The sequence below is a fragment of the Solanum stenotomum genome, chromosome 3 (genome assembly GCF_019186545.1).
Source record: "Solanum stenotomum isolate F172 chromosome 3, ASM1918654v1, whole genome shotgun sequence".
Lineage (NCBI taxonomy): Eukaryota > Viridiplantae > Streptophyta > Magnoliopsida > Solanales > Solanaceae > Solanum > Solanum stenotomum.
The window spans coordinates 34,479,160-34,539,074 of record NC_064284.1 but is presented as its reverse complement, the minus strand read 5'-3'; the positions used below and the strand labels follow the sequence as shown (position 1 = coordinate 34,539,074).

At 31.7% G+C, this 59,915-nt stretch overlaps 2 protein-coding genes, 1 long non-coding RNA gene and 1 other non-coding gene across 4 annotated transcripts; 1 reads left to right on the top strand and 3 right to left on the bottom strand.

Annotated features, from left to right (window-relative positions):
- Nucleotides 1-28,460: 28,460 nt before the first annotated feature.
- Nucleotides 28,461-33,279, top strand: LOC125860616 (zinc finger CCCH domain-containing protein 31-like). Its single transcript, XM_049540613.1, has 3 exons — nucleotides 28,461-28,711; nucleotides 30,708-30,768; nucleotides 32,309-33,279. The coding sequence occupies exons 1-3, from the start codon at nucleotides 28,639-28,641 to the stop codon at nucleotides 33,027-33,029; spliced, it is 855 nt and encodes a 284-aa protein (XP_049396570.1). The 5' UTR covers nucleotides 28,461-28,638; the 3' UTR covers nucleotides 33,030-33,279.
- Nucleotides 33,280-37,520: 4,241 nt separating this feature from the next.
- On the bottom strand, nucleotides 37,521-37,623 carry LOC125861085 (U6 spliceosomal RNA). The gene has a single exon (XR_007445949.1). It is a non-coding gene; the product is annotated as a U6 spliceosomal RNA (small nuclear RNA).
- Nucleotides 37,624-46,230: 8,607 nt separating this feature from the next.
- LOC125860863 (uncharacterized) lies at nucleotides 46,231-46,813 on the bottom strand. The gene is made up of 3 exons (XR_007445885.1): nucleotides 46,686-46,813; nucleotides 46,489-46,549; nucleotides 46,231-46,363 (listed from the first exon to the last, which is right to left on the bottom strand). It is a non-coding gene; the product is annotated as an uncharacterized LOC125860863 (long non-coding RNA).
- Nucleotides 46,814-52,395: 5,582 nt separating this feature from the next.
- On the bottom strand, nucleotides 52,396-53,810 carry LOC125858896 (late embryogenesis abundant protein 46-like). Its single transcript, XM_049538674.1, has 2 exons — nucleotides 53,724-53,810; nucleotides 52,396-52,650 (listed from the first exon to the last, which is right to left on the bottom strand). Exons 1-2 carry the CDS (start codon nucleotides 53,796-53,798, stop codon nucleotides 52,396-52,398), a joined length of 330 nt encoding a protein of 109 aa, XP_049394631.1. The 5' UTR covers nucleotides 53,799-53,810.
- Between the last annotated feature and the right edge of the window lie 6,105 nt (nucleotides 53,811-59,915).

The window sequence follows — 59,915 nt, the reverse complement described above, 5'->3', positions numbered from 1 at the left end:
CATAAACATCACATAAAAATTCCATTTCATGATAATATGCAAAATATACCATAATAGGGTGTGTAGTAGTAATTCCATACTTCAAGAGTTCATAATAACCATAAGGACCCATAACTTGAAGTAAAAATAGAGAATAAATGGTTGGACTTGTGGAAAAGAAGGTTTCCACAATCAAACCCACATACCTCAACTTTGGAGAATCCTTGATAAAGATTGGGATGGAGAGTTGAAGCTTGAGATTGAGTCTTGAATTCGGAATTAGAGCTTGAGATGTTTGAATTTGGTTGAAGATCTTGGTGGAAGTTTGGAGGGGACTTAGAGAGTGTTTTTGAGTGTTTTGAAGTTAGAAACAAAATATGACTAAGTATGGGACATATCCCCTCTTTATAAAAAAAAGCGCCCCAACACTTGGCCAAAAAAAAAATGAGGCTTTAAAAAAAAACAGCTACTGGAAATTGCAATTCTGCCCTGACAGGTTTTACGAAAATGGTCATAACTCCTTCATCCTAAGTCGGAATGAGGTGAAACCAATTGCATTGGAAAGCTAACTCGAAGGGCTTTAATTTAATAGGCAGTGGCCCTTCCAGTTCCTTGTGTGCTAAGAGATACGCCTCTTTAAAGTTGACCCTCCAAATCACATTTTTTGCGATTTTCAAATTTTGATACGGTTGCTCTAAAATTCGGGTTAGACCCATTTCCCACTCAATTTGACCCCCTGAATAAGAATATGAAGTCGAATTTCCGAAATCATGCATGGATTTTGAGATATATGGAAATTACAACTATAGGTGCTTCCGAAGCACATTTTCGGGCATTTTTGGGATCGTTTCACATCCATTATGTCTTTCCTCGATCACCACAAGTCCCAGAAATAGCTAAATCCTAAAAATTTCATAACATTTGACCTTGCAATTACCACCAAACTAGCCCCAACAAGAAACCTCATAGTTTATAATCAAGAACCCAAGAACCACCCCTTAGTCATTATCTTTTCCTACATTAACAACAATAAACAACAACCTTTCACCATCGAAACTCTGTACCCGTAGTCCTAGGCATGAACTCTCCTGTCAATCTACAAAATATCATGCAATTTAAAATAGGTCTAAACTATTCAGTTAAGCAAACTTAGCCTACCCAGATGTCAAGCAACTGCTAATGAACTTTGAACATAGGCTTCTAGCTCCGTGAGAGTGAGTATTGACCTACGTAGACCAAAAATCCTTGAGTTCTTACCTCCTTTGTGCTGAAATATCTCCCCCTCAATTTCTCCTATACTACGGGTGTCTTAGGAGAGTTTTTGGGCCAACCCTCGTCTATTTTCTCCCTGGAAATTAGGAGGAAAATAAAATACATCGTATTTAACTAGGGTTTGATTTCGCCAGTCCACTATAGTGGCCCTATATGCGCTTTAGCGGGTTGTCGTCAGCCCAGATAAATTTAAATTAAATAATTTAGTCGTGTGCCCCAACTTTTAGTTTGCCACCATATTTCAAGAATTTGGGATTCCGTATGTGGTGCCTTTGAGTAATGATGGTTCGGGCCGTTACAATTATTGTGTACATGAATGATGTATATTATGGTTAAACAATGGTGTTCAGTTCAACATGATGAATAATATATGACCTACACTAAGATATACATCATAACCTAACCAAAATGGAATTAACTAATGATTGAGATATTTGTGAAAGGTAAATAATAAAATGGGAGAATACTAAGGAATCAAAATCTTATTTAATACTGAATCATTCTTTTTTCATTTTCTATTATTATTTTTTTTATGTTTTATAACGATTCTATTGTTATGTTGGTGAAAAGTCAAACTACTATTATATAGGTGTTATTTGGGTGCTTAGGTCTTTTATCATTTTTTTAAAAAAATCTTGATTCTAAACTCAAAACTAGTAAAGCACAAATAGAATAAGGTGAATTTTACTAGATTAGGTCTCTCAGTTGATATCACAGAGCACGTGACTCCCAAATTCCAATTTCGAGGAGCTTGCAAGCGGAATCCATTATCATAGAATTGGATTCCTTTCTCCATTGTTGTTGACATTATATTATTAGTATTTATTTAGGGTGTTTAGTTGGGAGATTAAATTATCTAAATTTATATTATTAATTAAACAAAACGACATTTCTCTATTTTTTTTAAATTGCTTTATAATAATTTACTTGAATTCAGTATTTATCATTAAATAATATCTTCAAGTCCATTACAATGAAATAAATGCTATGAAATATTAATAATAACGAAAAGGAAAGAAAGAGAAAGAGTAACAAAGGAAGAAAGAGACTATTAGGTTAACGAAAGTGAGAGGGTAGTAGCTTTTCTTTCACTATACTAATGTTCTTGCATTGCTTGTGCAATGCCTTTTTATAAGGAAACATTACTTGTAGAAGTTATACCTCTATAGTAAATAGGTCCCAATATGGATATTCATTTTATTTACAACACTCCCCCTTGAATATCAATGTATAAAGAAAAGAAATAAAATATACAAATTATTTGTAGTATGCATTATTTACTGCCTCATTAAAAATCTTATAGGAAAATCTAGTGGGATAAAACCTTGGTTAAGGAAAAAATAGTGCAAAGTATATTTACTCCCCATGATGAAGATGTTACTTAATATCTCGAAGATAATGTATTTATCACGACCCAAAGTATACCCTAGAATGACGTGGTGTATAAGACCGTAAGAGGCCCTACACAAGCCACTTGACATACATTCAACACAATAAACCATAAAAAGGAACATTTAAGTAAAGAGTCTCATACCATAAAAGAGGCCTAAATATAAGTGTGGAATACAAAACTTTGTCTTTACAAGCCAATCTAACCAACATAAGAGTGGTTGAGATGTAACCTATACATCACGTACAAAGTCTTAATGAAACAAAATAAAAGCAATAAAAGTCTTCATGGTCTTGCCCTCAGAGTATGAGGACTCGATCCAATAGCTATGATCAAGTCAAACTAGCCACGGAAGGAGAAACGTCGGACCCTATATTATAAAAAATATAGGCACAAGTATGGATTAGTACATGAAATGTACTAAGTATGGAAAAATTCATAAAACACACAAACATGATCATACGAGGATTTAAACATGATATGCATGACCAAGCTAAAACATGAGTAAAAATCATTTAAAGAAATCGTAAGTCATAAACAAGGTCAATGCATACTTAATCGACACTAAGACCATGCGAGCTATAACATGGGATCCAATTTAACCCTCACATTGAAAAGGAAATCCTACTTGTCAGGGTAGTCTCAGTAACAGTCATTCATATGTTATTTGTGGATCCACTAGCTAGGTCACCTAGGAAAATCTTACGGGGGAACGTAGTTTGGGATAAAGAATATTTTTGTCAGAGACCCGACCTTTACTAACGGGAGAGCCTCCATTTCAAGGTCATCTTAGTGCTAAGTAAAATCCCAACCGAATTATTCATAATCATAATGATATTATCATAATTGGAAAGGTACAATTAAACTATCAATCCAATCATAACTCATCATAGAGTAGCTCCTAAAAATCATAATTTATACATGTGTGAGAAAATCTTTCACAACCATAATTTCAAAATATGTGATAAAATATTTCATAATTCATTGATACCTATCTCATAACCTGTAACATCTCGCACCTAGAAACGACTATAAAGAGTTTAAAATATGAAAATATTGATTTTTGGAAAGAAAGGAAATATGGAAATTTTTGTCTAAGTTAAGAAAGTGAGTTTTGGCCATTTTCAAACGGCCATAACTCCTACATCAGGATGAGTTAGGAGTATTTATTGATATGGTTGGAAATCCCTTGGAGAGATCTTTCCAACGCCGCCAAGTTTGTGCGATTTTGACATCATATGAATGAGATATGTCTTTCGGAAGTTGGGTTGTTGGATTGAAGAAAGTCCCAATTCGGATTTAGGGAAGGGCAAAGTAGTCTTTTCTCTAATTTATTTCCTTATTCGTTTTTAGGGATTTATTGGGGTAAAAACTTATTTTTGGTCAGATTAGAAAATTAAATTCACGCTTAGAGCTTGGAGAAAAGAGAAAAGAAGAAAGAAAGGGAGAAAAGCCAAGATTTCGCCAAGAACGTCAAGCGTTTGGAGTGGAATTCGTCGGGGGTGATCCCTATTAAGGTATGTGAGATCTTTTAGTGATGGGTTAGTTCACCCACACACCAACTTGTTTCAATTCAGCGATTTTGGAGTTGTTTGAATGTTAAGAAAGTGAAGTTCTTGAAGAACATTGTTGAATTCTTATTGGTTGATCGTTGAATGCCTAATGTTGATTTTATTCGTGTTTCCAGGTTGTTTTTCGAGTTAAATCTATTAGGTATTGAGAGTACTAATGATCCTAAGTGTTTGGGGAAAGAACTATGGAAGTTTAGGGGGTTTAGAGATGAAAAACGGAGAAGAAAAATCATCAAAAACCTGGGGAGGGGGTGGGGCGTCGCGCCAGCCAGCACGCCCCAGAAGGGGCTCTGAAGTTCACCCCTTGGGATGACGCGCCAGCCAGCGCACCCCAGCAGATCCTCTGACATTTGAGGGCGGGCTCCCCGTGCCTCTCAGAGCGCCAGGGACGCCAGAGTTCCCCATTCGTTCCCCACCTTTTCGTACTAGTTCCTAAGTGATGTACCTATGTTTCCTAGTTGATTAACACTATAAGGTACATCTAAACATCATAAAATCATCCATAAACATGAGATCATGAACCTTGAATCCATAATCCAATTCAAGGAAGTTTAAGATCAAAGTCAAGAAAAGTAAGAGTCAAGTCAAAATAAGTTCTTAGAGTTTTCCAAAAGTCTTTTCCAAATGTTTTAACTTTGTTTTAAGACTTAAAGTTCAAGTTGAGTAAAGAGTAAAGAGTAAAACTTGAAGTTCATTTCTTCAAAAGTATATGGGGACTAAGTATTCCCAAAAAGATTTAAAATGTTTTCACATTAAAATAAGAACGGAGACTGAGATTTCCAAAGAGCCTTCGGGATAGTTTTTAGAAAAAGTAATCGCTTTCTAAATGAAGCAAGAGGGGAAACTTTGATTTCCAAGGTAGCCTTTGAGCTAAGTTTTTTAGCACTAATCTCAAATCACAGAAAAAGTATGTTTTTAAAACATAAGAGCCAGTATATTTTGAGAGTAGTATTGAGCACCGAATTGGGGACGAGCATATTGAGTTTAGATAACTCATGTCACCATAGAACCATGTAGCCATCATAGGTTGAAAAGGGTCATACTTTTTAGATGAATCATTTGTGCAATAGACTAGTGGATCCATTAGGCAGTTCAGGTTCTATACCTTTTGCCAGGTATAGGATGCGCTGGCAACGTGAGGTAGATCGATGTATCATCACTATAGCTCTTATGTGATGGTTGTCGGTTAGAGAAACTCCCACAGAAGTTATTGTATTTTTATATACATCAGTTTATTGTATTTTACATATGTTGTATCCTTGTACATACACAGAGTTGACATCATGTTTTTAAACAGCTTTTCTTTATATTGCACTTGTTTAAACTGCTTTATATTGAAATGAGTTTAGTTAAGTATTCATGAGTTGAGAAGAGTCAAGGTACGTGTTTCTTTCAAATTCTTTCATGCCTATGTTGTTTTTAGTAATCCAACTCGCATACGCGTACATTCAATGTACTGATACCAGTTGACCTGCATCATCTTATGATGCAGTCACAGGTAACTAGGATCGGCATTCCGGCGCATCATTGATCCAGTTGAGCAGCTCAAAGTCAGTGGTGAGCCTCCTTGCATTTCGGAGGACCCTTTTATTCTATTTCAGTCTTTCAGTTATTAGGATGTTGTGGGGCTTGTCCCAACATCCATCTCAGTATTTTAGAGGCTTCATAGACAGTCAGATAGTTATTAGTGCAGATGTCTTTCTTTATTCTTCAGATGTTGTTTAATGACTTAAGTTCCATTTTGGCCAGTTTATTATTCTTTAAGTTGTTATTTGAGACTGTTTATTTGAGTTAAGTCTTCCGCTGAGTTAAGTATGTCAGGCCAAGGGTTCACTTGGAGCCAGCAATGATCTCCGAGTGCCAGTCCCCCCAGGGTGTAAGCTCGGGGCGTGACATTAGCATCCTTAGTTCACAAACATTATTTTCATAAACATACATAGCTTTCCTAATTCATACTTCATAATTTCATAATATTTCTTCATAAATTCATCATCATAAAAAAAAAAACCATGGGTATATAGAAAATCAATTGAAAATCACATGTTTTAATCAATTCAAGCATGAGAAGATTGAAATTAAATAGTTAAATCAAAATCAAGCAAGACCCATGGAGATTGCATGAAACCCTAAGTAATTTAGGTGAAATTGAATTGGAAACTTGGAAATCTTTTGGGAACCAATGAATGAATGGAATTCATTGGTGAATTCTCACATACCTTGATGATCAAAGCTTAGCAAGCAAGAGAAAAGATAATACTTGAAGCTTGGAACCCTAGCTTTCTTTCTTGAGCTTGAGAGAGAATTGGAGAGGATGAACTTGAATGAAAATTGGGGATTAGAGAGAATGAGAGGGTTTGGGTAATTTTAGGAGTTGAAAGGTAGTTATAGGTCTTATAATTTGGGTCAGAATGACATAGCATAGGCATTAAATGCATAGGAAAAGACTCAAATACTTTTAAGAATTAATTGCCCGAAGTGATCTACGGTCTGCAGACCTTTTTACGGCCCATACTGGTCAACTATTGAACCAACTTCAAAAATCAAAAAATTCATCTACTTCCCATGGAACGATTCTACGGGTCGTTCAATTTCTTTCGACTCGTAGAACCCAATTTCAAGCATAAAATTCCACTAAGTCTAGAACCCTTCTACGGAGCCCATCTATGACCCATAGAACCAACTATGTGTCCCTTCTTGTCTATTTGTAGGTCCAACATTAGGGACTCGAAATTTTCAAAAACTCAACTCAACTAAACGACTTCCTTCCTACGGCCTGTAGGACTTTTTACGATCCGTAGCTAGTACTTGGTGCCAAAACTCTGAACTCTTCCTTCTCAATCCAACTTTTCAATTTCCGAGGTGTTACAACATCCCAATATTGTATCTCAGATTCTCAAATGTTGAAGTTGATAATACTTTGATGAACATGTTTGCATATTATCACTAGAATGAACTTGTTGAACATTTATTTCACCATACCTTTGAAGATCATGAGTAAAAAAGAATTTTGATGAAATATGTTTTGTTCTTTCTCCTTTGATATACCCCCCTCTTAGTTGATCTATACACACATCATTTTCTTCATATAAATTTGTTGGGATATCTCTTTTTTAAAGGAAGGCCACATGTTTCCTATACGTGTTACGTTATTGTCTCAACCACGAGCATTCTCAACTTGCTTTATGGATGACTATTATCTCTTCATGAGTTGAAGAAGTAGCAACCATAGTTTGTTTTGTTGAACGCTATGATATAGTTGTACCTCCAGATGTAAATACATAACCTATCTGAGATTGACCTTTATGTGGGCCAAATAAATATCATGCATATGCATATCCAATTAATCGTAAATCTGATTCTTTTGAATGTAATAGTTTCATATACATGGTCCCTTGAAGGTATCTAAATATATGTTTAATACCTTTAAAGTGTCTTTGTGTATGGAAAGAACTAAATCTTGCTAATAAATTTACAAAAAAGATATACATGGTCGAGAATTACTAGCAAAGTACATCAATGCACCAATTGCACTAAAATATGATATTTCAGCACTAACAAGTTCCTCGTCATTCTCATAAGATTGAAATAAATTTTTATTAGTGTCGAGTGATCTCACATTATCGAGGTACTTAATAGATGTGCTTTATACATGTAAAATATTTTTAAAATTGTAGGATTTATAGAAAGAAGTCGACGAATTGTGTAACTTATGTTTTGCAGCGGAAAATCGACGAAATCCTTTTCTTTGAAGAATTGCTCCAAGCCAAACTTGAATCTCAAGGAAACAAGATAAATGATTCACAAACTAAATATCTTTTGGTAAGTGTCTTTTTCTTAGAAAAAAGCTATGTTCATAGTGTTCACTTTTTCTCTGTTTTTCTTCTTTTGTGTCCAGAGTGTAAAAAATTCTCTATTTAAAAAATAAAGATTTATGTACATTGGAGCAGTTACATAGTAATTGTTCCCACCCTTATTTTTTAAATTAAGACCTATCTCTTTTTTATAGATAATATTTCGGGTCGGGTCGATCCACATGGGCGATCCATGACCCAAAAACTTACATCTCTCACTTCGCACATGGTGGACAAGACCCAAGCCAACACAACATCAACTAGACACACAATTCATATGATAAATAGTTTGTGCGACATGTGAGCATCAAGAGCTTACCCTTAAGGTTTTACAAGCCCCACATAGGAATCCAATCACATGTGGAAGGAATTCACTACTTATACAAGAATACTATTACTCACAATACCCCAGACTTCATTCACTACTTCAGTAGTTACTTATTTGACCCCTCATCCTCTCAAGGATATTAACTCGAGTTCATATTTAACTTTATACACACAATCACACTCAATACCAATATGGTTAGTGCAATAGCCGGCTTGTGTATATAAGTTTATTATTCACTTATTTGTCTTTCCTTTCTACTCGAATCTATCTGCTCTTATTAACTGCTTTCCTAGACATGCACTGCATTGTTGAATCATTCATGGCTATTAGTAACATGCTACAGTAGCAACATCGATTGAAACTTCAAGAAACAGAAAATGGTCAAAAGGTATTTCATTGAAAAGTCAATTTAACTTTTCTGGGTCTCACATAATGAAGAAACAAGGAATATTCTTTCATTGACCCATTGATCGCTTGACACACATGGTATGAAACACGTGTTACGATGTTTTCACCTTATACTGGTGTATGTGTCTCATCCTTCCGATTATCCAACATCGTACACACTTCGATCTAAACACCTCAAGATGTTTAAACTTAGTTTCTCTTTTTCATTAATCCTTAAACTCATCTTCTTAGAGAAACATTTGTCTGGCTCATAAAACAAGTCATAATATGGTGGTGAAACTCAGCTCTTCACGTTCATCGACGTAAGAGGTGATTGCTCGTGTGAGAGAGCCAATCCTGCGACTTGTTCGACACACTTTATTTCTTATAAAGTATCACATGCATACTACGTTTGAACATAAATTCAATAGTTTTATATAGAAGATAATATTATAACAATCAAGTCATTTTACAATACTGAATATCATCATACTCTACGTAAACCTAGAGCCTTAATATGTTTTTCAAACAAGTCTCTAGAGATGACCTTCGTAAAAGGATTAGCTATCATTTCATGTGTAGGAATCTATTGCAAAGTTATTTCTCCACTTGCCACTACGTCTCTCACAAAGTTAAACATGATGTCGATGTGTTTGGTCTTGCTGTGATACTTAGGATCCTTTGTGTATGCGATAGCCACTTGACTATCACAATATAGAATCATGGGACCCTTAGAATTCTTTGCAATACTCAAATGCTCAAAGAATCTCTTTAACCAAACAGCTTCTTGTACTGCAGACGCACAAGCCACAAATTCAGATTCCATGGTTGAAAGAATTGTGCAAGTTTGCTCCTTACTTTTCCATGAAATAGCACCACCATATAGTAAGAAAGCATAACTGGATGTTGATTTTCTGTCATCCCGGTCACCAGCCCAATCAGCATCTGTATAACCTCTTATGAATAAATCAGATCCATTATAACACAGTGTATGATCTCTAGTTCCCTTCAAGTATCGTAATATTCTCTTTACTTCTTTCCAATGATCTCTTGCAAGATTGGATTGATACCTGCTAACTAGACTTACGGCATAACAAATGTCTGGGCGAGTACACATCATAGCATATATCAAACTCCCGACAGCACTAGAATAAGGAACTCAAGACATGTCTTCCCTTTCTTTTTCAGTCTTTGGACACATTTCAAGGCTTAAAGTTTCACACCTTGCTACAGAGGTATCCATGGATTTGCAACTATTCATTCGAAAACATTCAAATATTTTCTTTATATAAGTTTCTTGAGATAAACTCAAAAATTTCTTGGAACGATCGCTTTGGATCTTAACACCCAATATATAGTCTGTTTCACCCATATCTTTCATGTCAAATGATTTTGAAAGCCATGACTTGACAATTTTCACATACTCCAAATTATATCCAACTAATAAAATATCATCTACGTAAAGAGAAAGAATTACAAAATTTTCATTGAAATTTTTCACATAGATGCAATGGTCTTCATCGATCATGGTGAAATCAAATGGCATCACCTCCTTATGAAATCTTAGATACCACTGTCTTGAAGATTGCTTTAGGCCATAAATTGATCTTCTCAATTTACATACTTTCTTTTCTTGACCTTTAACAATGAAACCTACTAGTTGTTCCATGTAGATTTCCTCGTTTAATTCTCGATTGAGAAAAGTGGTCTTCACATCCATTTGGTGTAATTCTAGATCTAAACGTGCAACAATAGCTAAAAGTAATCGTACGGAAGTAAACTTCACAACTGGTGAAAAGGTTTCTTCATAGTCAATTCCAACTTCTTGAGTAAAACCTTTTTCCACCAATCGTGCTTTGTGTCTTTCTATTGACCTATCCGATTTACGTTTAACTTTAAGAATCCATTTATTCCCAATAGCTTTACGTTCCTTAGAAAGGTCAACTAGATCCCGACTTTTTTGGTTTTTATGTACTCTAATTCTTCTTTCATCACTTTTAACCATTCATCCCTTTCAGGTCTCGATAAGGCCTCAGTTGCAAAATTAGGTTCATCTAATTCTGTGGGAGATACCAGTAAAACATAATCCTCAATCTCATAAGATCGTTTAGGTACACCTTTTCTTGTACTCTTACGTATTTGAAGTTTAGATTCCTCTATAGGATTTTGAGATCCATAACTCCCACTCGGACCAGGAATCATTTCTTGATCCATTGAATTATCAAGTATGTTTGACAATATTACCTGATCTTCTGAATTCAACATTTCGTACAGAGGCTCAACTTCACCTATTTCACCCTTTTTGGGAAAATCATTTTCCAAAAATCTGGCATCTCCTGATACAATTTCAGTAATACTTCCATCCTCCAATTCATCGATGAACACATATCCTTTAGAGCGTTCGGAGTACCTTATAAAGATACATTTCTTTCCTTTTGGACTTAGTTTACCAACCTCACCAAAACGATCTTTAATATATGTTGCACAACCCTACGGTCGTAGATCATTTAGGTTTGTTTTATGACCAGCCCAAAGTTCATAAGGAGTGGAAGACACTGACTTAGAAGACACTTTATTCAATATGTAAGCCGCAATCAATAATGCATCTCCCCAGAAAGAGATAGACAAATTTGTCTGCGCCATCTTTGATCTTGTCATATCTAATAATGTTATATTCCTTCTTTCAGCTACACCATTTTGTTGAGGTGTATAAGGAGTAGTTAACTGTCTGATAAAACGTTTTTCAGTACATAATTCTTCAAATTGTTTTGACAAATATTCACGTCCTCGATCGGTTCTTAAAGATTTTATGATTTTATCTAATTGATTTTCAACTTCATTCAAATATCTTTTAAAGCACTCAAGTGCTTCATATTTATGAGAAATCAAATAGACATAACCAAAACGCGTGAAATCATCAATAAATGTAATGAAGTACGTAGCACCAGACCTTGCCCTTACATTCATTGGACCACAAATATCAGAATGAATTAATTGAAGTGGGAACTCAGCTCTCTTAGCTTTTCCAAATGGTTTACGCGTAATCTTTCCAGCAAGACAATTTTCACAAGTTCGCATTTCAATTTTGGTGAAAGAACCTAAATTCCCTTCTTTTGCCAACCTATTCATTCGATCTTGCCCTATGTGACCTAATCTAGCATGCCATGTAATAACATCAACATCATTGTTACTTGAATAACATATCATTACACAACGGTCAACATAATAGTCATAAAGTAAAGGATTACAATCTAATACGATAAAACAGTCATAACGAAGTCCAAAACCATATAAAACATTATCTAGAGTTATTATAACACCATTACGACTAAAAAACAAATCAAAACCAATGTCTAAAAGAACAGACACAGATACTAAGTTATGTCGATCTCTGGAGTATAGTGATTCGATTGATGGGATTTGGTATGAGATCGATGATCTCGATGAGACTGATATTCCAATCTTTCTTCTTAGAACGTATTGATTTGACCCCATAAGCGGGACCAAGCATGTTTCCGCCAGAAGCAGAACCCCGTATTTCTTCTAGAGAATCTCCTAATTGTTCCAGAGCAACTAGAAAGAGATTCTTTAACCAGAAAGAATTCGGTTCAGATGTAGGATACCTATCCAGAAGTTTTCGCAACTCAATCATAGATGATGGAATCATCAAAGATTTTACCTTTTCAAACTCTGTCAGTAACTCACTAGAGGCCCAGGAAACAAAGAGAAGATGTGTACGAATGAGATATCCATCAACAAGAAATAGGACGTCATGCAACATCAAGGAACGGCCACCACGCAAGTCCACTTTACAAGTGCCTATACCTTTGAATTCAAGCCTAGCATTATTTCCTACATAGATCCACCTTGATTTAGATGAAACTCAACGAAACTCCATAAACGCCTCTCTATCTCGACTCACGTGGTCGTTGGATCCTGAGCCTACAATCCACATAGGATAAGATTCTATTAGTAAAGAAGTGCTAGAAACATATGTAGCACTAAGAGATGCGTTTAGAAATGCTACCTTTTTTGGCTCGGTACATTCACGAGCAAAATGCCCCAATTCTTGGCAATTGTAGCACTTCATTTTACTCTTGTTTCACTTCTTGAAAAACCGTTTTCCTTTCTTGGAGTTTGGTTTCTTCTTTTTCTTAGAGGGTCCTTCTCCAGTCTCTGTCTTTCCTATTTCTTTTCCAATTATTCTTGCGCTTGAAGACTGAAGATTTTGTACCACTTGAGCACCAAGGCACTCATCTTCAACTTCAACATGGTGTGCAATATCGGAAAAAATTTTGATGTTATCATTATGGGTCAAGTTAACCTTCAAATGTTCCTAATTATTGGGAAGGGATCGAATAACTGCCTGAACTTGTTGTTCATCGGAAAGAACATGGCCAGCACTCTTGAGTTGAGCTATCATATTTGACATCACCCTAAGGTGTTGTTTGATATTCTGAACATGACGTTTTTTGTAAGGGTCAAATTTGATAGTCAACTGTCGGAGGCGGGTTACAGACGTACCCCCATACGTTCCTCACAGATGTGCCCACATAGCATGAGCAGTAGGAAATTCCTCACATTCATGTATGAGGTCATCAACTGCAGAACTAACTATTATTCTACGTGCAGTGGAGTTAGCCTTCTTCCAAGCTTCAAGATCCCTTCCGTTTTGTGCAGTATTACCCTCTTCTGGTTGATTCAAAACATGATTTATACCTCCCAAAGCATTTTGCTCTTCCAGAACATACCATATTTTACGACTCCAGATGTCGTAATTATCACCGTTAAGTTTTTCACTTTTGTTTAAGTCAGCAATGATACTTTTTGATGCCATGTTTGTTATTGACATATAATTAGGCAAGAATTTTAATCAATTATGCATGCGACATACACATTCAAGAAAATTAATTCTCATAAAGATTTCATATTTAATATAAAATCGAAAAGACACATATGCATCCAATCATCATCTACAAACTAAATATTTAATCAAAATTCAAATCTAATTTCTTAATCTGTATAATTAATATATTGAAGACTTTGATAACAAGGATTTTTAAGTCTAATAACATAATTTAAGAGAAAAATAAACTACATAATTCATATCTTGGAAAACAAATAAACAGCAAAAGTTTACTAGTAATTCAGAGACTGAAATCCTCCCACAAGTCTTCAAGACAACAAATGTAAACTCTAAAAGGTTGACTGGGGCAAATGTCATGATAAACATCAGTCAATCTACTACCCCAAGGTTCACGGAGAGCGTCTGTTAAATAAGCTAAGGCTCTCCAATTTGAAATTTCCTTATAATCAACCAGTTCAGCCCATTTTATTTCAAAAAAATGAATAAAATCACGTGCTGACATATTAGGGGACATCTTCAATGACTCAAACTCTTTAAATTTTTTCTCTTTTCCCCTTTGATTGGCCCTTTGGTTCCTTGACTGATTTTGTGTCGCCCTTGGGACACCAATCTATACGATTTCACGCCCTCAGAAACATGTCTTACGGTGGATTACTCTTCTACCTTGTCTGTTTGCTCGACTTTGAGAACTCCCACTTGGAGTAGTTTGAGCATGTTCTCATTTAGTCATATCTGAAATGGGAACAAAACGAAAATATAGTTAATACCATTTAATGCGACAACATATGTCACAAATTTTCATAAAAGGCAAGGAACTGCTCAAGGAACATAAGGATTAAACTAATTTATCGAGATCAATTTTAATGCACATATTAAAATTATAATCTAGTCAAAACAAGTGATCACTATTCTTCATTAAGTAGAGAAGATAACTCATGGCCTTTAAAAAAAAATTCAAAGTCAACCACAATATAATTTGACCACTTGAAAAAACTTATGTTAAAGTAAATACTAAAATAAATACTTTGTTAGCATAAAAAAAAAACTATAAAACCATTGTCAATTTGTCATAAAAAAATAATAGTACTTTATTATTCCGAAGAAAATGGTATAAGTGTTTTATTAAAAAAAATTGGACCATTTTATTTTTTTCTATTTTTTAATCCTTAACAAACCCCATTTCCCTTTTTTTTTTTTTTAAATTTTAATAGTGGGACCATCTTTTTCCTCCTTCATCCTTAAAAAAAGGACAAAGGAAAAATTAAAAGAAAAAAAGAAAAAGAAAGGGAGACACGTCCAATTGAAAAAAAAAAATGGGACCACTTTATTTAACCCCATTTTTTTTCTTTTTTTTCTTCTCCTTAACAAAACAACTTTCACTCGATTCTGTCCCTCAAAATCTCTTTCAATCTTTCTTTTTTAATTTATTAACATAGAAACAAAAGTTGACTTTTTCAAGTCTTTATCCAACTCAAAGTCTTTTTCCTTTTCAACCTATAAAATAACTCTTTATAAATATTATTCATCGTTACTTCCATGGAGAAAAAAAAACAGAGAAACAACAAACAAAACTTCAACAAAATTCCATGAAAGAATCACAAGGCAGAAAAAATACTCAGGTCAGTAAATATTTTCTCTTTTTCCTACCCATAATGGAAAGTCGAGTAACAAAAAAAAATTGATCGATAAATTATCATATTTCAAATTTTTTGATTCATTCAACCAGAGAATTTCAATCATTATTCAAACAGGGAACAAGTAAATCAGGCTCTGATACCATTTGTAGGATTTATAGAAAGAAGTCGACGAATTGTGTACCTTATGTTTTCCAGCGGAAAATTGACGAAATCCTTTTCTTTGAAGAATTGCTCCAAGCCAAACCTGAATCTCAAGGAAACAAGATAAATGATTCACAAACTAAATATCTTTTGGTGAGTGTCTTTTTCTTAGAAAAAAGTTGTGTTTAGAGTGTTCACTTTTTCTCTGTTTTTTTTCTTTTGTGTCCAGAGCGTAAAAAATTTTCTATTTAAAAAATAAAGGTTTATGTACGTTGGAGCAGTTACATAGTAACTGTTCCCACCCCTATTTTTTAAATTAAGACTTATCTCTTTTTTACAGATAATATTTCAGGTCGGGTCGATCCACATGGGTGATCCATGAACCAAAAACTTACAAAAATATTTTTAATATATGTTGATTGATGAATAAACACTCCATTTGTAAAATGCTCAATTTGTAGACCAAGACAAAAATTTGTCTTTCAAAGGTCTTTCATTTCAAACATTCTATTGCCTTTGAAAGCTCTTCACGAGTTACAATAATATTCAAGTCATAAATATATACAACTACTATAAGAAATTCATATTCAGACCTTTTAATAAATACCCAAGGATAAATTGGGTCATTCTTGTACCTTTTTTAATAGATATTCTCTAAGGAGATTAAACCACCAGTGTTCTGATTGTTTCAATTCGTAAAAGGATTTTTGAAGTTTTGTTGAATGTTTTTGTGAATCTTTATACATTTCAGACATTTTAATTCTTCAAGAATTTTCATCAAAATATCCTTATCTAGTGAGTCATATAAATAGGTTGTAACAACATCCATCAGATACATGTTAAGTTTTTCATGAACTGTCAAATTTATAAGATACCTGAACGTGATTGCATCCACCATGGGAGAATTTTTAGCAACACCATGGACGTCGAAAGAGCTAAATAGAAATTCGGGCAAGTCACCCATCAGTTTTTAGTTTTGGATCAACTTCAAACAACTATATTTTTTAGTACATAAATAATTAGGTGGCCCATGAGCAATAAAATCGAAGGTCTTTGAGTCCTTTTTCCAACGACATTAAGTTTGTCCGATTTCGAGCTCGGAGTAAAGAGTTATGGTTGTTTGAGTGAAGCCTCTCCATTTAAGGCATTCCATTCCTTTTAGTAAATGGTATTTTGTTCTTTTCCTTTTTATCACTTGTATTAGCACGTTTTTCCTTACCCAATTAAGGGTTTAATCATACTCTAAATCACCTATTCACGTTCCTAAACACTTAGGGATTTAAAGCGAGGTTTCAAGATGGGAAAAAGGGGCTAAGTTCAAGAGTTCTTCAAGATAAGTTCAACAGAGTAATGTACTTGTTTGTCCTCATGCCATACATCGATATTCGTCCATGACTGTTATATTAAGAGATTCTTATTAGTTCTTGATTGTTGTTTCATTCTTTAACAATGGAAGTTCTTGAGTTTCTTCAGTTGAGGATCTTGAGTATGAATTGTGATTTTTGATAGAGATTGTATGAAATTTCGATGAATTCGTGTTGGGTTTGTGAATCAAAAAGAGTTTATAAGAAATCACTCGATTCTAGATGATTTAGGACCCAATATTGAGTAAAACAATTCGTCAGAATTATGGGTCCTCATGCCTTGATTTCATTTCGCTTAAAGTTGAAGTAAGTTAAAAGTGAAGTTTTAAAGCTCTATTTCCATAAAAACTTAAGCGCTTTCAGTTGTATATATATATGTGTACCTGTATCGATCTTGGGATTGAGAGATAAGTTCATAGTGCATGTTTTAAGAATGTAAGTATGTCTAACGTTTGAAAAGCACGTTAGTAATGTAAAAAGGTCATTTCTTTGTAAAGGGTGAATAGAGCATAAAGTTATATTAATTATTTTGGGAGTAGTATCGAGCACCCAATTGGGTTAGAGTCTCTTATAACTCGGATGTCCCATAAAATTACATAGACATCGTAGGATAGGATAGCATTGATTCTACATGCGACTCCTCACAGCCTCTGTGAAGGCCTATTAGATGGATCTATAGTTACAATACCATTCTATACCCCGACAAGGTATAGGATGGTCCTTACAACATGGGCGAAACGTGTGTCATTGCTAGGCTCATAGTAATGGTTTTCGGTTTGAGAAATTCCCCACAAGTAAATTATGGTAATTTCATTTTGTTTTATTGCATATCCTATTGTAAAGCTTAAAGGTTTTCATGTCTTATTCCTGTATTGATTCAGTTGAGTTGCTTTCGGTCTTTCATTTCAGTTTTCGTTTTACTTACCTATATTACATACTCGTACATTCAATGAACTGACATTATTTGACCAGCATCTTTTATAATGCAGATACAGGTGTTCAGGATCATCAACAGGCGCTCTGTTGAGATCATCTCACACTCATAGACAGTATTGGTGAGGGCTCCTTGCTTTCAAGAGACTTCATTTTCATTTTGTTTTAGTAGTATTTGAGGTGTCGTGGGTCTTGTTCCGACATCTAACTCAACTTTTAGAGGCTTCATAGATAGACAGAATTAGATGTTTCATTGTTTTCTCAAGATTTTTATTTAAATTATGACTTATGTTGAGTATTTGTAAGGCATTATTTTAAGACCTTCTTAAATGTCTAAATGTTCACCTATTTGAAGCTTCTGTGTATTGTTTTAGAGTTATGTAAGTCATGTAGCCAGATCAAGGTTTTGCTTGGGGATTAGAAAGAGTTCTCGAGTACCAGTCACGTTCAGGGTGTAGGCCGAATCGTGACATTTGTCTCCATGTGATTAATTCCAGATCTTTGTGAAAATTCTTATGCCACAAGTCATGCTTTATATTTTAAGACGTCATTTTGGTTTTTAAAAAGAAACTCATTTGTACCCCCCCCCCCCTCCCCCACTGAATTTATACCTTCAGTTGTTCGGACTATTGGTCCAAAAACTTCATGTTTTTCAAGTGAAGCTAATTCAACTTGAATTGCATCTTTCCATTTTGGCCAATCGTTTCTCTTTCTACATTCCTCAATATATTTTGGTTCAAGATCCTCATTTGTTGCATTATTTCAACAATAACATTATAAGTAAAAATATTACAGACAATTATTTCATTTTGATTTCATAATATTCTTATGAGACATAATTTATTGAGATCTCTTTATTATTTCAAGGCACTTGAACCATAACGAAGATTTTATCAATTATTATATCTCCTCGATCTTCTTAAGCAGGTTCTTCTACACTATGACAATCTTGCTTATTTGCTTCCTTTTCAAGGATTTTTATCTTTGGAATCGATCGATATACCACATTTTAATTGTGATTTAGACTCATTTGCATTAATTAATTGTCCTATCGGAACATCAACTCAAATTGAAGCATTAACGGTTGGAAAATGAAATTTAGTAAGTCTTGATAGGTTAGTAAATGCATCTGACAATTGATTTGCAATATTTTGCAAATGAATTATCTTTTAAACTTTCAATTCACATTTATTTATACGAGGATCTAAATAAGATAGTGATAATGCATTTTAATATATCTCCCTTTTCAGTTGCTTATTTTCTTCCCCCCTAATGTTGGATATACTAATTCAACCAAATGACAATCATCAAATATTGTCATAAGTAAATCTCCAGTCATAGGTTTCAAATACTTTATAATAGAAGGAGATTCACACCCAACATATATTTCCAATTTTCTTTGGGGACCCATCGTTGTATGTTGTGGTGGAGAAATTGAAATACATACCACACATCTAAATATCCTAAGATGAAAAATTTTCGGCTTCTAACCAAAAATCAATTGTAATCGAGAGACTTTATGATAACATGTGGGTTTGATCCATACAAGAGTTATTGCATGCAAAATAGCATGTCCCCATAATGAAATGAGAAGTTTTGTTCTCATAAGCGATGGCCTGTAATTAATTGGAGGCGTTTAATCAATGGTTCAACTAAACTATTTTGAGTATGAACATGAGATTCAAATACTCAACGGTTATCTCAGTTGATATACAATAACCATTAAAAATTTGGGATGTAAATGCACAGGCATTATCAAGACAAGTTTTCTTAATTGCATAATATGAAGATTGCTCTCTTAACTTTATTATTTGAGCAAGTAATCTCGCGAACGCCACAATGTGAGCTTATAATAAGCACATATGTGACCATTTTGTAAATGCATCTATTAAAAACATATAATACTTAAATGGTTCACATGATGGGTGAATGGACTCATATATATCACCTTGTATATGTTTCAAAAGTTTAAGAGATTCAATTCCCACTTTGATTAGTGATGTCTAGTAATTAATTTGCCTTAAAAACATGCAATACAAGAGAATTTCTTAAATTGAAGAATCTTTAAAGAATGACTATGTGAATTCTCAATTATTTTGCGCATTATATTAGAACTGGATGGTCCAATCGGTCATGCCAAATAATAAAATTATTTGAGTTAGTAAACCAAAGGTTTACTATGGTATGTGTTTCAACCATTCTAATACTTGTGTAGTATAATCCGGATGAAAGAGCGGATCACTTTTCAAGTATGATCTTCTTACCTGATCTTTGTAGTAATATAAAGATATTCATTTTTTCATCGTTTGTAGTTTTAATATGACTGCCATTTTGATGATTGTATTTGAAACTTAATCAGTTCCTTTGAGACTAACTACAATATAATGATTCATCAATTGTCAAATTTGTTCCTCTGGTAAGTACTAAGTTATCTTTTTAAGAACCTTCAATTAATCTTGTACTACCAGAAATTGTATTAACATTGACTTCTTTAATCACCAAATAAGAAAAATATTTCTTTATCTCTTAAAATAGTGTGTGTCGTAGCATCATCTATAAAACATGTATCATCACAATTGCTTTTTGATTTAGTTATGACTGAGGAAATCCCATTTTCTTCATAAAAAATAAAAGGTGCTCCCTCTATTCCATATTAAGTGATTTTTTTTTTTAGGTTTTTCGATTCAAAATAATGTATTGTTCAAGTTCAAGATGGATGTTTGAAATTTTTTTCATATTTGCCCTTTCATTTATTGAAGTTTTCTATCTTCTAGGAAATAAATTACACTACTTACAAAGCTATATTTATGATTTCACAAAGGGCGATACTGAAAATTATGGTTTAAATTATGTCCTTGAATATTTTTCTTGATATGTGTGCATTGCCTCAATTAAAATGAAATAAATGGAGTACATTAAAGAAATGTGTCAAGAACCAACAACATAAGAAACTTTAAGAAATTGTACTAACAACGTAGAAATTAATAAGACATGTTGCCTTAAGAAAAACATTTAAGAAGAACAACATAGTTATAAATATAATAAAAAAATAATTATTCTTATAATTTTATTCCCCAGTTAGATGATCAGTTCTTCAGTTAATAGTTTCATAAAAAAATTCGGCTTTCAAATGAGTAATATTAGGAAGGCCTTTAAAGTCATCATCTTTATAAGCAAGATATGCCTCAATATCATCATATTTATTTTAAGGAAGCTGCTTCATTATCATCATTTCAAAAGGTCAAGTGTGTCTCCACATTTTTTTTGTGAGAGCCTTGATAAAGATTCACAAAAATGATAAGGCGTATGGCAATCACATGCACAATGACCTTTCATACTACATCAGTGACAAAATGTTGATTCTACCTCAAGATAGATTTTTTTTTTTTGAGAAATTTTATTGCTCTCATGTTTAGTTCCATCATAATAATGATAATTATTTTGTCTTTTGTCATGTCCTTGCCTAGGTTCATGATCCTGGTCATGACCATGATCACAATATTTATTTTGTCTTAATTCAGACTGATTATGTGTTGCTTCAACAATATTCGCTTAAGGAATGAAGCAGATCCAGTGGGACGAGATTCATGATTTTTCATCAACAAAGTATTATTCTGCTCAACCACAAGTAGGAATGTAAATAATTCAGAATATTTCTTAAATTCCTTTTCATGATATTGTTGTGTAACAACACATCTGAAGTGTGAAGAATTGAAAAGATTCTCAAGTAAGTCATCACCAGTGATAATATCTCCATATAATTTTAATATGAAATTAACTTTGTATCTTTAGAATTGGAGATGTATCTATTCATATCGAGCTTTCGATAACACCGTAAATTTTAGATGGTCATAACGATCCTTCAAACTGATACATAATTCAAACAGATATTTCACAATTAAATATTCAACTTTTTGCCCCTCAAGAAGATGATGACTAAGAAAAATCATGGTTTTCGCTTTATCTTGACTTCATGCTTTATTTTCTTGTTTGATAGTTTCCTCAAGACCTTTAGCGTCAAAGTAAATTTCAGCATTAAAGACCCATGACAAATAATTCTTTTGGGTAATCTCAAATGGCACAAATTTAAATTTTGACAGATTTGAAATGATAGAAACTAAAAACAAAAGATGATCTAGACATAACAAAGTTAACTAAAACTAAATTCTGAAGCAAATAAATATAATAGATCCTAAAATATATATTCATATAAAAATAAGTTGGTTACTAGTTAATGTAACCCTAAAAACAATGATAATATATGATATTAAAATTTGGTGAGAAATCTCAAGATATTAGTTTATAGTATGTAATTAATATGTTATTTAAGTATTTTTTTAGATCTATCATTTCAAAAATAAAATCAACAATAGAGTAATACATTAAATAATAAACCTATTAAAAAATACATAAAATTAATTATAATATAACATTCATAAATAAAAATTTAAGTAGTATCATAAAATGTTCAAGAACAAAAATAGGCATTTGAATATTATTCCAGTTCCCCTCTTTGCTTTGCCTATGATTCTCCCCTTCTCAACACACCAATAATATTTAAGAGAAAAAGAAATATATATACTCAACTTCAGTTTCTTGATTTCTTTACATCTTGTTATTGTAATCCATACTCAAAATTCGAAAACAAATTATGATAATATTTATTTATTTATGCTATGTAACTATAAAAATAGCTAAAAATGTTCTATACATAGTAAAATTAATATGCTCTCTCCATCCATTTTTACTTGTCACTTATTTCTAAAATAGATTCATTTTTACTTGTCGCTTTTGACTTATTAAGAAAAGACAATAATTTCTTTTCATATTTTAGCCTCATTATTAAATATTTATTTTCCAGATCATTTTTAAAGACATCATTTCATAGGAATAATTTGGAAAAACATTGGTGAAAACATGAAAGATGGGGAAAAAATTTACTCGGTTAAAACCTAGAAAAAAGAGTAATGGGTAGTGGATGTATTTTTTTTCTTTTTTTACCGGTTAGTGGTGTAGAAGTTGGTCCAACGTTGGGCTGCTTTGAGAAATAAAAGGAAAGAAAAATAATAATATTTGGATACAAATTATTTTCTAATATATTGACATTTTGACATTTTGAATAATTATTTTAAAGTGTAAATGTTTTTACTAATTATGTTAGGGGTATGACTAGTTTGCTAATTTTTCCTTTTCTAAATTATAGAAAATTCGTAATACATAAAATTCGAAATTTAACATAATCGGTGATTTTGAAAATAAAATCAAAAGAAATCTCACTAAATAATTGGTGACTTCGAAATTAGCTTTATCGATTGAGAGATTTCTTGAATTAATTGAGAGATTTGCTGAAGAAATTGAGAGAAACTTGAAGAATTAGTTTTTCTTGAACAATGAGGGAGAGAACAATGGTGAAAACGTAAAGAAAAAGAAAATAGGTGAAAACGTGAAAGATGGGGAAAAAATTTACTAGGGTTAAAACCTAGAAAGAAGGGTAATAAGTAGTGGATATATTTTTTATTTTCCTTTTTACCGGTTAGTGGTGTAGAAATTGGTCCAATGTTGGACTGTTTTGAGAAATAAAAGGAAAGAAAAATAGTAACATTGGATATAAATTATTTTCTAAAATATTGACATTTTGAATAATTATTTTAAAGTGTAATGTTTTTACTAATTATTTTAGTAATTGTGACTAGTTTGCTAATTTTCCCTTTTCTAAATGGCGGAAAATTTGTAATACATAAAATCTGAAATACAACATAATTGGTGATTTTGGAAACAAAATAAAAAAAATCTCACTAAATAATTGGTGACTTCGAAATTACCTTTATCAATTGAGAGATTTCTTGAACTAATTGAGAGATTTGTTGAACAAAATGGGAGAAACTTGAAGAATTAGTTTTTTTCTTGAACAATAAGCGAAAGAACAATGGTGAAATCGTGAAGAAAGAGAAAAAATAGGTGTAAACGTGAAAGATGGGAAAATATTTACTGAGGTTAGAACCTAGAAAGAAGGGTAATGGGTAGTGGATATATATATATATATATATATATATATATATTTTATTTTTTTTTTTTTTTTTTTTTTTTTACTAGTTAGTGGTGTAGAAGTTGGTTCAATGTTGGACTGCTTTGAGAAATAAAATGAAAGAAAAATAATAATATTTGGATATAAATCATTTTCTAAAATATTGACATTTTGAATAATTATTTGAAAGTGTAGATGTTTTTACTAATTATGTTAGGGATTGTGACTAATTTGCTAATTTTTCTCTTTTCTAAATGACGGAAAATCCGTAATACATAAAATTTGAAATACAACATAATTGGTGATTTTTAAAACAAAATCAAAAGAAATTTCACTAAATAACTAGTGACTTCGAAATTACCTTTATCAATTGAGAGATTTTTTGAATTAATTGAGAGATTTATTGAACAAATTGGGAGAAACTTGAAGAATTAGTTTTTCTTGAACAATGGTGAAAACGTGAAGAAAGAGAAAATAGGTGAAAACGTTAAAGATGTAAAAAAAAATTACTGGGATTAAAACCTAAAAAGAAGGGTAATGGGTAGTAGATGTTTTTTTTTTCTTTTTTATTGGTTAGTGGTGTAGAAGTTAGTCCAATGTTGGACTGTTTTGAGATAAAAGGAAAGAAAGATAACAATATTTGGATATGTATTATTTTCTAAAATATTGACAGTTTGAATAATTAAAGTGTAGATGTTTTTTTCTAATTATGTTAGGGATTGAGACTAGTTTTCTAAATGACGGAAAATCTGTACTACATAAAATCTGAAATACAACATAATTAGTGATTTTTAAAATAAAATTAAAGGAACTCTCACTAAATAATTGGTGACTTCGAAATTACCTTTATCAATTGAGAGATTTCTTGAACTAATTGAAAGATTTGTTGAACAAATAGGGAGAAACTTGAAGAATTAGTTTTTCTTGAACAATGAGCGAGAAAACAATGGTGAAAACGTGAAGAAAGAAAAAATAGGTGAAAACGTGAAAGATGGATAAAAAAATTATTGGTGTTAAAACCTAAAAAGAAGGGTAATGGATAGTGGATGTATTTTTTTTTCTTTTTTACTAGTTAGTGGTGTAGAAGTTGGTTCAACGTTGGACTGTTTTGAGAAATAAAAGGAAAGAAAAATAATAATATTTAGATACGAATTATTTTCTAAAATAATGACATTTTAACATTTTGAATAATTATTTTAAAGTGTAGATGTCTTTACTAATTATGTTCGGGGTGTGACTAGTTTGCTTATTTTCTCTTTTCTCAATGACGAAAAATTCGTAATACATAAAATTTGAATACAACATAATTGGTGATTTTGAAAATAAAATCAAAAGAAATCTCACTAAATAATTGGTGACTTCGAAATTACCTTTATCAATTGAGCGATTTCTTGAATTAATTGAAAGATATATTGAACAAATTAGGAGAAACTTGAAGAATTAGTTTTTCTTGAACTATGAGCGAGAGAACAATGGTAAAAATGTGAATAAAGAGAAAATAGGTGAAAACGTGAAAGATGGAGAAATAATTTACTGGGTTAAAACCTAGAAAGAAGGGTAATGAGTTGTGGATGAATTTATTTTTCTTTGTTACCGGTTAGTGGTGTAGAAGTTGGTCTAACGTTGGATGTTCTAAGAAATAAAAAGAAAGAAAAATTATAAATTTGGATACAAATTATTTTCTAAAATTCTGATATTTTGAATAATTATTTTAAACTGTAAATGTTTTTACTAATTATGTTAGGGGTGTGACTGGTTTGCTTATTTTTCCCTTTTCTAAATAATGGAAAATTTGTAATACATAATCCGAAATACAACATAATTGGTGATTTTGAAAACTAAATCAAAAGAAATCTCACTAAATAATTGGTGACTTCGAAATTACCTTTATCAATTGAGAGATTTGTTGAATTAATTGAAAGATTTGTTGAACAAATTGGGAGAAACTTGAAGAATTAGTTTTTCTTGAACAATGAGCGAGAGAATAAAGGTGAAAACGTGATGAAAGAGAAAATAGGTGAAAACGTGAAAGATGGGAAAAAAATTTACTTGGGTTAAAACCTAGAAAAAAGGGTAATGGGTAGTGGGTGTATTTTTTTTTTCTTTTTTACTGGTTAGTGGTGTAGAAGTTGGTCCAACATTGGGCTCTTTGAGAAATAAAAGGAAAGAAAAATAATAATATTTGGATACAAATTATTTTCTAATATATTGACATTTTGAATAATTATTTTCAAGTGTAAATGTTTTTACTAATTATGTTAGGGGTGTGACTAGTTTTCTAATTTTCCCTTTTCTAAATTATGGAAAATTCGTAATACATAAAATTCAAAATTCAAAATTCAACATAATCGGTGATTTTGAAAATAAAATAAAAAGAAATCTCACTAAATAATTGGTGACTTCGAAATTACCTTTATCGATTGATAGATTTCTTGAATTAATTGAACTTTTTGTTGAACAAATTGAGAGAAACTTGAAGAAATAGTTTTTCTTGAACAATGAGCGAGAGAACAATGGTGAAAACGTGAAGAAAAAGAAAATAGATGAAAACGTATTAAAAGATAGAGGAAAAATTTACTGGGTAAAAACTCTGAAAGAAGGGTAATGGATAGTGAGTGTATTTTTTTCTCTTTTACCAGTTAGTGGTGTAGAAGTTGGTCCAACGTTGAACTGTTTTGAGAAATAAAAGGAAAGAAAAATAATAATATTTGGACACATTATTTTTTAAAATATTGACATTTTGAATAATTATTTTTAAAATCCGAAATACAACATAATTGGTGATTTTGAAAACAAAATCAAAAGAAATCTAACTAAATAATTGGTGACTTTGAAATTACCTTTATCAATTGAGAGATTTCTTGAATTAATTGAGAGATTTGTTGAATAAATTGGGAGAAGCTTGAAGAATTAGTGTTTCTTCAACAATAAGGGAGATAACAATGGTGAAAACGTGAAGAAAGAGAAAATAGGTGAAAACGTGAAAGATGGAGAAACAATTTACTGAGGTTAAAACTTAGAAAGAAGGGTAATGAGTAGTGAATGTATTTTTTTTATGTTTTACCGGTTAGTGGTTTAGAAATTGGTCCAACGTTGTACTGTTTTGAAAATGAAAAGAAAGAAAAATAAGAGGAAAAACATAGAGTGACACCTGAAGTTGTCTCGAATTTTCAAAAGACACATTAACTATGCAGACATCCTATTGCCCCCCTAAACAATTTTAAAGTGAAACTATTACATCATTTTTCGGTCAATCTCAAATTTTAAAAAACAAATGTTATCACACACCAATCATTATGGGACACGTGTTAGTTTAATTTAAAATATAATTTTTTTTCATTTTAAATTTTTCTTTACCTTTTTTTCTCTCTCTTACTTTTGCTTATTTTATTTTTATTACTTTTATTTTAATTTCATCATACATTCCACTTCACCTTCCATCCCACTCTACCCATCCCCACTTTCAAGTTAACCTCCTTCCTCCATTTTCTTTCTTTCTTTCTTCTTTTTTACCTTTCACTTTCATTCTTCTCCACCTTCGTCAAGCTGTGTCCCTTTCCATTATCGTTTTTTTTCTTTTTTTCTTCTTCTCCCATCAAATTCCTTTCTTCCAGTGCATTATTTTTCAAACTTTGTTGAGTTAGTGATAACAAAACTAATTATTTTTCTAAGAAAATTTAAAATTTTGAAAGTATCATCAATTAATCTATCTTCTTTTCATATAACTAAAATTTAAAATAATAATTTTGAAAGAATAAGTGTATTCTCCAAAAATTGAAAGAGCTTGATGAAATCCGGATAATAAAGCTAAATGATACCTCTTAATCATTTTGAAATCTAATGGGTTCATCAAATTGTTCGAATTTTTTTAAAAAATTAGATAAAGGTTTTAAATTAAAGAGACTTAAACTAATAATAGTAAAAAAAAAAAAAAAAAAACAAAGAGGCGAAATTGTGGTAAAAAATGTGACATTGAAAGTGGAGAGTTTTAACGGAGATGACAATGAATTTTTGAAGAAGAAAGAAGAAAGAAAGAGGAAAAATAACAAAGAAAAAAAGTTAAAATAATAAGAAAAACAAGAAATTATATTTTATAACAAAATACCTAAAAAATAAAGTTATATTCATTATTTTATGTTGGTCACACTCTTTAAAGAGAGTGTATAGACTTTCTATGCCAAATGGACGAAAAATGATGTAATAATATCAGTTCAAAATTGTTTAGGGGGTAATAGGACGTCCGCATAGTTAAGGTGTCGTTTTAAAAATTCGGGACAACTTCAGGTGTCATTTTATGTGTTTTCTCTAAAAATAATAATATTTGGATACAAATTATTTTTTAAAATATTGACATTTTGAATAATTATTTTAAAGTGTAGATATTTTTACTAATTATGTTAGAGATTGTGACTATTTTGCTAATTTCCCCTTTTCTTAATGAGTGTGCCAAGTAAAAATGAATAAAGTATGTAACTCATAACTCAATAAATAATAAGAGGTCAAATGTATTAAATATAAATAATCAAATTAACCCTTAAATAAATAAGACACATGTTCATTAAATTATAATTATACCTAAATAGGAATTTATTGAAAATAATGTTGCAATGCTAAATGGGTCCCAAGAATATTCATTTTATTTACCACAATAAACTAGGTATAAATTTAAGGTTGGGTGGTATCACTTTTTGGGTACGGTTTGTTGGTAGTATTTATTAAAATGGCACCGCTTGCTGCTTCTCTTTTCAACCGCCATACCCTTTTCTTCTTATCCTTTCTAGAAAAACCCTAGTTAAACATTTTAGAGTTTTTTCCCCAGCTCTTTTCTCCTGCTCTTTGTTGTTTTTTGGTTTCGTAATTTTGATTCGTCTTTGGATCTGTGAGTTACTTGACATGGATATCCGCAAGAGAAACAGGAATGAAACTGGTTTTAATGGCAATGGTGGTTTCAAAAAGGCTAAGCCAGGTTTGTGTTTATATTTTGTGCTTTTACTTTTAGATCTACTATAGGTTGCTTTCAACTCTCTTGTGATGTTGTGGTTGTAGAAGCATTTTTATTGTATTTCTGATAGGTTTTTTTTATTCCTAATTTTATTCATCTGTCAAAAAATTGGATTTTGTTTTGATGAAAAGCTCACACCAAGGCTTGGTGTTGCTTACTCCCTCCTCTGTAACTGACTGCAACTGAGTTTGATTTATTTAATATGTTATTGCCTATTGGCAATTGAAGAAAATATAGAGTGATGGGTGAAAAATTAGATTAGTTGAAGCAAAATTTATTATTCTTGGGTTGCTAAATAAATTTGAATTCTTCAACTGTGAAAAGTTTTGTATAAATATTAAAATGTGCTGGAATATTTTGTGGAAGGATGTTATTAAATAAACATTTAATTATGTATAATCAATGGTTGATCTGGGATTTAAAGATAATGGGTGCTCTCTTGCATTAAGGGTAAACCTAAACTAATCACAGTAAAAAGAAATATTAATCTATTAGTCTAGCTGATTTTGGGTTAATTATGTATAATCAATTCAATTTTTGGTTCATATGATCATTAAACCAAAATGAGTTTTGTTTTGTTTTTCAATAGGTTATATATGTTCTATGTTCACTATCAAAGCAGAAAAAAGAAAATTCCATTCAAGACAATATTGTCTTTTAAACAAATACAAAGTATCAATGTAATAAATTTTTTTAAATAATTTGAAATGTCCAAATTAGATATCTTCTATAATATTCTTTGATGGTAATATTTTTCTAACCTTATATAATATCCAACAAGAGCTAGGCTTACGAATAAAACATTTACTATTATATTATGGGAGTGTGGAGCTTGACAGAAAAAAATTCCAAAAGTATACGAGGGTGATGTGTCCCAGTAACTCTTCCATTTTCCGTTTCAATTTTTAACCTAACTTTATATTTTCTATCTAAAAGAATTGGTCTCTCTTAATCAAAGATATGATTAATATCATTTCAAACAGTTCAGTGTAATTACTAACCTATTCTAAGGAAGAAGCAAGAAACTGTTGACCTGCCTTTAGAAGGGTTTTCTCATAAATTTGATGTCATTAGTTGATTTTGTTTTAGTTTCTGCACAAACTTGTTAGAAGGTGGGACTTCCAGCTTGGAGTTCTCAAGCTCGAAACCCCTTGCCAGCGAAAGCAAAGGGGGCTGCCTTCTGGGTCGAGCTCGTCGCACCGGACTTGCCTAGTGCGGGTTACCTCTCCTGATTGGTTTGCGGACTATTGCATAGGAGTGGGAGTTTTACCTTGCGCACAGGGTAGTGGTCGCCGGTTTCCCTTGTCATAAAAAAAATAAGTGGTAAATAAATAAGTGAGAGAAAAATCTATTTTGTCTAAATTTAACTTGAACTACGAAAAAGTGGAAAAGGAACAAAAAAGGAGAACAAGGAATGAGAAATGATAAAAAGGAAAGAAAGATTAATGTGAAACTTGGTTGAAAAAGGAAAGAAAAGATAGAACATTATGTGAACAATTATCAGATTAACATACGGTAAAAGCCAAAATAAAATAAAATAGCGGATATTGTTCAAAAGAAGGATGGAACCCTTGACCTTGCACAACCAAAATCCCGCCTTTTGGCCATAGCGCCCAGCTTCTCCAGGACAATGGGTGCTAACTATTCTATATGGCATAGTATAAGAAACTTATACATAATTAACTGAATTCGTGGGTGGGTGCTTAAGCACCCCTAAGGGTACACATGGGTCTGCCCCTGTATAGAAAACCCTAAAGAACCTCTAAATTGAAATTTAATATAGTTACGTCTGCTTTGTATGATGAGTGGAGTATCTTATAGTATTCACCTTATGTCAGAAGGTAATTATTGTTATGCCGGTAATAAGAAATATAATGTCTGTCTAATTTAAATCTAGCATCAATTTTAAACAACTCACTAAATTCTAACTGGTAAAAAAACAATTAATTTGGTGCAACAGAAATGGACTCGTTATCAAGTGGTATAGGAAGCAAATCAAAGCCGTGCACAAAGTTTTTCAGGTACAAATCTTTGCCTATCTAATGTAATGTTGAAGCGTAACCCTCAATTTATTGTGGACTTCAGTTGATGTCCAGTGCAACAATTCATAATTTCTAGTACTACTACTCTTGGCACAAGCGCCAAAAGAAAATATTGTGCTCGTGAGATTCCCAATAGCTCTAAAAGCATAATGATAATATTTTTTTGCTGACATAAATATTGTCAGCTATTACGTATTCGGAGAAATTATAAAGGTTACATACAAGCTAATGTTAACAATCTTTGCCGAGATAGCATTTCCAGCTGTAATGGAGATGGAGTGAGAAAACAATATGGTTACTCCGTGACATTTATGGTTTCTTATGTCCCAATAATCATCTAATTGTCTGCCTAATAATTACTGTGACTGTTGTTATTGTCCTTTCTGTAATATATTAGATAGAATGTATGTGATTCTTCCTGTTATTTACCAAGGTATGCTAACTTTTCCAGTTTAACTCTTGTAATCTGCATAGGAATATCAACTAATATTAATGATTTTGATGCCCATAATCTTTTGAACTTGCTATGACAGTCTGAGAGCTATTCTAAGATGGTTTACCATCCTAATAAGTGAATTACTGTTAAAAGTTTTGAGATGGAAATACTTGGGAATCTGTAAGCTCCAATTCTGTTTACCTCAATCCTTTGTGCATCCTCTAACAGTTGCCATTAATCACGTGAATAGTTCTTCAGTGAAGTTTTCTGAGTCCCCTTTGACGATTGGGAGAACATAGAAGTATATATGCTTTAGATTTTATTTTGATTTTAAAAGAATAATGAGATCAGATGGAAGTGGTGTCCTACTATTTGGGTCATGACTGTTGATTTGCACAAAAGATATGGCCTAGCCTTTTCCCCACTAGAAGCGTTAATACTTTGTCTATGGATGAGGGAGTTTTATGTGTTAATTATTTTTGAAACTCATTTAAGTCCAGCCAGTTTGCTTTGCTTTCTCTGTGTTCTTATTTTTTCCAGCCAAGTTTGTAAGCTAGAGAAGTTTTGCAAGGGGGGAAGGGGTATTATTTTAAATGATTTTTCTTTTCTATTGGTTTTTTAAAACAAAATTTGATGTCGGTGCAAACTAATAGTCTTTATGACTGCTTTCGAGCGGGAAAAGGCAAGAAGCGCTCATCGACTTCTGGGAAGTTGGATTATATAACCTGGACTCTCCAATCCTGCTTCATGCTCATTGTCTTTGGAAATTATATTATATAACTCTAGGCTCTCCGCATCCTACTTCATGCAGCCGGCTTACATGATTAAATCGATCTTAAGTGATGACTGTCAAACATGATAACTTCACTTAATAGCCCAGGGAAAAGACACTTATTGCTAGGTTAGGTGTAATTGGAGAATTTGCATTGTATTTAGAGAGTACTTGTGCTAATATTTTAGCCTAGTTGTGTGGATAGAGTGATATTGTGCTTGCGATCTGCTGTCTGCGTTATTCATGCTTCTAAATGAGATGAGAAATCTTCTTTTAGGCTGATTTTTGAACTTGATCTTGTTCTTCTGCAGCACTGTTGGCTGCCCTTTTGGTGAGAACTGCCATTTTCTTCATTATGTTCCTGGTGGCTATAATGCTGTGGCCAAGATGATGAATATTGCACCATCTCCAGCATCACCTATTGCCAGTGGGAATACTCCCGCTGTGAAAACCAAAATTTGCAGCAAGTTCAACACAGCTGAGGGATGCAAATTTGGGGACAAATGCCGTTTTGCTCATGGGGAGTGGGAAATTGGCAAGCCTATTGTGCCATCACCACATACCATGGGTGTTGGACCAATTCCTGACCGTTTTGGCGGGCGAAGGGAGCCTCCTGTTTCAGGAGCTGCTGCTAGCTTTGGTACGTCAGCCACTGCAAAGATCAGCGTGGATGCTTTCCATGTGGGACCCATCATTGGAAAGGGCGGAGTGAACTCTAAGCAGATCTGTCGGCAGACAGGAGCCAAGCTGGCAATCCGTGAGCATGAAATAGATAAAAATCTGAGGAACATTGAGCTTGAAGGTACATTTGAACAAATTTCGCGGGCTAGCGCCATGGTGAGAGAGCTGATCAGCAGCCTTGGGTCAGTTGGTGGCCCAGGAAGAACACCTGCAGTACAGGGTGGACCTGCACCTCCAATGAGCAACTACAAGACTAAGCTGTGCGAAAATTTTGCTAAAGGTTCTTGCACTTTTGGAGAAAGGTGCCACTTCGCCCATGGTGATGCTGAATTGCGCAAAACAGGGGGGTGAGCTTTGCAGGTACCCTAGTCTCTGTAGTCCCTTGCTATGTGGAAAGCCCGATTGTGCTCATTGTAATATTCTCAATTTTTGGTCTTTTGTAATGCGCGATTTCGTGGTATTAAGTTACTGTCATTTGAATGGAAAACAGAAGTACCTAGATTTTGCTGTGACATGTTTATTAGCTTATTCCCGTCTCCCCTTCCCCCTCTTCTGCTATATTCCATTTTGATTGAAAACCCAAGTTATAAAAAAAGGATAAAGTTAGGCAATCTTTCAATTTTTATATATCTATAATTCTATACTATATTAGAAATGTGAAGGTGTTTAGAAAAGTTGATTGAACTTTCTGTCCTTTCATTAAAACTCACTAAAATTGTCATTTATTATTTTTTCTTGAATTATTATTAGATCTTTTATTTGTTTAATTTTAAGATTCACTTTTAAATTAGAATTTCTTTATATTTTTAATTCATTTTTGGGTCAAAATTTCTTTCTATATAGAATTCACTTTTGGTGTAGGATTGTTCAACATAAATTGCGTAGGCGTCGAAGGAAAGGAAAAATTAGATTTATGTTCCAATATTTACTACCGCATTAGTTTAATGTAATACTTTTTTAATGCAAACAACAACATATTTAGTGAAATTTCATTAGTGAGGTCTTTGGAGGGTAGAATGTACATAGACTTGGTAACTACCTCATGGAGGTATAGAGATTATTTTTGAACAATGATAAGCTCAAGTGCAACAAATACAGGTACAACAAGTGATAAAGGTAACTGTGCAAAATCTATTAAGAGGATCCAAAATAACAATACAATAATGTGATAGTTGAAACTAACTAAACAACAAACTAGGATACATTATAGAAAACAATAAAATGATGAGCTCAACTAAATAATACTAGCCACTAGCGACCCTAAGGACAATAATTCAAAACACCCCCTTACTAACCTTCTACCTTAATGTGTTATCTATATCCTTTTATTTAAAGATATGTTATCGGTAATCTAAAGCTGCAGCATATTCTGTTTATCACATTTTTCCAATACTTTTTTAGCTTACCTCTGCCTCTCTTCGTACTCGTTATAACCAACCTATCATACCTCCTCAATGGTGCGTCTACACATCTCTTTTTCACATGTTCAAATCATTTCAGTCTCACTTCTCTCATCTTGTCCACCATCGAAGCTACTTCCACCTTATCCCGAATAACCTCATTTCTAATTTTATCGCTCTAGTATGATCACATATCTACCTCAACATCCTTATCTTCACAATAGTATCGTGGAATTTTTTGACTGACTAACAATCTGCCCTATACAACAATGTTGGTCTAACCGCCACTTAATAAGATTTACATTTGAGTTTCGACTGTACCTTTTTATCACATAGGACATCAGAGGCGAGCCTCTAGTCCATTCACGCTGCACCAATATGATGTGTGATATTATGTCGATGTCCCATTCCCTCAAATTATAAACCCAAGATACTTGAAGTTGTCTCTCTTGGAAATATTTTTAAGTGTCAAGCCTCACTTCAATGCCTACCTCATGAAATTTGCACTCCACATACTCTGTCTTGGTCCTTACTAAACTTGAACACTTTAATCTCCAAAGTTTGTTTCCACGCCTATAACTTAGCATTTGCGTCACTGCACGTCTTGTCAATGAATACTATGTCATCCGATAGTAACATACACCACGACACTTCATCTTGAATATCCCTCGTTAATTCATCTAATATGAAGGCAAGACTAAGAGTTGATCCCTAGTGTAACCCTATCTCCACATGGAAGTGTTCTGAGTTTCCTTCTACCATTTTTATCCGCGTTTGAGCTCCTTCATACATATCCTTTAGTGCCCTAAATATAGGCCACTGATACACCTCTAGTGTCCGGGCATCTACACAAAACTTTCCTTAATACTTTGTCATGGACTTTCTCAAGGTTGATGAACATCATACATAAGCCATTCTTTATTTATTGATACTTCTCCATTGGTCTCCTCACAAGATGGATGATTGATGTGGTCGATCGCCTTGGCATGGATCCAAATTTAAATCTTCTTGGTCTTTAAATTTAAATAGATTGGATCTTAAGCTCTAAGTTATCTATATTTTTATTTATTTTCCTTTTATTTTTATAAAAATTTAAAATTTTTAATCATCTAGAAATACTTGAATTATATATTATAATACTACTACTACTAATAACAATAACAATAATAATCATGTATTATTATAAGTGGAAAAAAATTTAAGTAAAAGTTAGATTACCATTTTACCCTACATTAAATTAAAATATTATAAACTATTTTATAAGTTAAATTTTAAATAATAAATCGTCATATTAATACATGATTAGTCTATTTTCACTAACTCTCCATTATGTAAATATAATAACTCCCACTAATTATGTTATTATGATTTTTACTCCCAATTATGTGTTTATGAACAGAAGTCTAAATATACATATTAATTAACTTTTCATCTCCCATAATAATTATCTTCTTTATTATATTAGATATGTTAATACGCATTTATGTATTACCTTTCGGTATCCTTTCTATCACTTTATCATATGCACAGTTTCATTATTTTTTTCTTAAAAAAATTATTGATTTTTGTGGCTACTTTTCAACACCCGTTAGAGGTACATAATTTTATTTTTTGGCTCTATTATTAGTAATTAGCACAAATGATTCTCTCTTTAACCCATGACATTTGAGTTTTCATTTTTTTTCTATATTTTTTGTTAGCACAACTATATATATATATATTAGGTAGCAACAACTCTAACTTTAGAATTTTTTTTGAAGGTTTCATATGATGACTGTCATTCCTTTAATTCGATGTGAGTTTAGTTCTTTTAAAATATTTTGTAGTTCATATGTATAGTGTTCTTTTTTTATCTACAAAATTTAATTTTGAATGTAGTTATGCTAATCTTACTTTTGATTTTTTTGATAATTCATGCATTTATGTTTTTTTACTCCTAAAAAAATATAAATTTATTGATGTGTTGTTTTGATTTTAATTAATATATTTTTTAGCTTCATTTCTTTGTTTTAAATAAAATACTTGATCAGAGGTACGATTTCTTTTTATACAGTAATAGTTGAATTTTCTCCCTAGACGAAGAAGTTGAATTCACATTTTTATACGAATTTTAATTTCTAAATCAAAGGTATATTTAGTTGTCATTAACTTTCATCTTCTCCTTATTCCCCTAAGATGATAACAAGACATGTTTATGTATTATGTATATATTTTTTTATCGGCTTATAATTAATTTAATTATGTTATTTATATATTACTATTTTTTCCAGTGGATTTTAATGTTATAACATAAGAATTGTTGTTAGGAGTAATATTTTTCTTTTTAGTATTGAAAGTCATGTGCATGTTTAAATTATATCTTATCTAAAAGCAAAATTGCTTTCCATCAATGAACAATCATCACTTTTTTTCTTAATTAGATATCATCATCATTATTAATAAGTGTGAGTCTAAGAAGATTAACGATTTCAAGATCAACCTGCTACCTCCACCTACCCACCCGCATCAAGAAGATCATGAAAAAGGACGAGGATGTCCAGATGGTCGCGGTTTAATAACCTATTTTTCTTTGATGAGTTGTTCATTCTTGATCGATGGCTTAACGCTGAGGAAAATCATCGGCGACCTTATTGATGTGATTGTGGATATATGCAGACTGACAATTTTTATTTCCTTTCTTCAGGGGGATGATGCAACCGACCCCTTCACACTAAGTTCTGTTCCATTCTATGCTAGCTGCAATGGAAATATGATGGTAATAATCATGATCATTAAGCATTTCTGTATTACTTTTTTTTTTACACTATCATTATTTATCTCTTGTGTTCTATTCTAATTTATGTGACACCTTTTAAATTTCAAAATTCAAACAAAATATATCTTTGACCATAAATTTTTTATATGTCCTTTTAAATATATTGAATTGTCAATTATTATGACTTATAATATTTTGTATAAATAGTTTATATTTCAAAAAAATTAAAGATTTCATCCACAAATTTTGATCAAACTTAAATTATTTGACTCTGAAAAACAAAAAGTAAACCATAAATTAGAACAAAGAAAGTATTAAATTACTACTCCCTCAATTTCTTATTATTAATTGAAATTGTAAGGCATGGACACATAAAAATATAGGGAAACATAATTTAAACCATAATTACTATTATTATCCTTTGTGAAATCATAAATATAACTTTGTAAATAATGTAATTTATCCCCTAAAAAATATAGAACTTCAATAAACGAAAGGATAGATATTAAAAAAAATATTCAAACATCTATCGTTAGTTTGAACAATAAAAAATTCATTCAAATATGAAATAGAGAAAATATCTTATATAAAATTACAAAATATATTTTAAATAAAAATTTATTTCAATAAATTAATTCTCTAATTATGTGTCAGATCAAAAGTGATATAAGGGGATTTGTTTGAGAAAAAAATTTGAACCATTTTTTGATTTGTGCGTGTCATCCTTGTGCAGGGACCATGCTAATCTTCTCTGTATCGTTCCAATTTTATCGGATGTCCCTGAAGGGACGAGCATACATGCTAATGTTCAGCTATATAAAGAAAACAAAGCGTCTGTATGAAGCCGATATGGGAGAAATTGCATGTTTGTTGGGCTTCTTTTGTGGGCACGGGTTTGGACTCCTTTAATTGCATCTGAATCGAAGCACATTTGTTTCTACCTGGACTTTAACTGTAATCCGCCCGCTGCAGGGGCGGATCAGGGTGTCATGGTGTTCACTCGAATTCATTGCACATTTTTTTTTAATTATATATAAGGTAAAAAAAAATTCTTCAATTTTTTTTGTATATATATAGAGATTTTGAATTTCTCAAACACAAGAATTCACCTTGAAATCCTAACGTCAAGCTACATTTTAATTTTTCGAATCCTATATAGTGAAAATTTTGAATCTGTCATTGAGCAATAAGCCATTAATTGATTGGATAAACTTCTTCTCATAATTATTTATTGGGAATATTTCGATCTCCTTCCACATTAAGATATATTCTTCTATTTGTTTGTTTGCTTTTCACTAGGTATTTGCTTCTTTTTTTCGAAAAAGAGAAAAAAATAACTTGCTTTATATTTTGTTTTATTAATACATTGAAATATATTTAATATTTTGCTTTGACAGTAGATGAATATGATGTACAAATGTGCCACTTAGTAGTCAATGAAGTGAATTGAGATTCAAAAAATCTTATGTTTAAACTCCAACGAAAATAACATTATTAAATGATTTATTCTCATTTGTTCAAGCCTTTATGAATAGAGTTACCCGATACTGATCTTGGAGGAAGATAACTAATGTCCTAAAGGTACATGCAAGCGGAACCAGACACGCATATACAATGTGCATGTTGTTGACATTGTCATATAAATGATTAAATATGTTCCATATGGCCAAAGTCGTAACAATAAACTATAATGTAAAAAACTAGATACAATACAACAAGGCGTAGACCCGGGTTCGACTCCCGGCAGACGCAAATATTTTTTTAAATTTTTTTATTTTTTGTACTTCTTATGTTGAGGTCATACACCATATAACATATTTGATTGAAACTAAAAAACATATTTAAGGTCAAGGCCGATATTTTTAGGGTCATGTTTGCCCTTGATCCAAAAGGAGAGTGGTTGGGATGGAGAGCTTGAATCCTCGAAAATCTACATACTAGCATTCCTAGGAGAAACTCCATGCCCTTCTCTCGAATTGAGAAAAGTCAATTTCAGAACTTATCTCTAAAGAAGAAATTCTCAACATAACCGATTATGTTGCACAATTAGGAGAACAATGCATATATATAACCATATCATACGCATTTGTCCTAGGTTGTTCAATGCAAAAATGAAGAGTCCAAGGTCCATGCATATACCAACATGCTTAGTATATTCATTTCCTCTTTGCCTAAATTCATGTAAAGCAAGTAAAGAACATAAATAGAAGTTCCAAAGCTTTTAATTTTCAACACAATAAACGCAAAATTCTTCTTTTGAAAAAATTAATAAATATTAATAATCTTGATATATTTAATAAAAATATTGATAAATATATTTCTTGTAAAAATAACTAAAAACGTAAATAATCTTGTTATCAAATATTTTTAATGACATCAAATTAACTCAAAAAAATAATTAATATATTTACAATTACAAACATTTTTCAAAGAAACTCAAATTAATTCAAATTTACTATTAAATTGCTTTTTTTATTATGTTTTTGTTTATTTATCTATAGTCATTTTCTTAATAGAGATTATCAATTATTTTTCTTATTTTTAGTTATAATTTTACTAATACTTCATCAGAAAACGTTGATAAAAAATACACTATAAGTGAATGTGAAGATCTGGAAAAATGAATTCTAATAACAATGATTATAATATAAAGACTGGCTGAAATTATAATAATAATAAGATTTGTATAGAACCGATTGATTCTTGAAAAGGTAAGCATTTTAAGTTTTATTTTTTAAAAAAAAAAACCTAAATTTCGCTATATAATTCTTCCTCGTGTAATTTTTTTTTTTATAAATTATAGGAACCACATATTATAAGTACTAAATAACATCCTATCCCTTCTAGTTTTCTATTTACCAAAAATCCCTTAAAAATGATGTTTGCGGGATACATAGCGTTGTGCATGGGATATATTAGGTTTGATACATTCTACATAGCGGGATACATAGCGTTGTGCACATGATACATTAGGTTTGATACATTTCACATAGCGGGATACATAGCGTTGTGCACGGGATACATGCGGGATATATAGCGTTGTGCACGGGATACATAACATTTGATACATTCCACATAGTGGGATACATAGCGTTGTGCACGGGATACATGGGTAAAATAAGGGATTTTTGAAAATTTTGAAATAAGTAGGGATAAATGGATATTAAGGTAAGTAAATGAGTGTAGTTAAGTAATTTGTCCCAATATAATTACTTACAAATTTAATATCAATTTTTTATAGAGAAATTTTAAGTTTTTACTATTATTTTTTAATTATTTTTAAAGAATAAATTTGTTGACAAAAATATTTAATCGAATTTGATTAATATTTTTTTTCCCCAATCAAACTCTTTGCATAAATAAAATAATGTAATAATGTAGATTAATTCAAAAACAAATTTCAGGTATTGTCGGTATTAATTATGGGAATATTTGTTATTTTGGTAATACTCATGATTTAAAATTTAATTTTCTTTATACTATTGCATACTGATATAAATTTATAGATTTTAAAAATAATTTATTTTTATATTAAATTGTTGTATGTTATTTTCTTAAATGTCTATATTTTTAATTTACTGTTCACAAGTAAAAATTAGAATTAAGAAGCGCATCTCATTATTACATGAAGTTCAACGTGTAATTTATCTTAAATAATAACAGAAAAATGATTAGTAATTAGTATGACACACTATTTTTTTGTATTCTTTTCTCATGTAGAATGATATAGAGTTAATAATTTTTTCTAGAATTCAAATCAAATTTATACTTTCTTCGTCTTAATTAATTTGTCTTACTTTTTTAAAAAATCTTTTATATATTTAAAAATTATTTAAAATATGTTTAATCACAATAATTAGAAATTTACAATATTTAGATGACATATAAAAAAATTAGGTTGACTCTCAAAATTCTAACAGTGACACGTAAACGAAGACACACAAAATAACATATATTATTTGAAATGATGTAAAAATACTATAAATCACAATAATTAACAATTTAAAATATTTTTAAAACATATAATAAATTTGGTTAACTTTCAAAATTCTATTAATGTCTCATAAATTAGGACAGAAAAAGTAACATGAATTATTTGAAACTGACATAAAAAATTACTATAAATCACAATAATGAACAACTTAAATATTGAAGAGACATTATAAAGCTGGATGATAAAAATCTGATGTGATGTGGCACTTCTCTTTGGCTAAGATTGTCATTTATATTTTTTGTCAATTTTTTCCCCTTAACTTGTTCTTTAAAAAAGAAATCAGAAAAATAGGTACACATAAATTTTCTCTTTCCTCATTATTACTACACTATTTATATCTTCCTAAGATTTCTCTTTCTCATTCTTTATTTTCCGTTTTTTTTTTTCAAAATAATTATGCTTTTAAAATTTTCTGAAAATAACTACACTTACATTTTCTCTTTCCTCACTCATTTATATTATACTACTATCTTTTATCTTTTCAAGATTCCTTCTTTTCTTTCTTTATTTAATTTAAAACATTTATAAATATAATTATAATTAAAATATTACAAATGTAAATGTTATTTTATATATATAAAATCTATAAAATCATATATAAGCAAAGTTATTTTTATCTCTCTTTTTTCTCCTTTTTTGATTTTAATTTTTTATTTTTACAATTAATTAATATAAGAAATTCATCTTTATAACTCACACCTATACATATTTATAAATGATATAGTTTTAATTATATTAATAAAATACTCATAACTATCTAATCTTTCATATTCATAACTTTCATTATTTAATTTTGCAAATCTTAAAAGATGGGAGAAAAGTTTATTTACTTATTTAATTTTTTATAATTAAAAAAAATATTTATTCAATTCAATCAATTTTTCACCTCCCTCCATAATTATCTTCTTTATTAGAGATTTTAATATATATTCATGTCTTCATTCAGTTTCAATTTTTATAATTCTTAATTAATTCTATTAATGTGAGGTAATAATATATTAAAAGATGGGAGATGAAAAGACAAAAATTAACCTATTTTATTTCAATTTCTTTTATGATGTATATTTTTTTAGATTAAATTTGTTCAAGAACATGATTAATGATTGATATTGTATAACTTTGAAAATTGTTTTGAAGTTTGTGACTCAAAAATATAGGTAAAAGTTGATTTCATAACAAGAAATTAAAATGAAAACAAGAACTCTCCTATTACAACTAAATGGTATACTCAAGACTTTTTAATTACAGTGATTCAAGATTTTATGGCAATTTTATTGTCTACTCCACTTAAGTTCTTCTAAGAAAATATTAATTTGAACATGCGATTTCACATATTTTTTACCTTTTTATTATAATAATTCAAGATTTCATGACAATTTGTCTACTTTTCTTAAATTAATCTAAAAAGTTTTAATTTGAGTGTGTGAATGCACATATTTTAACTTTTCGAAACCATCTAAATTTATGTTGGTCTCGCAGTTTCCTATATTTAATGCATATTATGATAAATGTTATAATATGAAGCTTAAGTTAATTTCTTTAGATTTTGTAAGAAGTTTTGTAATGCCTTTTAAATTTATTCAGGTCATATTAGATGTTGGCTTATGTTGACGATAAATTGCTCTGTGCTTTCTACTTTGTGCTACATGAAATTATAATTTAAATTATTTATTTAACATTTCGGAGAAATACCAAAAAAATAAAAATGATTTGGAGTTTAAATGTGCAAAGGAACTGTGACCCTTTTTAGTTTTGAATTCTACTTTTGAAAATTTCTTATATTATTCTAGGGTAAATAAAGTAGTGTATGGAAATAATATTGACTTTTAAAACTAAGGCACTATCCATTAATCTTTTCCTTTTAATCCATTATTGTGTTATATTCAATTAGTTTCAATTAATTGTATACGAAGAAAAATTACACTGAACAACCAATTAACTAATGAAAATTCAATGAAAATATCTGTATTTGTAAGTCAAAAATTCTAACAATGCCACATAAATAGGATAGACGATGTAACATACATTATTTGAAACTGAGGTAAATAATAATGTAAATTATAATAATTAACAACTTAAAAATTTAAAAGATATATAATACAATAATTAACAACTTTTAATATTTAAAACAATTAAAAATTGACTGACTCTCTAAATTCTATTTGTATCACATATGACATAAATAATATTGTGAATCATAATAATTAACAACTTAATAATTTAAAATATATATAATAAAAAAATTAACAACTTTTAATATTTAAAACAATTAAAAATTGACCGACTCTCCAAATTCTATTTGTATCACATATATATTGAAATTGACGAAAATAATATTGTAAATCATACTCCCTCCGTCCCTATTTAGTTGTCCATATTTCCTCTTTTAATTGTCCCTATTTAGTTGTCCATTTTGACAAATCAAGAAAGGACAACAATTTTTTTCCTATTATACCCTCATTTAAATAAAGTTGTCATAAATAAAGTAAATAAACTTATGAACTTCCCAACATTGATTAGTTATCTTGAGTTAATTTATTTTGAAATTGTAAATTGTACTATAAGGGTAAAATTGTAACTTCACTATGCTAATCATTGTTGTCTTAATCTGTGTGCCATTTCTAAAGTAGACAACTAAATAGGGACGGAGGGAGTAATAATTAACAACTTAAAAATTTAAAAGATATATAATATGATGTTTTTGCTAATACGGAATGCTGTGTCTAGTGTGTATATTTATATATATAATAGCCTTTTATATGAAATTAATTATTTTTCGTAAATATGATGAATATAAATTATTTATGAAATTAAGAAGGAATAACAAAATACAACAATTGAGTAGATTGAATGTTACACTACATTAAGAAAAAGAAAAAAAAGTACTCTATATGATTTTTTAATGTTATAAGCTTATTAGTATATTAAAAAAAGTAAGAAAACTATTGTGATAACTTTGAAGACAATAATGGGCCCTACATTTATAGAAGTCCATGTGCTTTGTTTTACTCTTCCAATGTGTGGATAGCCATGTGGCCTTAAGAATATGCTAGAATTTGGGTGGTTTTTATGAAATTTCAGTACTTCCTATGCACGAAGTACAATTGCTATTAAGCTGTACATTTTGCTTATTTACGAATTTGCCCTCGGTCATCCTGTTCGTCTTCACCTTTCTATATAATAGAAATAGAAATATAGTTCATTCTTATCTTTAAATATAGTTATGTAGAAAAAAATATTTGTTGGTGTTTATGCATTTTAATATTAAAATTAAAATATGATGTGCATATGTTAGTGGGTATAAGATGACAAGAATGTAGTCATTATTTAACCACTATTCTCATGATCTACCACTAATTTTACTCGTTATTCTACCTCATTATACATTGTAGCTTATGTAACCTTTAGGCTATTCATTTAGCTACATTATTATCCACATTATTCTTATTCAATACAAAAAAGAATTCGTCCTCTATAAATAGTGGTGTTTCTTTGTGAATGATATATATGTCAAAAAAGATGAGAAGTATGGAAAAATATTGTAATGTATAGTGAGGTAAGTGTAGTGAAAGAGAGAATTGAGACAAAGAAAATAGTCTAAGTCTTCAACTATATTCACTATAAAAAAGAGAATATTTGTATGTTGAAGGAAACGTTCTTGTGTAGAGCTTTGGACTCTTCAACTAATCCGGAGTTGTTTGAGGTGTACGACGTGTTGGGCTGTTGTATCCTAAAAGGGACAATCAAGAGTATTACTGTTGGATCGGTGTAGATTATGCCACAGTGGGCTTGAATCTCCTTAAAGAGAGCGAGCTATCCACGCCTCAACCTAAAGATTTGTTTACTCATTTTTGTCATTTTATTCTTAACTGTAATATTTTTTGTATTTGTGATATATTACACCAATAATATTTATAATTTTAAACAAAATTAGAACAAAAATAATCCTATCTAATCTGTTTATAATCTAAAGTAGATTCATTTGTATTTAGATTTATTGATTCTATTAAAAGATATTTTAAACAATAAACTTATTTGTAATGTTACTAAAGAGGAGTGAAGGGAAGAGAGCTGGTGAATAAATGTAAAAAGTAGGAAAATAGATCTACTATCTAAATGTAAAAAAATATAGGAGAAAAGTATTGAAAACATTCATAAAATAAGTGTGAATTATTAATTTCATTCTCAAATTATTGAGAGCTTTTAAAACACTCTTTTAATTGACTAACTAAATTTAAATATACCTCCAATCTTACCACATGAGTAAACTACACCCCTAAATTCTCGTCAAATTTAAAATATTTAACATTTCCCAGCTTTTTATTAAGAGTAACTTGTCATACAAAAATTTGAGACCACCTACCATGTCTTGTGACAAATCAAGGATGATCGAATATTTATCTAAATTTAGTTAGTCAAGTACATAAATATTTTTAAAATTATCGATAGTTCGAAGATAAAACTAATAATTTACGTCAAATTAAAAAAAATTTAACACTTGTCTCAGAAATAAAAAAGCCTCGCACCATTATTATTATTTGGGAGAATAATGACATTATTCTGAAGGTGATTAAAATCAGATTCAAAAGAGATTTTGGAAGAAACAATTGGCCAGATATAATTACTGAGTTAAAGGCACAATAATTCCTATAACATTAATATTGTGAGATGGATTCCTCCCCCTATTAATTGGGTTAAATGTAATACTGATGGAGCATCTAGGGGTAATATAGGACCTAGTTCTGCAGCCTTTTATACTAGGGATTACTCTGGTTCATTAGTTGTGGTGAAGGGTTTCAAAATACATAATACCTCTAATCTGGTAGTTGAAGCAAGGGCAATTAGAGAAGGGTTGTTTTTTTGTAAGGAGCATCTGTTATCACATGTCATTATTGAAACATATATAGCCATGGTACAAATTTTGGAAGGAGGGTGGAATGTCCCTTGGAGTGTGACTTTGGAGGTCAATTCCATAAACTACTTGAGAAGATCTTTATCGGTGCGTGTACAACACACCTTTCGAGAAGGAAATACTCTTGCGGATTATTTTGCTAACCTAGTTTTAAATTTTGCAGGTGATTATCACTTTAGCCATTTTCAAGACATTCCTATGGAAGGACGAAGAATCCTAAACTTGAATAAAAGCGGAACTCCTCACATAAGAAGAAGACAAATGAATTGAATCTATACAACTTTTATTGGTAAGTTCAATAAAATACAATTCACTGCACGAAGGGTCAACATAAGGTCTATCAATCTCATTTCAAGTTAGAAAAGCAGGATCAGAATTAGACAAGCAGGGAAGTCTAGTGTATCATCATATTTTGCCAATGTAGTTCGAGTAATAATGAGAACAATGTATTCGAAAAAGAGAATAGTTACCATTATGCTTAAGATGTCAGAAATATGTTCGATTGATAAGTATATCATGCACCTGGTGAGAACTTGAGGTGTTGAAATGGTATGCTGCCAAGACACATGAGTTACTGGTAGAATTTGTTCTTGTCTAAATACTTAGCGTGCATTCACATTTCATCTGTCAATCTTAGAATAAGTAAGGTTACAATTTTCGTCTTAAGATGGTGGTATTAACCCAAATGGGTTCAACCCATTAAAGGCGAGAATTAAAAACTTAATTTGTTCTAAAGATGAGAGGTATACCTTGATGGTTACAGTGATTTCATTTGAAGTTGCTAATCGAGCTGCACATCTCCAAGCTAAGCTGATGAGGAACCAGAAGTTAAGGGGATTTATGTGGCTTAGTCATTATCAAGATTAAGATCTGGTGGATGCGGCAAAGTGAAGGAGATTATGGTAGATGCGGCAAAGTGAATGAGATGATAGCATAGAAGAATTACCTGGTAGGTGTGGCGAGGTGTAGGAGATACAACAGACGAGAGTTGCTGAACGATTCTTACGGCTCAGAAATTTGTTCCTGGTGTTTTTTTTTTCTTCTCTTGTTTGAGGGGGGAAAACACACACTCCCAATAGAAGAAGGATCAGAAATTAGGGTCTCTCCAGTGATGGTTCTCTCCAACTACCTTGAGCTTTGATAGACACATCAATGGCTGATCGGACGTATTGAGATGGTGTTCGTGAAATTCTACTTTTCAGCTGCAATTTGTGTCTTTTCAGCTGACCTTCTATTTTGTTTTTATTAGTTCCAAGTTTTGAGCTTATGGACTGTATCATTTTTGGATCCACTCATGTATATACTTTCCCTTATTTATTAATATAACAAAATGGGCCAGGAGCCCTCCTTTATTAAAAAAATAAAAATAAATTATTGTTGTGCCTCTATGTGATAAATTTTTTTCATTATAGGTATGTGTGTCGAAATTGTTGAACTATTACCTCTTTAACAGGTTCACATACACCTAAAAACATCATTTCACAATAATATTATTTATTGAGATAAATAAATTGTTAAACTCCATGAGTTTCTTCAGATTAAGCGGTAGAGAGAATTGGGAGAAGATGAATTAGAAACTGAACTTTCTTATTTTCACTAACTGTCTTTTCACTGTGGAAATTACATTATATATATATATATATATATACACACATCTGCTATACTCAATTACATCTACCTGTCTAACAACTTAACAATATTCTGTTACAATAAGATGACTAGGATTAGTGCCAGCTGTCATTAAGCTACTGTTTTCTTCTTAGCTCAACACCCTCCCTCAAGCTGATGGTTGGAAGATATCTTTCAAACTCAGCTTGGACATCAAATGCTCATGTTGTTTCCTTCCTAAGCTTTTGGTCAACAGATCTACTACTTGTTCTTTTGTGGAAATATGATGAGTCTGGATAGTACCTTGTACAATTTTTTCCCTTACAAAATGGCAATCAATATCAATGTGTTTTGTTCTCTCATGGAATATAGGATTTGCTGCAATTTGAATTGCAGCCTTGCTATCACAGTACAAATGTATTGGAGTTTCAACTGCAATTCCCAGCTCCTTGTACAGCCCAATTAACCATGTTATCTCTGCTACTACAGATGCCATACTCCTGAACTCAGCTTCAACAGAGCTTCTTGCGACTGTCTCTTGCTTCTTGGATTTCCATGACACCACTGCATTGCCAAACTTGACCAAGTAACCTGTGACTGATCTCCTGGTTTGTAGACATCCACCCCCAGTATGAATCACAATAAGCTTCAAGTTTGCTGGAACTTTCTGTTGGCATTAACAGACCAAGTCTAGGTGCTCCCTTAATGTACTTGACCACTCTTAGAGCAGCCTCCATATGAGACTCTTTGGGCTTGTGCATAAACTGACTCAACACTTGGACCACATATGCAATGTCAATCCTAGTCATGGTTAAATAGAGTAATCTTCCTACTAACCTTTGATATTGACTAGGATCAGTGAGCAACTTGTCCTTCTCTTCAGTAGATTCTTTATTGATGAATGAGTCATACTCAGTGGATGTAAGTTTTAAGTTTGTTTCCAAGGGGGTAGTGAATGGTTTGGTGCCACTTAATCTCATATCGGATATCAGCTCTAGTGCGTATTTTCTTTGACTCATCACAATACCTCTTTTGGACCTGGAAAACTCAATACCTAAGAGAACTTTAATTCTCCTAGATCCTTCATCTTAAACTTAAGCTTTAGGTCATTTTTGGTCTGCTGAATTAGTTTAGCACTACTTCCAGTTATGAGAAGGTCATCCACATACACTAAGACAATTACTAAGTCCCCACTAGACACCTTGGTGAATAGGGAGTAGTCATAGTGACTTTGAGAGAAGCCCAGCTGGACCAAGACATCTGTAAGTTTCCTGTTCAACTGTCTTAGAGCCTGCTTGAGACCATACATTGATTTATGAAGTTTGCAGACATTGTGTGTCCCTCCCTGGCTGGCAAACCCAGGTGGAACCTCCATATACACCTCCTCCAATAAGTCTCCATGAAGAAATGCATTGTGAACATCCATCTGGAAAATAGGCCACCCTTTAGCAGCAGATATAGCAACCACAGACCGAACTGTGACCATCTTGGCCACATGAGAGAAGGTCTTAGTATAATCTAACCCCTCTTGTTGACTAAACCCCTTAGCCACCAGTCTGGCCTTATACCTCTCCACAGCACCGGAGGCAGTGTACTTAACTTTGAATATCCATTTGCAGCCAATAGGATGTTTACCAAGTGGTAAGGGAACTATGCTCCATGTAGCATAGTCATCTAGAGCTTGAATCTCAGTTCGCATGGCTGCAATCCACTTAAGATCCTACATAGCTTCATGATATGTGGTAGGTTCTGTGATAGCTGAGTAAGATAAGAGGGCAGTATTGAATGAAGGAGAGACTTGACTGTATTCCACTACCTGAGAGATAGGATAACAATAGTTGGCATTGCCATGCTGCTGAGTAATGTAATCATTCATCCACACAGGAGGCTTGGAACATCTAGATGATCTCCTGATCTCAGCTGGAGGCAGCTCAACTACGGATACATGCGGAAAATCAGGGACAGGAGAATCAGGGGAAGTAGAGTGTGAGGAATTCTCAACAGGGACAACAGGGGATGGAGGGTCGCTTGAAGTGGCATCAGCGGTCAAGCTAGATATATCTAGTACAAGGAATAGAAGAGATAAGTCTGTAGGAGCAAGTTGAAAAGGGTAAACATCCTCCTGGAACACAACATCTCTGCTAACACAAAAGGTCTTTGAACTCAGACCATACATGATGTAGCCCTTTTGTGTTGAAGAGTAACCTAGAAAAACAGCAGGGTAAGCTCTTGGAGAGAATTTGTCCACCTTCCTAACCTGTGTAACATAACCTAGGCAACCAAATGTTCTCATATGAGCCAAGGAAGGGGAAGACTTGTGAAGTGTTTCAAATGGTGACTTGCCCTTAAGTACTGGAGTGGGAAGCCTGTTGATGATGTAAGTGGCAGTAGTGACATATTCTCCCCAAAATTTAAGTAGAACCTTTGCTTGAAATCTGAGGGCCCTGGCAAACTCTAATATTTGTCTATGTCTCCTCTCAGCTACTCCATTTTGCTGAGGAGTGAACACACAATAGCTCTGGTGGATAATACCTTTGGATTGTAGCAAGTCATTCATGGAAGAATTAAATAACTCACATCCATTGTCAGTTCTGAAGTATACACATTCTTCACCATTAACAAGAAGGAAGTAATAGCAACAATTACATCAAATTTAGTAGGTAACAGAAATATCTACATATATCTGGAGTGACCACCTACAAGAGTTAAGAAGTATCTTTTGCCATTATAAGTGGGAATCCTATATGGCCCCCATACATCACCATGAATGAGATCAAAACATGATTTAGATCTAGTAGTACTTAAAGAGAAATGACATCTAGTTTGTTTTGCTAAGGGACACTGCAAGACGACACAGACTCACAATGTGCTGACCTAAGAACTCTTAGTGTCGTCATAACTCCAGCAGAAACATGGCTAAGTCTTCTACGTCAAAGACTAGCATCTCTCTCATTGGCTGTCACTGATTGAACTGCACAAGTTTGTGCTGAAATGCTTCTTGGACCTTCATCATTAACCTGCTTATTATTATAGTGACTGGTGATGATGTACAGTCCACCCTGCTCCCTACCAATCCCCTTCACCTGACCATTGAAGAGGTCCTGAAAAATACAAAAATCAGGATAGAAATGCACTGCCCACTGTAATTCCTTGGTTAGTTTGGAGACAGACAATAGATTATACTTGAAATCTGGAATATGGAGAACATTGGTGACTGCATCAAAATTGGGAAATACACATGAGGAGCCTATATGACTAACACTGGCTAGGTTCCCAGTGGATAGAAGAACTTGACTCTCCTTAAGGTGTGAAACATTTCTAATGTTGGTCAACATTTGTAAGGACTCAACCATGTGACTGGATGCACCTAAGTCAATTATCCATTTAGTTTCTCTCTCAGTGAGTGCAGCACAGTGAGACATACCTGCTGCCATAAATGAGTGATTGTCTTCAGGTTCTGAGCCCAGCATCAACAGAATTTTGTGATATTGTTCCTTGGTGAATTATGGTAGCCCAGCAAGGACTTCACTAGCTTTCTCAGGTTGGTAAGTGTCATCATGTTGCTGCATCTTTGAAGGTCCTGCAAAGTTGACAGAAGCACCAAAATTGCTACCAGTCATATTACCAAACCTGTTACCATTTTGTTCACCAGGATATGAATTATCTCTTGCATAAGAGTTGTCATACTTCTTCTTCGGCTTGTAGTCAGAAGGGTAACCAACGAGTTTGTAGCAGGCATTTTTGGAATGGCCTCGAATATGGCAATAATCACACACTAGATCAGATTTGCGAGATCTGTTAGCATAATTTCCAGAGCCAGAGTATTGGTTTGGAGCACCAGATCCACCACGACCTCCACCTGGATAATTATTCCCTGATATACCACCTCTACCACCACCATGTCCTAGATGACTATTACCCTTACTGCTATTGAATAATGTAATTCCTTCAGGATTATCAGAGAAAACAGGAGAATTCAGAGATCTTCTGCTCTCCTCAGAGATGATCATAGCATACGCCTTGTTTATAGATGGTGTAGGAGTCATCAACATAATATGTCCACATGTTTGAGAGTAGGATTCATTGAGACCCATACGGAACTGTAGAAGGCATTGATACTCAAAGTTCTCACTATATTTCCTCGATTCAGTGCAGTTGCAGCTAGGACAGGGCATTAAGGCATCAAATTCAGCCCAGATCTCCTTCATCTTTGAGAAATAGCTTGAAACTAACGAAGTGCCTTGAGACAAAGAAGAGAGTAGCTTATGAAGATGAAATATTCTAGAGCTATTCACCATGTCAAATCGCTTTTGTAGATCCAACCAAACCTTGTATGCACTGGATGCGTAGACAATCTCGTTGAGTAATTCTGTGTTCACTGAATTCATGATCCACGATAGAACTATGGCGTTGCATTTTTCCCAGAGTTTATGCAACGAAGGATCAAACTTCTCGATTGGATATCGGCCATTGACAAAGCCTAATTTGCTTTTACCAAGCAAGCTGATGCGCATGGTGCTGCTCCATAACGCATAGTTTTCAGGACCAGTTAGTTTGATCGAGATCAGGAAACTTCCTGGCGTATCGCACGATTGAAGAAACAGAGGGTGATGTTGATCAATTACCACACTGTTAGTCGTGCCATTGCCTGTGTTGTCACTCTCAGTAGCCATCTTCACAATTGAACGTGAATGCACACCAACTATTTTCAGAAATTGATTGATTTACAATGGAGTTAGAAAGCGTAGTGCTCTGATACCATGTTAAACTCCATGAGTTTCTTCAGATTAAGCAGTAGAGAGAATTGGGAGAAGATGAATTAGAAACTGAACTTTCTTATTTTCACTAACTGTCTTTTCACTGTGGAGATTACATTATATATATATATACACATCTGCTATACTCAATTACATCTAATTGTCTAACAACCTAACAATATTCTGTTACAATAAGATGACTAGGATTAGTGCCAGCTGTCATTAAGCTACTGTTTTCTTCTTAGCTCAACATAAATAAAGAAAGAAAAACTGAAAAGTGTGTAATTAAGTTTATGAACCAACATGTGTTTTATGAGTTCCAGTAGCCTTCCCAATAGGGTGTGAAGGCACCACACCTTCTACCACACTTCCTCCTGTTGGTTGTCCACTTCCATGCCCTGGCAATGCTGACATTTGATGTGCACCACTTGGTTGTCCAGTAGCTCCACTCGTTGAGTAGGAATGTGTCTTGCCCTCTGCTGCCTTTATTCTTTCTTCTTTTTTTTCTGTTGCCATCTCTTTCTCACTTGGGTTCTTTGTTGTCATCTAATTCCATCATGCATTACAAAAATATAAATAAAATTTATTATCCTTTCATTTCATTTGGTTGGAAACAAATTATTCCTGACCAACTTATCTCACTACATAAATAATGGAATAGGTTATGTCAAACATGATGATAACCTAACACTAAAATTTCAGTCTCAAAACTATTTTTTTTGTTCCCAAAACTATTTATTCTTTATACCTCACACCAAATAACCCTTGAAAGTATAAAAATAAAAAGTAACTTTTAGTTTTCGTCATAAATATTTTTTTGGGATTGTGTCCTACTCTAATATACTTAATATGAACGGGGAGAAACTAGTGGGAGTAAATTCCCTCTGTGGCATTTTATATAAATTAATATAAATTGACACAAAATTTAATAGAGAAATATTTTTAAAATTTATCGTCTAAAATAAATGATAATTTTTATATAGCTATAAATCAAGAAGAAAATAAATATTTCTAAACGTAAGAAAGATTTTTTTTTGAAATTTATAGTCTAAAATAAATGTAATTTTATATGGCTATAAATCATTTTATTAAAGATTAAAATAAATATTTTGAAAATAAAAAGAAGAATGAACCATATAAATTAGGGCGGATGAAATAATTAACTTATCATATTTCTCCATTACTTTCGGAGTTCAATATTAATTCCACTAATAACTATACTAAAATTAAAAATTAGTAAATGATAGGATAAATTACTCTACATAAAATGATATATTTATTCATTTTATAAAATAAACAACACTATAATTGTTCACTAATAACTTTGACACAAGAATTGAAAATTAGTAAATGATAGAATAAATTATTCTTATTAATATATATATATATATATATAATGATAAATTATTTGTTTATTTTATAAACTAGACAACTATGGTTAGATATCTCATTTATAAACTAGACAAATATTGTTAGACATCTCAAAATAATTTATCAAACAAGTAAATATAATGAACAAGTAATAATAAACTAGATAAATTTAATTAAACATTTCAAAATAGTATAATGAACAAGTAATAATGAACCGAGAGAATAAAAAATGGGAAGAGGTAGAAAACCTTTTCTTGAGCAACAGCTTTGGTCTTTTCAATACCAGACTTAATATTAGATGCAGTTTCTTTCATGGCTTGCATTTTGACTTAACTTTCTCTTTTGAACGCCTCTCCCTCTAATGCTTAATCTTTGTTTCTACAATCTAATAATAACAATAATAATGTACAACAAGTCCTTTAAATAGATCTACCTAGTGGCACTTATGACATGACACGTGTCATTTTATCACCTAATTCCAACACCTGTCAAAACAGGTGTCATCTCCCTCCAAGAACAACCAAAACTCTCTTTAGGTCCTTTTAGATTTTGGATGGATAGGATTTCTAATTTCTCTCTTCTTTTTATTAATTCAACATCAACACTAGACACTTGAACTCGTGTTAGCATGGTTCTATATGCGTTTTTTTATCTCTTTTAATTTATGTGATATAAATCAAATTTAGATAGTCAAATTAGATTTGATATGAATTTTAGATATTTTTTTAAATTATTAATTATTGTATTAATAATATCTTTACATAATTTTTGAAATAAATATATATCATTTATGTGGTATTGATAAAATTTTGAGAAACAACCAAATTTTTTATATGTCTTTTGAATACTTTTTAAGTTATTAAGTATTATGATTTATATTATTTTTTAAGCAATTCAAATAATATATGTTATTTCTTTCTTTTCTTAATTATTAGTGAATTTATTCGTGCTTCGCACGATGATAAATATGATAAGCTATTAATTTTTATTAATTAAATATTACAAACTCTCTCTATCTATCTATAAAAAAAACAGGTTAGTTAGTAGACTTCAATAGAATCATAAATTACTAAATTGAGCCAAAAGAATTTAAAGACTTACGACAATAAAATTTTTATATGAAATATAAAATAAAGAAAATCATAAAGAGAGCATATATAAGAAAATAAATAATGCAACATCATTGTTATTTCGTAATTAATAAAGAATAAAGGAAAAAAACTTTGAAGTGAATGTGCAATCTTACGATCTCTTATCGATTTTCACTCTCACAAGTTGATCACTATTCAATAGCCTTCATTTTATTCTTTAAGTCAACTATTATGAATATAATAAGTACCAAAAATTTAACTTAAAAGACTACTGTGATAATTAATGTGTCTCTACAATATGAAATAACAAATAATATCATGAATATTACTATTAATTATTTTAGGGGCTACGATGATAAAAAGTACGCTGTAGAAATTATGAAAATAAAGACCATTAAATTTAGTATTTAAGAAAATTTAAATAAAATGACCTTTTAGTTTCTTAACATTGCATATATAATATAGAGAAGAGAATTATTATTTTGAGTGTTAATATAGCACATAATTGAGGTTTCTCCGATTGAGAAAACTCGTAACAATTATTTTTTTTGGTATCTATGAACCTAAATCAAAGACAACTTTAAAAAGGAGTTTCATCAAGCCTGATTATTTTTTTGAATATTTAAATTTATAAGGTTCTCAAATTGATGCAAAATAAAAGCTTTAAGCGAATTGAGAATTCGATCATATGTTTTCACCAAATGAACTTATTATTCCATATAAACATACAACCTTTCATTTATATATATTATAGGGATAAGGGTTTAAAAAATATTTAACTTTGGTCGAATTTGCTGTTGCGATACTAAACTTTCATGAGGATCCATTACCTTCCTAGACTATTTAATACCATATTTTAAATATATATATATATATATATATATATATATATTTGCCCACGTGGACATAAAAAATAATGCAAAATTATAAATAGTAATGTGTCCTCGTGGACACACATATATCTTTAAAATACACTATTAAATAGTTCAGGGGGGTAAAAAATACACTATTAAATAGTCTAGGGAGGTAATAAGGTCTCATGAAAGTTTAATATCGCAACAGCAAATTTGACCAAAATTGAAATATTTTTCAGACCCTTATCCCTATATTATATGTGTATAATTTATTTGGTCGCAAGGTGATCTTGACCTCACGGGTATATGAAAAAAGTAGGACTTTAGGTGAAGAAAGATGAGAGTATTTAGTTTTTCATTTACTCCATATTATTTATTTTGCTCTAAAGAGTTCATGTTTGTTTTACTCTAAAGAGTCCATATTATAAGAGTTATGTTACCGATATTTTCAGTCGTGTATTTCATTACTTGTCCATTAAATTTTAAGCATTTACTTGCCTATTTAATTTGTAATATTCACCTCAAAAGTCGCACTAATTAAAAACAATCGTTTACCTTTGTTTTAAAACTCAAAAGCCGTATTAACTTTTCGTCTCTTTATATTTGTTGGGAACTTTTTTACATGGTAAGACTAATGAGCTTCAATTTTAAATATGTCCATTATTTCATGAAAAAAATTATAAAGATTAATGTCTGCCTCTATTTTATTTGTTTTATATGAATGAGTATTTTTAAATTTAATGGTGTAATTTTTTCCTATTTTTTAGGTGTACTTTGCAACAAGAAAAGTCTGCTTAAGTGGTAAAATATCTTTCACTTCCCATCTTGAGGTTGTTGGTTCGAACTTTCAAGGAAATAAGGTGGAGGAGCTTCTAGGGAGCAGTAATTTGTTTTGCTTTGCTTAAGTTAGTGTTTTTTCTGTTCTTTTTCATCATCAAACAATATTCAGATTGTAATTCACAAATAGTTCCCTACATTCTAAGAATAGAGAGGTTATTTTCGAAAGGCTCATAATTCAATTGCAACAAATCAAAATAGTTATGAAAAAAATACGGCACTGAGGAAAACATGACAACGAATAAGAAAAGCAATATAGAGCATTCAGAAAAAATAATGAGGTGATTGAAACAAAATAGACAATACATTATAACATATATCAAAAGCAAGAAACTTAATGTATACGACTAATGTACCACAAACATGGTGTTGCCCTATTTGTCATTGTCGATTTGATATTTTTGAGAAATCTTGTTTCTTCTGTTAAATCATTCTGTCTTTCTTATGGGTTTTGTGTAATTTACCTCATCCTCTAATAATGTGACAATTTCTATTATTTCTCCATTGAGTTGATTTATGTTCGTCATTTTAATGACCAATTCCATAAATTTTCACTTCTTCTTTATTTATGTGTCATTTTTTTTAATGTCAGAGTGACTCCATTTTATAGTTGTTGATTACATAAATTTCTGAGAAACACGCCTCTTTTAACAAGGACATTTCAAAATAAAATAAAATAAAAATTGTATCTACGAGAAAGAAAGAATTCTTGTATGAGAAGGCTAATGGGTCATTTGGATTTGGTTGGGAACAAGTTATTCTAAGATTAGTTATCATGGGGTTAGTTATCATGCGATAACTTATCCCACCATGTATATGGGATAACTTATCCCATCACTATGATATTTATGGTGGGATAAGTTATCCCAAACATGACAACCAAACAAGATACAAAAATTTTATTCCATCACTATTTATTTTTATCCCTCACACCAAACGACCCCTTATGTATTTGTTTTTTTTTATTGTTAAAGATTTTGTGGAATGAATCGTTTATTTTTTTTTGTATATGTGGCTCGAATTCAAACAAATTAAACTGTAGATTCGAAGCATGTAACAAAAAATGAAGGGGAACTAAAAAAAATATGAGAGGGACATATGTTACCATCTTGACTTCAATTCTCAGAAGAGTACAATTTCACAAAAACTCCTTATAATTAAAAAAAAAAAAAAGACATGCAAGGTTTTTATTTAGATTTAAGATCAGAAATTTAAGAAGGAAAAGCCCCAAAGGAAGAAAGAAAACAAAAGATATAAATTGAATACCTAAAATTCTCTCTTTTGGACAAAATTAATAAGAATTATAAATAAGAGAGGATTTTAAGGAAATGTAATAAATTCAAATAATAAGGAAAGAGATGTTACATATATTAAATAATATATTGGAGATCAGAAATTTAAGAATTAAGAAAATATAATAAATACAAATAATAAGGAAAAACTTCAAAATTCTAGAAAAAAAGAAGAAGATAAATAGATTGACTATTGAGGCATGCCACATCAGCGTGTTCATTTTCAACTTTATTATATATATATACGACACAAATAGAATTTCAAAAGTCAATTAAATTTGTATGTCTTTAAAATATTTTAAGTGGTTAATTATTATGATTATATAAAACTTAATAAAGAGACAAACAAATTACCACGAAAGAACTATCACAAAATGACATAGATACCCTCAAAGTGCTAAGCATGCATGTTAACCTGCTTGCTTGAGCACTTGAAGTAAACTCTTATAATATAGTACAATTTTGGATCTACTTGCTCTTTTTCTCCGATAAAAAAAAGGAAAAATTATGCGATTAAGCAAACATATGCTACTTAATTAGTTATCCATAGCTTTATAGTTATAAAATATTATCATTTGCCGCTAACCTTTCGTTCTATTTAATAGGAACCACTTCCAGAATTGTATACTTTTCGGTTTTCCGTTTTATTCATTTATACAAAAATCCTTTCTCTCTCGTCTTAATCTTTTCACTGATTTTTCTCAATAATTTACTCAAGCATAATCAAGTATGAAATTTTAAAAATTTTGTGTCTCCCTCTCAAATCGTGCTCCCACAATTTCAGACAACTTCTTATAGTATCATTTTTTTAATTTTTATTTCTCTTCAAGCGCTTTCAATATTTTATTTTTTATTTGTATTTGTATATTTCTCCGATTTTTATTTTTATTTTCAGTTTCCCATAGTTACATATAAATCATGGATGTGCAAACTCCTTTCAAGAGAATTGATCAAGGTATACAAATGGATACATAAAAATTGGATGGTGTTCTATTTTTTTTTATTTGAGTCTAACTCAAAGTTTTCAAGAAAATGTAGAATCTCTTGCTAGATCTTGAGTTAATCAACAAGAAATTAGATTAAAGCACCGAAATTACCCAGTGAAGATGCAACAAATTAAGCATGTTTTTAATTCCAAAAATAAGAACAAACAAAGAGAGGAGCTGGAAAAAATAAATAAAGAACCCTGAATAAAAGAACTGTAGTGTCATATTACATGAATGGAAGGAGAAAGATGCACAAGAACCAGGGCAAGGTTTGGGCACGACGCAATTAGGCCTGATTGGACTATGCAGAGCTATTACAAAGCAATCAGAGAAGTCAAAAGAATACAACACACAATGTGTTGACCTCACAATCAATGGACGACTAGCTCATGCTACGGTCGACACATGTTAACATCATGACCAACACCGCAAAAACAAAGTTGGGATTGAGTTACAGTCCAAGTAACACCTACCTTAAGACGATCAAAGCACCACCGACTCCCGTGTGCGGAGTCAATCATGGAGTAAGCATTACACTAGGCACTTTATTGACGCTTTCTTTAGACATCTTTGACATAATTATTGGGCAAGAGTTCTTCTAGACGTGTCACGCGATGATCGATTCCTACCTCCAATGAATTTTGGTCATGGAGCAAGAAGGATAATGTGTGGTGCCCCTGGTTAACATACCAACGACGAAGGACAACCACAACTTTTAGCTATACAACTTGTGAAGGGGCTCAAGAAAAAGGAATTGATGAAATATATGTTTTGATAATTGTAACACCCCGTATTCGAAACAGACAAGAATGCAGATTTTGAGAAGTTGCAGGTGCAACTTACGGTCACCATCCACGGACCGTAGGTCAGACCACGGCCCGTGCTGGTGGTCCGTGGTTCGCCACTACAACCCCTCCCCAGCCAGCTCAGAAAAAAATTGGCTAAGACTCGACTCACGGACAGACCCACGGTCCGTAGGTCAGACCACGGTCCGTGGTATGTGTCTGTGGATCAAGACCTCCTTTACCCAGCCTCTGACACGAACTACGGTTGACCAGCACGGACCGTTGTTCGATCCACGGTTCGTAGGTCTGACCGTAGATCAAAGGTTAGCAGCCAGTTAGCTGAAAATTCTGATGGGTCAACTTCAGATGGTCATAACTCCTAGCAAAAAATGAATTATATGTCCTATTACCTATGGTTAGATAGATAATTGAATTATCTTTCCAACGCCACTGAATTTGATAAATTTCGACCTCTGAGTAAAATGTTATGCCCATTTTAGTGAAGCCTTGTCGGGCAGACTCGACCTACGGACCCAATCGACGGACCGTCGATTGATTGACGGACCGTCAGTCCATTCCGTCGATCACTCCGACA

Excerpts from the sequence above, each read along its gene's own strand:
- LOC125860616 (XM_049540613.1), top strand. The coding sequence starts at position 28,639 with ATGGATATCCGCAAGAGAAACAGGAATGAAACTGGTTTTAATGGCAAT. Across the intron at positions 28,712-30,707 it reads TTTCAAAAAGGCTAAGCCAG|AAATGGACTCGTTATCAAGT; the intron begins GTTTGTGTTTAT and ends TTGGTGCAACAG. Across the intron at positions 30,769-32,308 it reads CCGTGCACAAAGTTTTTCAG|CACTGTTGGCTGCCCTTTTG; the intron begins GTACAAATCTTT and ends GTTCTTCTGCAG.
- LOC125858896 (XM_049538674.1), bottom strand. The coding sequence starts at position 53,798 with ATGCAAGCCATGAAAGAAACTGCATCTAATATTAAGTCTGGTATTGAA. Across the intron at positions 52,651-53,723 it reads AAGCTGTTGCTCAAGAAAAG|ATGACAACAAAGAACCCAAG; the intron begins GTTTTCTACCTC and ends TGATGGAATTAG.